The sequence below is a fragment of the Anguilla rostrata genome, chromosome 3 (assembly GCF_018555375.3).
Source record: "Anguilla rostrata isolate EN2019 chromosome 3, ASM1855537v3, whole genome shotgun sequence".
Taxonomy (NCBI): Eukaryota; Metazoa; Chordata; class Actinopteri; order Anguilliformes; family Anguillidae; genus Anguilla; species Anguilla rostrata.
This window is the reverse complement of record NC_057935.1, coordinates 66,193,792-66,264,453: the sequence shown is the minus strand read 5'-3', so window position 1 is coordinate 66,264,453 and position 70,662 is coordinate 66,193,792. Positions and strand designations below refer to the sequence as shown.

The following is a 70,662-nucleotide window of genomic DNA, read 5'->3' as shown; positions in this document are numbered from 1 at the left end:
AAAGTACAGAACAGTTGTTCTAGTTTTCATACTGAAAACTCTGCTCTAGGTCATTTATGAATTGAATCTCTTTATTTTAGAAACCCAAAGTATGGAGAGAAATGTAACATTTCCTCTGTCGACATGTCTTTAACCTGACCTCACAAGTCAGCCACGCATATACAGAGTCAGTATCTTGATTGTGTTGTGTTGTTTTTAAAGCTAGCTTTGCTTGCATATATTTTAGCAACAGAGAAAGGAAGGACATACAGAGACACAGTGGTGTTCTACTAGTGGGAATGATTGTGTTTAGATTTTGTGAGCGCGTGAATTTCATTCCATCGTGTATGATGAAGTCTGCCTTCTCTCCCTCCTCTTCCTCAGGCTTTTTTACGAACCAGTCTCCACGCCGTGCGGACACACCTTCTGTCTGAAATGCCTGGAGAGGTGCCTGGACCACAACTCCAAATGTCCCCTGTGCAAGGAAGACCTCTCAGAGGTAGAGTACAGGCCAGCCGGTCGCCCCCCCCCCCAGTCAGATCTGACGTGGCTGCGGTCCAGGCATTTAATCATTCGCTTGCCAACGCATCGCATTTTTGTCCTCCCTGTGCCCACAGTATCTGGCCCAGAGACGGTACTGTAAGACGTTCCTGATGGAGGACCTCATCGCCAAGTATCTGCCAGACGAGCTCGTGGACCGGCAGAAAGTTCACGAGGAGGAAATCGCTGAGCTGTCCAAGTGAGCCGTGAAGCCGTTAGCGAAATCAGACCGGGGCGCTCTTTTCGCCGAGCGGGATCACTGAGTCAGCGGGATTTCTGCACCGAGTAAAACCCGGAACCCTCCCAAATCTGGAACATGGACTGAAGTAAAAAGTGCTGTTCTGGGCTTTATTCGGCGCAGTCATTCTGGTAACTCAGTAATCCTGCTCCGTGAAATACCCCCGCAGGCACACATTCAACATGATCACAGTGTTCATCATCAAATGACATGCTTTGAACAACAAACACAACCGACAGTTTTTATTTCTGTTTTTATTTCCCTGAACTGTTTTTTTGTTTATTTCATTGGCCACGAAATACAGCTCTGTATGTGTATTAAAAAAAAAAAAAAAATTTATGCATTTTTCACGGATCACGAACAGGAACATTGTGTTAATTTTAATATGGGCTTTGATCTATTTTACTCGCTAGCATCCGTTAGAACCCTTTGCCTGTGCGCCAGCCTCTTCAGCCGTAATTAGGTTACGGTACTTAACCCAGATAGGGCCTCCTGTTCTTTAAAAACGAACGGCTAGCTGTGCAGCGCGAGACCTTCTCTCATGGCCGTGTCATTTCCTGTTGCAGCCTGAATAAGAACGTGCCTATATTCGTCTGCACCATGGCCTTCCCCACCGTGCCCTGCCCGCTGCACATCTTCGAGCCGTGCTACCGCCTCATGATCCGCCGCTGCATGGAGATCGGCACCAAGCAGTTCGGAATGTGCCTGAGCGATCCCGTCAAGGGGTAAGAGGCCGGGTCCCGAAACCGAGCCCCGCTCTGGAGGGTGGGGGGGTGGGGCTGTGGGGTGGGGGTGGGGGGAGATGGGGGGGTTAGTGCTGTCATGTGTCTGTGGTTGCTTTTCGGTGCCAAAAGAGGGCTTAGATTAAAGAAAGGAAATGGTAAATGGACTGCATTTATATAGCGCTTTTATCCAAAGCGCTTTACAATTGATGCCTCTCATGAGGCATTTACAATTGATGCCTCAAAGGAGCATTCACTTTCATCAAAATTCAGAACAAAATTGTTATTTCGTTGTATGTTTTGGGTAATGGCAAATTTAATTGAAATTTCAGTTCAGTTTAAATTTTTACCAGGATCTAACGAGTTAAAGTATTTCAGATATGTATAATGACGTCTGAATGTGCTGTCCGCACGGAAGGCTTTTTTAAATGTACCTTCAGGATCAGTGTAACAATCAGGAAATGCATGGATGTTTACTGTGACCTAGGAAGTAGTTACAATTTGACAGATGGAGCTGGATCATATTTTACGCAGGAGCAATATGCTCACAATCTGACCAGACATGTCACCCAATACCACTCTATAGCAATAATGTTTCTCTGGCATTCAGTCACAGGGGGTTTGATTGTGAGCTAGGGTGATGCTGCCTCCGGCCCTCTTCCTGGTTCAGCCTGTATGTTACACGTACCGTATCCTAAAGATGTTTTTTTTCTCGCGGTTCAGTTTTGCAGATTACGGCTGCATCCTGGAGATCCGGAGCGTGGAGTTCTTCACGGACGGCCGCTCCGTCGTGAACACCGTGGGAAAGAGACGGTTCAGAGTCATCCAGCACAGCCAGAGAGACGGATACAACACCGCAGACATCGAGTACCTGGAAGACAAGAAGGTACGATTGGTCTCCTAGAATGACTGACCTTTAGCATTTATTTCAGCTGACATTTAAAGGCACGTATTTTACTAGGTAAACTGTTTACCTGGTCATTTTTTAGTCTTTAGGCTTTCATTTGTTTGCCGTGGCTGTTGTTTGTGGCCCGTTATGAATCCTGTAGTTTTGGGTGAAGGGCGTGTGTGGTGTGAAGTCGGCGGCGTGAAGCAGGAACTGATGTGTTGTGATTGACAGGTGGAGGGAGAGCAGGAGGAGGAGCTACGGAAGCTGCAGGACTCTGTGTATGGTCAGGCCTTAGTCTGGGTGAGCTCCCTCAAGCCTGAGCAAAGGGAACGGATTCTGGGACACTTCGGACCCATGCCAGAGAAAGAGCCAGAACCACAGGTAGGCCGAGCACCATTTCTGCCAGGAGTGTTCCTCTTCTGCAGATATATTTAGCCACGTAGAAAGAACAGAGTTTTTTTTGTATATGCTTTTTTCATCTTAGATTTAAGATTGCACTTAGTTTTAGTTTTTTTTATCTTTGGTATATCTTTTATAAGAGGTCAACTTGTTCAGTGAAAGCAATTACTTAAGAAATTCTTGAAGTAATTTCATTCCTTTCAGTGACTTACAAACCACAAGTTTAAACAAATAGTTGGATTCATGTCGAAAGTAAAGGGATAATGTTGAAAGGTTTGAGCGATATGGTCCTATCCGCAGATAATTTATTTGTAAAATACAAATTTAAAAATGTTCATATCTTTCATTACTGGATAAAAAAAAATTCACTAGTTTCCCTGTTGTATATTGAAAGAACAGCCAGAGAAAATCCCTGCCTTAATAACTTGAAAATGTTTGATGGAATGGAGTAATCGGAAGCTCTTGATTACCTTTAAGCAGAACTGCACCAGATCAGTTTCTTTGTGTATCAGTGAATTGGCCATTATTGGCTGCTAGTGTCACAACCTAGCGTCAGGTTTTTGGCTAATGCTATGTGAATTAAAACTAGGCCATATTCTAGGCTAGGCCATAACGCCGTCATGTTGACCTCTCCTAGGTTGGTCCCAACGGGCCGTCCTGGTGCTGGTGGCTCCTGGCGGTTCTACCGCTGGAGGGGAGGGCCCAGCTCCCCTTCCTGGCCATGACCTCCCTCAAAGACCGGCTGATAGGCATCCGGCGGGTGCTCCTCTTCATGTCCCGAAACCGCTCCCGGTGACCTGCCCGCCGGCGACCGTCTTCCCCGCCCGCGCGTCCGCCTTGTCCGACGACTCGCCCTTTCAGGAGACCAAACCCCACAACGCCTTCTGTGCAGAAGTGCCGCCGGGAGGTGGATTTACTGTTATTCACTGCTATCACTGACTGGAATTTGACATGAGAAGAAGGAAAGAAACACAGAGTGCCAGTCATGTTTCTGGATGTGGTACTCTTCTCTGACTGTGATTCGCAAACCTACGTGCTTTAAAACAGGGGTGAGCTCATTGGACAGAGCTGTTGCATCAGCGGGCAGGTGACCTGGGAGGGACGTCCTGAGCTAGTTTCAGCGTGCTTCATGACCCTGGCCCTGCACCTGCTAAACGCTTCCCTTCTAATGGCGTGATGGAAATCTTGTCGGACTTTTCCTAATGAGACACCCTGGGTTTCATTTTTTTTCCAGTGTTATTTATGGTCTGTGAGTGTCACACTGTTTACATCACTTGGATCGATGATTAATCGAGCATTATTCCGGTGAAATTATTCATTTGTGAAAGGCTCTCCTTTTGTCCATGTGTTACATGTTGTACTGTTCTTGGCTGCTTGGCTAACGACTTCATAAATTATTATCCATGATCTTCTAATTAAAGTAACAGAAACGACGCACCAAGCAAGTCATTGCAACCTTCCAGGGCTGCCCCAACTGCTGTTCACTCGTGTTTAGGAAACTAAAGTCTGTTTGAAGGACTAAAAAAGACTCATATTTGACATATTTGGACTGATTGGTTTAATAGAACATGCCTGTGACATGAGACCCTGACACAACATTGCCTTATTTTGTCCTGCTTGACCGTTCATGTACATGCTGTGTAAGGGATAAGAAAAGGGGACATTGACAACAACAAGTAGCAGTAAGTTCGGCACACTCTGATGTCCTTCCATTTGTCAAAGTGTTCTTTACTCTTCAGAAAAAAAGGGTATCACTATGGGTTTTAAATACATTTACACACAAACTTTTCATTCCCAAAGCTGAAGGATATTTTTATTTATGTTATGTTAACTGAAATGTATTTCGTCAACCTGAGTTTGGGGGGGGGGCTGGGCTTGGGGTGGAACTCACCCACTCTACAGGTGCTTTATGATAATTAGGTAGGCAAGATGTAGAAATTCTGGGTCAACAATGACTAATATTTATCTAGCCCAATCGCCATGTTGGCTGATACCAATACCACCCTGTTTTAAATTATAGCACAAATGCTAAATGCAGCCGCGTTTCCACATCTATAGAAGATGCAGATGAGCACAGATATCAAACAACCTATAAAGGAAAGATTTTACAAATGTTATTTTTTTAAGAAATATTTTAAACCTAGTTTAGTTCATTATTGAGTGGGGAGCATGAGTCTAGAAAACTACTGAATGTCTACAGTTTACTTGTGAGTTTGGCTGATAAAAATGCTACATTTAAATAAATAATAAAGAGATTCAGAATATTATGATTACTATGATTATGCAATTTATATCCCCTCTCCATTATAAGTATGTATCACCATCATATCAGCCATAATTTTAGCTCTGGGCCGATATTCAGTAAATTCATCTTAAGCTCTTATGTTATTATTATATTATACAATATATACCCCTGTTATCTTTGTGAATCCCTAGCTAATCTAGGACATTTTCATGCAAAATATTATTTAAAATATTCACAAATTTTGCTCCAAATCATAATTCCATACACCTGGATAAATATGGATAAAAAAAACTTGTATGTGAAAATGAAAATAGTCATGTTGATGTTAACGATGTTGAGTGTTTAATCTGGATATTGAACAAGAAAATTGGGCTGTTCCATTCCTAATCCAAAATATAAATGCATATCATGTCTAGAAATTGGCTTTTCAAAAGTAAATGTGAAATGCACAACAGTGCTAAGCAGTAATTGTTTGTTTCAATACCGGAGGTTTAATTGTTTGGTATCATCTGAGCCCGGGTCTGCTGTTGCTTATCTTCAACACATTTTAATCGTCTTTCTGACACATCCTGAAGAGCACTACCTTCGGTATTCCTGCTTTTCACTGAGCTAGGGTCCTTTTCCTTTTTGTGTTGCCTCTAACATGTCAACAAAAAGTAAAACATGCTTCCCGAGTGTGCAGATGCTTCTAAAGGCCAGAGTTACAAAATCTATTAGTTACTAGAGCCCTGTGTGTCTCTTTTGCTCTTGTTAATATAGAGAAGGTTGGCATGTTGAAATATTCCATTATAGGTTTCTACTTAATGAAGCTTGTTTTAAAAGAAGAGTGTTTCAAAAGACACATGTGTAGTGCCTTATGTTTGACTACATTAAATGACACCAGTACCATGCAATAATAATAATTCTTATAATAGAATTCAGCAGAAAGTAGCTTTTCATGTAGCGCTTAGAAAGAATCTTTATGTTTTTATAATTGAAACAGAGCATCTGTTGCATATTCATGTTCCACTTCTGGAGACCTAAGACATCATTTTACAATAAAAAATTAAGATGATACGGGAATTTAATTTTTGGGAATCAAAATAGGTTTTTATCAATTGGCTCGATAAATATACATTTTTAGAGTTGCTTGGTTCTGGCCAGAGCCACGTGTTACTCCTTATTCAAAACAAAGCAAATACTCTGGAGAAAGACGAGAGTAATCACTTCCGAAGTTAAAACATTACAGTGTGGACACATTGTAAAGTCTGTCTCTATGGCCATAGGGAATGGAACAGGTGCTAGTAGCTCAGTTACTGGAGTTCTAAATGTCAGGAAAAAAAATTAATGAAATCACGGGCGACATTTTACATGAGCTGTACTTTAATAAGGTGTTTGTAAATCATATTAGCAGTAATAGGTTGTATTTGTTGATAAATGCTTTATTATGTGACAAAGTCATGAAGCTGTTATGCATGTTGTATGTGATGATCACATTATGAAAGAACAGGAAGTTACACCAAAGTGTAACTGCAACCATGCAACCATTACAGATTCAATTAGATATTTTTACATTTTTATTTCTGTTATTTGATAAAATGGAAGTCTTACAAGTGATAGATGGTTAAGACAGTTCAACCACGTGGGAAATTTGGATAATGCTATAATGGTAAAATGAGTTGCATTTTCCTGGCTTTTATAAATCCAATACTTTGATTTGCACACTAATTATGAATGCTGACCTACCTCTGTGACATATGTGCATTTAGCTAGTTAATCTGCTCAAATAAGCTAATCAAAGACAAATATTTTGATTTGGGGTATTTATATTTCTGAAGTAGCGACTAGCGAACATAAGTTCTCTTTTGGTGGCTGTGTGATATTTGTAAAATTGCCTCTTAACAAAATCTGTGTTTACACAACTGAATGTATGTCATAGATGTAGCCGTTCTGTCTGATTGTGTTAGAATAGTAATTGATGATATTGTTATATAGTGTACATATTCTATTAAAGTTTTGTTCATAATATGTGAATTACCAAATCATTTCAACTCTAGTCTAGTTTCTCTCCCCCCCCCTCTCTCTCTCACACACACACACACACAAATAAATCAATTCAAAAGCTTCCGAAAGAAACTTTTTGAGGACAGACTTTTGGGAAAAGAGGTCATCATAGCAACTTCGTTACACGGTGGGAGTGAGCCGCATAGACTGAAACACAGGGGCCTGTTTCTCTGTCTTGCGGGAGATGGGGTGGAAGCCTGTGCAAAGTCAAAAAGCTAGAGGGCAAACTCGTAACTGAGAATCGGTGCCGTTTACGCAAGCACATTGATGTAGGTCAATGAAAGGGGGAAGGAAAGGCAGCCGTGACCCAATGACCCACATAAGCTGTCTTTGCTCCGCCTTTTTGGAGGACCCTTAGAGGAGACCCTGGGCCACCGTGGCCTCTGTGGGCTGAAGGAGCACACGCATTAAATGAAAGAGACAGGCTCGATTTGAAGTCCCTCTGCCTTAATGGAAAATTAAATGAGGCTTATGCAATGGTGACGGTTGTGTTGGGTAACCTTGAAGAGGGAGTGGAGTGCTAAGAGTGAAGGAAAATGATAAATCCAGCAAGATTCTTTTCTGGGGAGCTACAGAAGCAGAGTAAATCAGAAAACAGAGAGTTAAATTATACAGAATACTGGCAACTGTCAACAGTACTCCCAGTTCAAACATTAATGACTTTTATTAACTTGGTTTTGTCAAATAGCCAAGAGTGCAAGTTTTGACCTGTGGTAAAGACAGAAATAATCTAGACAAGAACCTGGGTCTCATCAGAAGCCTTCCCTGCCTCTTTCCAAACTCAGATCATTTACCACAGTCCCTGGGCCAGAATCCCTTCACATACCCCAAGTCAGTTTTATTCTTTCCAAGTAGGGTTACATAACCAAAAGGATAAGGTCACTAGATACAGTGGTTGCTATGGGAACCTGGCAGCTACACCTATTCCTGCTAATAACAAAACACGCATCGCTATGGACAGAAGTAGGCCAGAGCAGTGGATTGTGGGATTGGGTGTTACCTAACTCACCCAGAAAGGGCCGCTGGGGAAGCTGTGCGAACTGCGTGATGGAGCGTGACGCCAGTGTGCGCGGCTGTGGAAGACGGCTTGCGTAAGCAGCGCGTCTGCATATATAATGCTGGACTCAGACGCGGGCGCAGAGACTTTCTCTCTACGCAGGCACCCTCCCCCGCCCCAATCTGTATCTTGTACTCTTGCTGCTTCTGACACTGCCTCAGTACTGTGGTTGTGTAATTTGCCGACAGCCTGTCACAATGTCTAATCTTCCAGCCGCGGTAAAAATAGAGGCCTACTTTTATTTGTGGCAATCTATTATTTGTGAATGAATTGGGCTTTGCGCGGTCATGAGGGAAGTAAAAATAAAATGCGTCGCTCAGTTTGCGCCATGGGATAAAGAAACAGAGCTATGCATTCATATTTACAACTAACGAGAGAACTGTGAATTAGCCTATATATTATGACAGATTCATTGCGTAAACGGTGTTTATAGTTAATCCTACAATCATCACAGTAAAATGTTCTGCTCGCAATGTAATCAAAATGGGCGTCTCACGCACAAACATAACAAAATTGGCATCTGGGCTCACTTTAACAGGTAATTTAACAAGGAAATATACAAAGTATATAAAGTTAGAGTAGATAACGTTATTAAATCGTTTCAAATGTGCACTGACAGTTCTACGATGTTACTTTTTTTTTTTTTTACTTTAGAAGTTAGATTTTAATGATGATTTGACTGTTTCCGAGCATTTTTATATATAGGTGTCCTAAAATGTTACAGCTACCAGCGTCCTGAAGCAATTCTACTGCCACTAGACTCGGAATGGCACCAAATAAATAAACCAGCGCTCGCTATCATTTTCAAAATAACACCAGAAGGGATTTTGTACTGGTGAAAAGAAATGTTATTAAAATCGTAGCCAAGTTAGCCAACCCCTGTCTTGACATCATCCCGATTGTTCAATTCCGATTAGTCCAAGTTGTAGGGGCCCTATTTAAAAATGTTTTCTGACACGGCTAGACAGCAAAACCTAGTTTGACCAACCATCTTTTTACGCGTATTTCTTCGCCAAGAACTTGTCTACCATGTAGTAAGCCTATATGGCATTTTAATTTTACTGTACGAATGTTTTTTTTTATTATTACGTTGGAAAGCAGACATGCGCCACCTTTTGGATTCTGAATCCCCGCTGCGAAGTATGGAGAGCCAGCTAACCTGCTGCTACATGTTTTCTGGTGGCTAAGTCACCGGGAAACCTAGCTATAACAACGAGGTATGTACATGTATTTCTTCGCTAAGATCCTATCTACTGTAGTAGTAGCGTAGTATAAAGCGTTTTAGTTTTACGAATGAGTGTTTATTTATAACTGTGAAAATGGGGACATGAGCCTGGTCAATTCGAGTCCCAACTGCAATGGAATTTTTAAGCCCCTGGCGCTAGGTTTGAAAAGGACGTTCTGGCAAGTAGGCTACAGTGTTTTTAGAGTACATATTTAATTTAATTAAATGTCGCATCCCATAACAATACAAGTAAATGCATACTGGGATGGTAGGTATGCCTTGCCTGGGCAGCATGTCATATCCTACTTGTACACCACTGTGAGTTTGGCACTTTTTAGGGTTTCCTGTGGAAATAATCACAATGACCACAGACTCTCAGCACTTAAAAATATTAACTTCTGAAACTTCTGGCCTCATGTGAATAGACAGAATTCACAAACAACTTCACACATTCACACAAGCTAATAATCTTAGAAACACTGGGTAGCAGTGAGTCCACAGAGAGTCTGTGGTCATTCTCCAGGAAACCAATAAAATTGCCAAACTTTCAGTGCTGTATAGGTATGGGGCATGTTTGGCGTAACTTAGTGTAACTTGGCGGGATGGCATACCTGCCAGGTATGCCATCCCGCCAAGTTTGCATGTTTAGAGTGCTGACCATAACTAAGGCATATTTATTTCTTGAAAATTAGGGCAAGTACAGAGATATTAGGAGTTATAGCCTAGTGGCCCATTACCGAATACCGGTGGCTCAGGCTGACCAAGAAGGCTTTTTTTATACCTTTTGTCTGCAATTGATTCTTTTTCTCCAAATATATAAAGTCCGTTTGTATAAGCTGGCCAATCTCAGTATTGCTGTAGAGCTCGGAAACTTGTTTTACCAGCCCGGCTGGCTCCTTTTCACTCCATCAACTGGCTATGGGTCAAGAGAACAATACTTAATTTGCAACCAGTGACACTATATCCAATAACAAGATGCCAGATCATTGGGTGCATTCGCACAACAGAATGGTGTCTTAGCAGGATAAACCAGCAGCTAAGCCGGTCAGCGGGACCTTTTTTTGTTGTTGTTGCAACTTGCTGCCCGATTCACGCGAAGTGCTGCCGAGAGATTGGGAGCAACCTGAGCCAACCCGGAGCTAAAACGCGGTGCCCATTTTTCACGGAGAAACGCTTTCCTCGGTGTAAAGAATGTGTTATCTTCGAGCAGCTGGGAGTAATCTTCGTCGACGCCAGTGCTGCAAAAGCAGCCTTATCTGTTGGCCTCGCACCCGAGGCCACCGAACAATGGAGATTTTATGACTGAGTGCGTCAGCTAAGTCCCCCCCTGACCCATTTGCTTTTTGTTCACTGGAAACATTTACCACATGCCCGGTCTGACGAATAACTCCACTCAGAGAGAAAAAAAGGGGAGTCAATGTAGGCCTTCTTTCCGGGGGGTGAGTGGGGGGGAGCATGAGTCTTAATAGTCACCAAAAAAAAAAACGAAACAATAAAACGTCCGTCTTTTTACATAGCTTGGTGCCATAAAGACAAAAATTCAGTTGCGAAATTTGCACATCGACAGCAGAAACCTCCCACGTGCATAACGGTGACCCTGCTCTGTGCCCGATGATGTTTCATTCAGCGGACTTTAATGCAGCGCTGGATATGAGTAATGTGGTTGTGTAACCTGGAACATGTCATGGGAGATTAGTGACACAAAAGGGAGGCCAAGCCATTGTATTTCCGGAGAGCAACTGTCTACTTGTCCCCGGTCCCTCAGTGAAGTGTGACCATATTTGATGCTGATAATGAACTGGCCCTGCCTAAACTGCATTTTATGTTTATTGTGCCAAATGCTTTTTTAACAGGGGGTTTACAGACCCCCCCGAGGGTCTTTGGAGGTACTGTAGGGTGTCCCTGGAGAGACTTTATATGCAGTGTCTATATGTAGATCAAGGAGTATATTTATAAATATAGAAACTTTAAAAAATATATAACTTATAATGGGGGTCTCCTGGATGCCTTTGAGCCTGGATGGAGATCCCTGGGTCAGAACAGTTTGAAATCCCCTGCATTAATTAAGCATCCCAGTGCAAGAGAAGCTTAAGAATGGAATTTCGTGTATGACTCATTGCAGCTCAATTAATTTAGAAAACCTGCAATTTGGAGAGCCCTCTCCATTGAACAGATGGATATAAACTAATAAAAATGTGAACGTTTAAAGAAAATGGTTCCAAGCAAAGAATAGAGTGCCAAACTTTCAACGTGTATTTAGTCACATTCTAAAATGAAAAACAAAAATTAACACCAAACACCAAATGAACCCAAAAATGAGCACTTTTAATCCACAAAAATAAACCCTAAAAGCATTTGAATATTATCAGAGAGCCAACACAGTAAGGATGTAACAGGTGCCTATTAGTTACAGTAGTGCCTAGGTATTATATCGACCTAGCTTCTCTTTAAAATGAGCAGGATTTAGATATCCTGACCCTACCCTTTGCAGAACAAGGCCCCATTTGTTCCTCTGGCATAGGCTACCAATCAGTCAACTATAATTACAAAAAGAACAAATAAATACAATGGTACTATTTATCCCCTTCAAAGGTTGCATAAACTGTTGTAAAATGAACATTGATGTCATACAAGATGCTATTGCGCCCTCTACTGAAACACATTTGCCACTGCAGTTCACAAGATATTTGTGAAGGCATAATTCTTTCCTATCTTCCATCATATGGACATCAAAATTTAATCCATAGGAGACTCTTATAATTATAAGACAATAGATTTTGATGGTAAATATTGAAAAATACTGGAATATGGTATGGCTAGGTGAGGGGGAAGTTGTTATCATTATGTATTCTTGTATTTTTTATATTCAAATCTACATTTAAAACAAATGCAACTATAATGGATTTACAGAGCATGCAGTTAAGGTTGAAAAATAAACACACTGATAAACTTTGTGTAGCAAATAGTTTATAAAGAATACAAAGTTTATTAAAATACAGTTCATTTTCCCGCCACACAAAGACTGTTGGAAGGCATTTTTCAAACATTTTGACTCAAAGTCCTCATGTTTTAAGAGAAAAATAAAACATCAAACATATGTAAACTTTAAACACAACACCCTTTTGAGAAACAATGAACCAGATACTAAGAAGAGAAGTGACTGGGGGATGCTTTTAAATGTGTAAGATTTAGTACTGTAAAAAAAGGTCAGCGAGAATACGCCATTTATCCAATTTGATGAACTTCCATTTTTGTGCTTTTCTATCGGAATTTACAGCCATTCTTAGATTTTAAAAATTAAATCGTATAAATTATCTCCCCATTGAAGCTTTTATTGAAGAAGACGTGTGCTAGTGCACCGTAATACTTTTCCAGGCTGTATATCAGATATTCAATTTAAAAGTGGGAACAATTCCACAAAACCTCAGCCCATGTTTCTTTTTTATTCCTACGGGCTTTCCTCCAGCGTGAGAACTGACGTGCTGCTCATATGGAACTGCAGGAAAAAACAAGCTAAAGATTGAAAAATGAAATTTGCCCAGGGGAAGAATACAGCACGTATATGAAATGTAGGCATTTTCCTCGTCCTATTTTGACATAATAATAATAATAATAATAATAATACATAGTATTAATGTGATATCATTATCATAGCATGAAGTATAAACCATTATAAATTTAATAGTTTAATAGCAATTGTAGTAATTGCATCATCTTTATAACAGAATATTTCTACTTGAGACAAACTGTCATTTCATGATCTAGAGGCAGAAGGAGGATAAAAGAGTGAAACAGAGATTTCGTTATTTGCATCTTTTTACTGCACATATTATATACAAGTCACAAATTTATTGTGTTTGCACTTTGGGAGGCGAAATACAAAAATAGAACGCAAAATACATAAAAAGTACACAAAAAGTACATAAAAAGAATAATAAATACAGAGGGTCCTCCAGCAGGGACTTTCTTCCACGTCGCACTGTGTTTTTTCCCTGAAATTCAAGATCAAGGCTGGTGACTGAAGAATGTCAGCATGCGTGCGCACGCAGAGAGACGCATGTGGACACCTGCGCTGGAATAAAAACACCGCCGTAACCCCGGGTAACCCCGCGTAACCCCGAGCGACCCCGCGTGGCCCATCACGTCTAACTCGCTGCTATCTTTCCATGGACGAGGGTTTGACATTCCATTTCAAGCAGAAGCCTACCGGCGTTACGGAATAGAGTAAATATAAGACATTTAAAAAACGAAACAAAAAAAAAAACTCTGTATGTGCAAATGTGTTCATGTTCGACAGGGGTGGTGGGGTGGGGGGTAGGGGCACATTGAGCAGTCCTGTGTGGATATTCACTGCACGATCTGGGGCATCTCGCTCCACGCCTTGGCCTTCTTCTTGGCCAGGGCCAGCCAGGGGGGCTCGTCCTGGCCCGCTTGCACAGGTGGGGGGTGTGGCGAGGTCCTCTTCCCGTCCTTCTCCGTGGCTGCGGGTTTGGAAATCTCCAGGGAGCAGGATACTGTGGAAACAGAGTGGAGGAAGATTCACTATGAGCCATTTCTTCCCAAATTAAAGTATGTGTGTTGTAACAACACAGTTATGAAATAGAACAGTTACTGTGCATTTCAGGTACTGTCCACAGGGAGACATAGTGTTAATTAAGTTCATTATGCACAGCTGCACTATAGCATGATTCACAAGAGAATGTAGCCTATATTTTCATAAACAGTCAACAGTCAAAGAAACCAAGAAATATGTATTTATGATTAGAATTTTCAGGTGTGTGTAGAATGGGAAGGGTACTAACCTGTAACAGGTGAGGTTGAAAGATTGGCTTCATCCTGCAAGCAGAAGATTAATAAGAATTCAGTACGAGACCTCAGGGCTACCATTAAAAACTGCACAAAAATACACATTCAAAAATACACATGATGCAGTCAGTAGTAAAGATACAAAAGAGGTCCCTCGTGACTAGCTTAGCAAAACTGTAGTGCTGGTGAGTGGCCAGCAGGTGTCAGGCCTGTCACCAAGAAAAAGAAATTACTGAGGTTGCACTGACATCCAGCTTCAGGAGAGGTCATGTGTGAGTCAGTGTGACAAACCTGGCCACTGCATCGAAATTACACAGTAATTTAGAAAACCCTTCCGAGATAGTATTTGGAAAAAAAACTGTAACTTTTTACAGTTTTTTTTTTTAAACCCCAACCTTGCATCAGGCAACATCCAACGCTGCATCTCACAACTAACTGGTTGAAAACTGAAAATGTGTTCTCGTAACAGGCCTGAAAACATTTTAATCATTAAAATAAAAGGTTTTAGTGAAAAGGGGGCCTTAATCTTCACATAACGGTAAGGTTCTACCCACTCTAAAACATTGTTTTCCAAATTTACAACTGCACAGAAACTGTGGCTTTGTACAGTGATACACAGAAAGGGAGGCAATATTTCATATCAATGCACAGAGAGTTATTGGCTTGGACTAATATTGAATATTTCATTTAAATGGTCTGTATAAGCCCTAGAGCACCTGACACTCTGATGCAAACCAATAAGATTAAGGGATTAGCCAAGCAGGAGTAACAGAAGTAGAAATGGATGGAGTTTTACCTCTGAGCCAGTGCCCTAATGCTGAGTTTTAGCAAGTTCACATATACTAGTCAGGTTTTGAGTGAAATCCAAAGCAAACATGGCCTTGCAACAGTGCTTCCAAAATTGAGGATTGGGAGTTCTCCATTGGTAAAGTGAAGGGAGTGAATGCCTTACTGTACATAACACAACATTCTGTTGACATCTACGCCTGTTAAATTAAGGTAAACACACGTACGCAGGACACAGCAGTTTCGATAGACTGTATGACCAAAAAAAAAACAAACAAACAAAAAAAACTCTTTCCACATTTGAACATATGTTGGGCTATATTTTAATTAAGATGGGTCCCAGGGAACATAGTAGCTAATTAAGTGGATCGTGTGGTCAGAAAGTTTTGGGAATGCTCGCGCTACCTTCTCAAGGGAGCCTTTCCGGGCAGGGGTCTCCTCTATGGGGTTCTCCTGGAAGCTCTTCTGTTTCTGCTTGGCGACGGAGATCCAGCTGGGCGAGGTCCCCGGCTCTGCGGCTCCCTTACTGAGCGCTGCGTCTGGAAAGCACAGGAGAGGCTGAGGCTGGAGCCTGATGATGTGACCACTGAGCATGACGCACACAGGCGCACACAGGCACAAAAACACACACACACTACACAGTTCCACACTTTAAGGCCTACTTGTGGAGGACTGAGATAATACAGGCTGTTTAAATTTGGGGTGGTGTGGACACCTGTATATATAAAACAAGAACCACATATTTGAAAACACGCAGCAATATTAATGTGCATAAAACAGTAATGGTATTATGAACCCACAGGGTCAGCAATTATTTCTAGGAAGTGCTCAGAGCATTGCTCTCTTTCTTAGCATATAGCAACTGGCCTTTGGATAGTCCTGAACCCATTTTAACATCTTGCTGACCATGTGACTCCAACAGGCTCATACAAGGGTTTAATTATGTGCTATTACTCTGGAATGAGGTCAGTGGATTTACCGCTACCCACAGACACATATAGACACAGTGCTTTGCTGTGGAGAGAACATGGCTCTCTTTACTTACTTTTAAAAGGAGCACAAAAATCTCAAACTCAAAGATTTTTGCTATCCAAGTCACAGATAAGAAATGGCTAGGAGTAAATAAACATTTGTCCTTTTACAAACAAAAAATGAAGAATGATAATTTTTTCATGGTTTGGCGAGTTCAAAGTTAAGGACAAATGTTTACTGAATACAGGCTAATGTCTGGTTTTTGTGATCATAGGTTTACCTGCTGAGTCGAAATTGTCTCTATTGTGTCAATATTCAAAGCCGCCATCCCTTGTCACAAACAGTAATTTAGCCACGTAGACCGGTACCTGGTGTTTTCCTGAGCTTGGAGGCGCTGTCTTCGAGCGGGTCCGGCTTTTTGGCCACGGTAGGTCTGGCGCTGGGGAGCCCAGATTGGGGGCGTCTCGCCGGTTCCGCTGGCTCCACGGGAAGCCCAGCCGCGGGGGCGTCCCCGGATCCCTCCGCACTGTAGCGGAGCAGGACCGGGGTCCTCCTCAGCTTGATCCCGAACGGGTTTTCGGCGGCGCCCGCGTCCTGAGCAGGGGGCTGTCTGAGAGGGGAGAGGGGCGTCGGGCTCTGGGGCGGGTCAGGAGAGGGCGCCGGCTCGGAGGCCGGCTCCGGGGCGGCCTGTTGGAAGGCCTCGGGCCTGATGGGCGAGGCGAACGGGGGCTCCTTGGAGGTTCCGCCGGAGAGAGACCTCTGCCAGGCGGGCGCGATGGTGAACCTCGCTCTGCTGGGTTCAGGAGTGTCTCGCACGTTCCCATGATCCTCTTCCACGCTTGGGGCACTGCTGGGTTCCTCTGTGTCCTGCCCTACGCTGATGTCAGCGCTAGGGGACGGCTTGTGCTCAGGTGAGCTGGGTTCCTTGCTGCTGGGGGAGAAGGCTGCCCCTGGTGGCTGGGGTGGGGCGGTGTCGTCTGTGACCTCTAAGGTGAACAGCTCTGTGTTGAACTCTGACCTCTCCACTCCTGCTGTAGGTAAATAAGACCAACTGCCTGACAGAAGGCCCTGGGCACCTTCCTCCCCAGAGTCCAGGTCCCCAGAGTCCAGGTCCCCAGAGTCCGGTTCTGGCTCCACCTCCTTAGTCTCCTCTGGGTCTTCAGGCTCATTGATGTCTGTAGCCACCTCCACTTTCAGATCGTCAACATCTTCCTCACCATCCTCTACATCTTCCTCCTCAAACTCTGCTGTGGCTTTTTGCTGAGGGGCCTCTGGAGCTATCCCTACTCCCACTTCCATTATTCCCATCTCTTCTCTGACCTCCACCTCCTCCCCCTCCTCCTCCTGCTGCTGTATTACCATCTTCTCCATTATCACCCCATCTTCCTTGATTACCACTTTATCTTCTTCCATTACTGTGTCTTCCTCCTCTACCTCCTCCACAACTGGTTCCTCCACTACTGCCTCTTCCTCCTCCACCTCCTCTGTTACAACCTCCTCCATAACAACTGCGTCTTGTTCCTCCACCTCTTCCACTACCGCCTCTTCCTCCTCCACCTGCTCCACTACTTCCTCCTCCTGCTCCTCCTCCATCACTTCCTCTTGCTCCATCACCTCCTCCTTCAGAACTTTCTCCCGTTCTTCTGCTTCCTCTCCTTTTCCAGCAGGAAGGTCTGCCTCTTTTTTGAGGGGAACTTCAGCAGGGCTCATCACTTCAGCCTCCTCATCCTCATCCTCGTCCGATTCCACACTCTCCTCTTCCTTGACCAGCTGTTCATCTTCATCACGAGAACCAAGGCCGCAGCTTGTGTCAATGCTGGGGGAAAGAGTGCCCTCCTCTTGCTCATCTTCTCCCTGGTTTACAGCAGGTGAGGAGGGCGGCCGGTCCATCGGATCGTCGAGTGGGTCCTTGGCACGCGAGCGCTCGCCCTGGTCCGCGCTGACCTGCAGGTCCCTGGCATCTGGCTTCAGCACAAACGCGGAGGTCAAAGGGCACTCCAGCGAGCTCAGCACCTCCTGAAGCAGGGACCCCGCCTCCTCAGCCGGGACCTCGCCGTCGGAGTCCAGCGCTGCGTCGGCGTAGTGTCCACCAGAGGGCGCCAAGGACACCGGGGATTCCTGGAGATCCAGGGCGAGGTCTGCCTCTGGGAGAGACTCCAATTCAGCCTCGGAGGAGGAAGAGGACACGCCCCCGGCCTCGGCCGGATCATCTGGAGCCCCGGGCTCCTCCGCCATCGTCCTCGAAGCGGGCAGGACCCTGGGGGAAACTTCGGCCTCCTCCCCACCAGCGTCAGTCTCGATCATCTCCACGTCTGGAAGACAAGCATCCACACCCGTAACAAAGCCGCCATCTTACCACCATCAACAGCCCAATCGCAAGTCTGAACAAAAGCAAGTCACCTCAAAGTTTATAAAGGTCCAGTCACATATTTATTCATGCACTACGTCATTGACACATTCAGTTATTCAAAACATTTCATCCACATTTGCACTTCCCAATTAAAGGTATGGAGGTGAAAAATCTTCATCCTCAACTCGACTCCACGTGGAATTATTATAAATAAAGCTGCAGCCATAATCGAGTACCTTCATTCTTCTCCTCCGCAGACAGCTCTGTTAAGACTGCACTCGATGGTTCTTCTTCTACTCTGAGCGGCACTCTCCCACTCAAAATCTTCACCTTGCTGCGTTCAGACACCTCCCTCTGAAACAGAACATTACCCACTTTTCAAACTATTAACCTGCATGACAGACACAGCCTCACACCACACCGTAATATTTACCGCCAACAGAATACGGAAGGCCCCTTGAGTTGAGTTAGCTTCCATATCAGCGTAATGTGTTTTAAATTACACGAGGGGTCCCCAAGGCGCTGTAATCCAAAATACACAGAGAGAAGTAGCGCCGAGTCAAAAAGAGAAAGATGAGAAAGACCTGTGAAGCACCAACACGAAGACGAGCTAACTGGCCTCCACGCTGAGGACCGTCTCCTGAAGGGCAGCGTGTCGAGGCTGGGCAGGTCTGAATGTGTGACTGGCCTGGGTGGTGTGGTTTTTGAGGGCCTCTGTCCCAGTGATTGGAGAATGCTTTTTTTTTGGGAGGGGGGGGGGGGTGTTAGAGGGAGGGTCCTTACGCTGGCAGGCTTCCGCTTGGCGCAGGCCCTCTGCTTGACGGCGATGCGATGGCGGGCGGCTGAGTTGTCGAGGCAGGCGGCGAAGTTGGCGGGCTCGCTGAAGTCCAGCGGGAGGCAGTCCAGCGGGCTGACGGGTCTGGACGAGGCCTCCAGGGACATCTACCGGGACACGGAGAGCCAGACTGCAGTGCGTGACTCACCGTACGGCACGCAGCCGTTTCACAACAGAACATCCAGCTCCAGACAAACAACGCTTCACTGCCACCACAGCCAAACAAGGCTTCGCTACTGAGGACTAGGCTGCACCCTGGAATACTTTGTTTGTACAGTGACTTACTCAGAATTCTGCATTACAGTTCTGACATGGAAATGGGAACGGTGCCTTGACGTTTTGTTTATTATTTTTATCTATCTACTTTACGTCAACTAACAATGATTAATGGAAATTGAAAACCCAAATTTGTTTTAAGGTTGTATGAATCCAAGCATAGCTGTTTTGCTCCCCAGACTAATCAAAGTGAGTTTTATGAAGTATGGACGTTCAAACAACCAGGAATATGTACTTCTTACAGAACGTCAAGATCTCCAAGAATGGTACTTTGGAGGGGGAAAAAAAACCTAAATAAACAAATAAGCAAAGTAGTCATACAAAGAATTCACTCAGTACTCATCTAAGGACTGTCTACTCAAAAAAGGCATTGAAAAAGATAACATGGGCATCCACTGTCAAAACAATTATCTCAACAAGGCAGCTTGAAGTAAATGCCCTGTTAAGTCCAGATATGTGTTGAATGACATCGGGCAAGCCAGTGACACAGCTTTTTTTCCCCCCCCTCCTCCTGAGAATGACCCTTGACGCCTTTCTTTCTGCAAGAATCCTCTTAACGTTGATCTGGGAAAGGTTTCAACTGCTCACTGACAAAGACATTCTTTGAGTTGTTTTCCTTCTTTTCCGTTTTTTGACAAAGGAAAAAACAAGTCACGGAAGAACCCTCAGCTGGACAAACATGCCGTTACGGGCAGCGGTACTGACCTTTTACCACCCTAGCGCCGTCCAAAAATACCCTCTCTTTGAAGTCTTTGTGCTACATCCTTGTATTTTTCACTTAGTCACACAGCCTCCCCCTTTCTTACCATCTACTACACTGTTAGTTCCTGGCTATTCGCTGTAAACAGAATTCACCTGACGTCACCAAAAATTCCCGGTATAGACAACATATAATCTCATTCCTGGCACAGAAGCCATATTTGTTATTTTTTTGTTTTGCATCAACAAGCTGTGGATGAAATAAGCACTCCGATACATGGACGTTAGCATTAGCGTCACTGCTGACATCTCAGAGAACGGAGCGGGTGAGATTTCACGTGGCCTCAGTGAGGTGGCTACGTCTGCAGTGTCCTCCGTGTTCCTGCTTGTTTCTGTTCCAGGTTCAGCTAGGCAGTCAGAGGGGTGTAAATACGCCCGTTTCTAATGAAGAGTCAAGACCACTGAAAATACCCATAGAGAATCCACACTGAAACTTCCCAATGGCTCCCACAGTCAGCACAGGACAACGAGGCCTTCAGAGATCTGCCCTGGTGAAGAACTGTGAAGACTCAGCATCGGAGCCCCAGAGGCTGATGGGAACACTGTCTTTGATTTTTTTAATAAAAGCTGGAAATAACGCCGCCTTTTCATAGTGCCCAAAACACTCTCTCTCTCTGGTTAGAGCTCAGGTTCAGCCAGAGGGGAGCTGCCAGAAGTGCAGCTGACCCCAATTTTGAGCGGGGTCGGCTTGCGTGTGTGTGTGTGTGTGTGTGTGTGTGTGTGTGTGTGTGAGAGTGTGTATGTGTGCGCGTATGTGTGAGTGAGTGTGTGTGTGTGTGTGTGTGTGTGTATGTGTGAGTGTGTATGCATGTATGTGTGTGTGTGTGTGTGTGTGTGTGTCTGTATGCGTGTGTGTGTGTATCACATGAGGGCACTTGTTAGAGCGCATGCCTGCATGTGTACACGTTGTATGCTCGTTTGTTTGTGCGTATATCTGAATCTTCATCCCTGTGTCTTTATATTTGACGAACGCATAGTGTCGTTTCTTTTCTCTGCAGTATCTCCACCACGCCAGCAGCTGGCACTGATAGTAATCCCACGCAGTCCTGTCCCATTGCTCGACTGTCTTCCCTCCCAACAGACAGACTCACAGGAGATCTCTCCCCACAAGCCCTCTGCACCACAACAACAAAAAGACTCATAGCTTATACCTAAGACGGTCAATTAGAGCCCAGCATTGGGACCCATTTGGGGAGTAGAGACTAGAGACTGCCAGTTATCTCACCTCTGCCTTCAAGCAATCAGCTAACAATATGAGTTGAGTTTTCAGGCCATCCCAGAAGATTCCTCTCTTCACATCTGTAATTCTGTAAGGACTTAATCACGCCTCCTGACATCCCTCGCGACCAGCAGCCACTGGGAGCGCGATCAAACTGCAAATTTGTTTTAAGCGCTGGCTGAATTAGATAATGTCATTTACAGGCAAAGAGAAATTCACTGGGGTACGAGAAACCAGGACTGGCGGGCGAATTCCCACAGACCCATTGCTTTAATCTGCTCCCCCCCCCTTGCTGTCGATGAGTTAGCCATGATACAAAAGCAGCAACAAAATGGCAGCCATCCTTACTCCTAATTTCTCTCTTGTGACACCCCCCCCACCACCCCATATTAGTTGCAAGCTGCATTAGTAGCTCCTGAGGCCTACTGAGACCATAAAAGTGGAAGAGCGTTTGCCAGGAATAAAAGCAAGCATTTATGAATGTGTCCTGTCAGGGCTGTTTACTAGTCACATGCTTAACTCTTCAAAGTAAACACGCTCCCTAGGGTCCATTTTAAAGGATTGAAATTTCCCCACAATATAATCTCCCATGCCGTCCTTATCCACATGCACACACAAACAGATATAGAGCTAATGTACTGTTTGTATGTACAGTATGTGTGTGTGAAGAAGAAAAAGGAATAGGGCCTCATGACATTTAGTTTAATGAACAAATAGGATGCAAATGATGCCTTTTGCTATCACTTTTACAGCAGGTTTGCTCCTTGTAGCATCGAGCACCATATACTGGTGAACCCAGGTATCAGGTTGTGTGTGTGTGTGTGTGTGTGTGTGTCAGACCTGGGTCAAATACGTATTTGTTTTGGATTCAAATACTTCTCTCTGCTCTACTGATCTTGCCCGGTGTACTTGAGCCTGCCAATATGACCAGAAGGTGGGGTTTGCATTTTTTGAGAGTTCCAATACACCAGACAAGATCAGTAAAGCGTAGAAAGGTATTTGAATCCAAAACAAATACGTATTTGACCCAGGTCTGGTGTGCGTGTCTGTGTGTGTCAGTGCGTGTGTGCACGTGCGCATGATCTGTGCTCTGACATGCAAAGCGTCAGTCAGTGATATATGGTTCTGTAATGAGGCTCAGAAAAGTTCTCGTCTTCAGTCTGTCCTCAGAATTCAGAGACCGTGCTCATGGAGTTATCCTTCATCTCTCAGTTACCCTGGGGTGCGTCAGCTACAGAACCCTACAGCTGTACTACAGGATCATCCCTATGTATCACTGGGGAATTATTTGGTTTGAGTTCCGTACACAAAAGCTCCTCCCCCACCCACCCACCACGCGCACTCTCCATTTTCCGTATAAATTACTACAGTATGTCACAGTCATATCCAAATGAAACGGAACAGCTTGCAAATGTCAACTTTTCATAAGCTCCCAGCTGATCTGTTAGAGGGAGCGTGGCAGAAGCCTGTACACCAATGACACAAAATGGGTGATGGGAAGCCATCATTCACAGACTTCAGATTTCGGCTATCATGTCTCACAGAGGAAGTGTGGGACAGGAAGTGCAGGACAGGACGTGCACGCTGTTCATTTGTCAGAGAGGCTCCAGGGAAGCGTTCTCTGCGGACACGCCTCTCCGCGTGAGCGCGGGTTCTCAGGGGGGCGGGGACTCGGTTACCTGCTCGTCCTCGCTGTCCGATCCCTCCAGGCTCAGCGAGCTCGTTCTCTGGGCCGGGTTAGAAGACCGAGGACAAGGTGGGGGTGGGGGGGGCGGTGGGGTGGGGGTGGCAGAAAAAGACATTTCACAATTCAACATTTCACAAGAGCAGAGGGAATAATAAAACTATTCCAGAATAATGTGAGCGAGGCTGGCACGCCAACATTTACTGCGCTGCTAAGCTAACGTGGCAAACGTCAACAGTGAAGAAAAAAGTTTTCCTTTCCAGCTCCAAAGCTCACTAATCTAATGCCCGCAATGTTAGCAGTGTGAGAAGGCAAGGAAGGGTTTTACTGTTTGGGGGTTTATGTAATGTGGAGCAGATAGGATATTTTAACTGGGAGGGGGCACACGGCATTCCTCTGCAACATTTATTTCTTGTCCTCTCTGGTTCTAAAACCTGATCACACACAGCAACACCTAAGAAAATGTGACACTAGCTGTCTAGCGGTCTTTAAATGACACCCTTGTGGCTGTCGTGGAGTGTCCCTGTTACCCGACTACATTTCCCTACCTTCAACACCATTTAAACTGCCTGTGCCTCAGGTCAGTGGTTTAAATACTTTCCATGTAATAACCGCATGCAGTGTACACCGGCTCAGTGCAACTGTACCCTGACTTAAGCTTAGCCAGTCCTGCTTGTACAGGCCCTGCCTCTTCTTCCAAAACAGCTCCCCCCCACCTCCTTCCCCCAATCCTCTATAAACCTGAACCTGAACTCTCTCACAATGTGTCGGTAGCTACATGGAAAAAGTTTGATCACCATGGAGATTTTGCTCCTGTTCCAAACAAATTTATGCTGAAGAACCTCCAGAAAGTCCGTTAAAGTAGCCGCAAAAAGTCGACCGTGAACACAGGGTTCACCCCACCGGCTAATCAGCAGACAGATGACATATTCCTACCTAGAAACTTCCCAGGCAACACACTATACACAAGCCTCCTTTTCATGCCTCACTATCTCCCTTTTCTTGGAGGACGCAACTTCTTGGGTCCTCCTGCTCGCCAGTATCTTCTTCCTGCAGGGCCTCAAATTGGTTGGGAACCACAATTTCAAAAAGGAGGCCAGCCAGTTGGACCTTCAGATGGTGATCCTTGCCGTCGAGATGCTTGAACAGCAGGCAGTGAAGGCATAATAATTCTCTGCGTGCGAGACATGAAATCCCTGTGCGGCTCACGTACGCGATTGGCCGCATATTTTAACCCCTAAGCGCAGCAGGCAACTTTCCCAGAGTCTGACTGCAATGCCGCCAAGGCACTGACACCAAGTCTCAACAGTGCAATCGTACCAACAGCACAAAGGTACCTCAAAAACATTACAAAGCGCAAAAGGGATAGAATGGTCAAATTATATCAACCCCAAGCCTGTTTTTCATTATAATAACGGTAGTTAGCAAAGGAATACATTCATACTATTCCCAATGCTTAGTCCTTTATTATTTTTTTGCTCTTGTGAGCATGGAAAATCACAAAAAGCTCCTTTGCTAGTGATATGGATGACAAATTAGCTAGCTCACTGGCTAGTCAGCATCTTTTGTCTTCAGACAAGGAATAAATTGGAGAAAATACCCCCCCCCCCCCAGTCCCTTAAATAAAACTCTTTAAAACACTAATAAACACAAATAAATCACTTTTTTGAGTGTGAGGGGGGTACTGTAGGATTGTTGGGAGTTTGTGTGTGAGGGGGGTACTGTAGTATTGTTGGGAGTTTGTTTGTGTATGTAGGGGGGGTACTGCAGGGATTTTCAGGAGGTTGTTTGTGCTGGGGAGGTTGGGAGGGGTGGTGTTGATGGAGAGGCCCTACCCCCTGGGAGGACCCCGTCAGCACGGTGTGCAGGGTGGAGATCTCCGGGGGGCTGCAGGGCAGGCCGTCGTCCTCAGAGAGGGTCCCGCCGTCCTCCCCCTTCTTCCCACAGACGAGGGACTGGGGGGAGCCCAGCCTGATGGCCTGCTTCAGCTGCAGCTGCAGGGGGTGGGGTGGGGGGGCACCAGCGCATCAGTGGGGACCCCACACAGACGTCCAAACAGGTGGTCCTACAGGCCACACCGCCAACTCCATTCGGCTACACTCTTCTATTCAGGTGTAGTATTTGCTGCATTCCACTCAGTCTGGAACACTCTACAGTCTGTTAAGTTAGATTTTTTTCCCCGCATGCCAGAGTCTCCTGCGTGTCTCATAACGCAGGTATGCATCCTTGTATATTGCCGTCGTTATGGGGAGAACAGCTGTGATTTACACACAGAAATAAAAACCCAAGACGGTTGAGGACAGGACCGAGAGCTAAGGAAATACCTAACGTGCCGTAACCTGAGAACGGACGAGGCCGCGGATCTGACGCAAGGACTGTGGAAACGTACGAAACGGGCCCCGCTCAGCAGCGCACCGCGAGGCAACTCGATAAACACCGGAAAGATCCGTAACTCCCCGCTCCCGCTCCGAAAGGGGGCTCGGCCTTTGCGAAACGTCCCCACCCCCCCCCCCCAAATGAACCAGACGCGTTCCTGCCAGCAGAACCCACGGCGCCTCCCCCGCCGGGGCAGCTAGGACTCCCGCTAGCGTCCCGGTTATTTTTCCTGCTGTTGCTGGAGCTGATGAAACATGTCCTTGCAGGACGGGTCAGACCATCGGTATGCTGTGGTGAACCTGCCTCGGACGGGACGGGGCCTGCCGCAGCCCTGAGTCATTTCGGCAGCCCCCCCTCCCCTTCTCTGCCCTGGATCGTACTACTACCGGCTCCTCCTTCAGGGGGCGGGGCCAGTAGGCGCTAGGCAGCGGATAGCGGGGGCCACTCCAGGCGCTGCTCTGTGTCCTTGGGCTTAAACGTGATCTGCTTATTTCCACCCCGGGGCGAGCGGTACCAGGGTGGTAATGCAGATTATCTCTCTCTCCCGCCGCCGCGAAAACACGACCCTGAGCTCCTGTTTGTGAACTCCCGCGGCGCGGGGCGAGTGGCATGGCCCCTCCCCGCCTCTTCCCCCGCCCCCGCCACCCCACGCCCCCCCCCCCAGGGAACTTTACCTGCAGGGACTTGACCTTCCCGTGAAGGCTGTCCTGGGAGGACGCCAGGCCGTCGTTGGCTTCCGACGAATGGGAATCGGAGACGAAGACGCTGTCGTGTGACATGGCCTTGCTCCCCATGTTGACCTTTGAACTTTGAAGAACAAACAAAGGAGGGAGAAGTTTAAAGAAACGTGGAAATTTCAAGAGCTCCAGTGAACTGAAATGGTCTTATCATCTTGTCTGGCTTGTATGATATAGCGGTCGCTGAATCATCAGAGACATTATGAGTCAGAGCCAAGTTTCCAAAGAAAAAGTCAGAAAAGTGAATCACTATCGGTTCTGAAGCAACTATGCCTAATGAGTGGAAATTCACTTGCATCTAACGCATGAAAAAGTCCAAAACACAGCTGGTTTATTATGAAGAGGAGTACGTGGAAGGCAGAGCATTAAGCCCCTGATGTATACCTCCTATTAGGAGAAAATTGTGTCTTTACCGTGCACAATAAAGACCTTCAGTGACAGTAATTTAATCAGCGTTTTCACTGTTTGTTCTGAGGGGGGTTAAATGGTGTATACGTGGGACACCAAATAAACTTCTCTGCCCTTACATTACCAGACCCCTTCAGCAATCCATTCGATAGGCATATTCATGCTGATCTACACACATTATTAACCTTAAAGTTAATTTGAATGCCAGCAGGGGGGACACTGAACCATATAACAAGTATATGACTGTATCGGAATTCTCTCCAGGACACAATGAGTCCTTTGATTCGCTGAGAGCTGCTGAAAGAAGACACAGAGTACTGCGCCAGAGACAACCGCTCTGCTGATGTACCGGACGGCGAATACGGTCACCGCAAACAGCGGTCTTACCCAGAGTCCTCGTCTGCCTCCGAGTGGGCGGGCGGGGCCTCTGGGCCGTTGACATTGTCGCTCGATTGGCTGGATTTCAGAAGGTTCTCCTCAGGTGTGGCGGGGGCCTCTTTTCTCTTCTTCTTCACAAAGAAGTTCTTGAATGTCTGAAATTTGGACTTCTTCTTCGCTGAAATACAAAGTGTTTGTTAATCGCTGTGCCTAGAATGCCACAGAATCCAGCATGATTTTCACAGCTCTTTCATACAAGCAGAAAAAAAATCCAAATGATCCCATCATTAATGACTTACAATCACAATTCTCTTGTATGCCAATGCACATTCACAATTAGGCTCATGGCAGTATATAGGCCTACTTGCTAACACATTGGACTAATCATAATGTCAACCTGGCCAGGCATAAAAGAATTGATCAAAAGAATTAGGCAGCTTCAGCTGATCATAAATGATGCCTCCGAAGCCCAGTAACACCTCTACCCCCATTCAGTTTCTAACTGTAAGAACTGACCTCCACCCACGATACTGTATTACAGTAATGGAACACAGCACGGGCCTAACTGACAGCCAGACTGTGTTTGAAATGTATAAACGTACTCTTGGAACTATTACGGAAACTGCCAGACCCTGCCAGAAGATCACAGAGTTCTTCAAAGAGCAGATCTCGTGAGGAATTTCACATCAAACAGCGGTCTTGCGTTTCAACCCAGAAAACCAACTCCCTCCCACACCTTAAACTCATCTGACCAGCTGACACAGTGCTGGCACAACATCAACTATGCCTCCTGAAACAACCCCCCCCCCCCCCCCGCTTCACTCCCCCCTGCCCCCATGCTTTGTATTCTCACCCACCGGAGCAATTAAAACCCTGCAATACTCCTCTATCATCGCAGACGTTTTATCTGCTCCCCCATGCAGTCTCAGAACGAAAGAGTAGTCTGCCGTCGGAGCAGCAATAAACCCCAGGTTGTATTAATGACAGGGGCGCTAAAAACACTCCCCGCGATTTCATTACCATTAGCACTCACTCAAAGAACACTCAACACCGCCCCCCCCCAGCCCCCCCGAAATGCATTGCGCAGGAATAATAGCCTGCAGAAACGTTATCAGCTGATACAAATACAAGGCGGCCGTTCCGCTGGAGGAAGCCATGTGTTGTTACTCCAAAAAGTTTACATTCAGGGGAGAAGAAAGGCCAGCTGTGATGGAAAAGGTCAGGCTTATTAGGAGCTCAGAAGAAAGACGCTCAATATTTCGAGATGGGAGGATCACATCCTGTGCAACTGTGAAACACTGACCTTCTGTCAAAAAAGCACGGCACTTTATTAGTCTGCGTGTGCAGCTCAAGCCCCGAGAAGACCAGAGGAGACTATATTTATATATATAAACCCAGACAATCCTTGTCTGGCTCGCATGCTCTGAAAATGCTCAAGATCCAATTACAGACAAGGTTTGGCAGCATCTGAGTTCTTTAAAATGGGGGTTGGGGGGGGGGGGGCGGTCAGGAAGGGCGAGGAACCCGCCTCCCGGGCACAAAAACAAAAAATAAAAACCAAAAAAAAAAAAATCAAACACAGCCAAGGAGGGCGACCGCAGCTGATGGCCGGACAGTTTGCATGAATGGATGGGTTTGGACCGCAGAACGACCGCGCTGTCCTTTCCCTGACATCCCGCCAGGCTAACGTCGTTGCGGCGGGGCGGGCAGCGGGGGCCACAGGGGTTTTTTTCGAGTCCCCCGGATTGGGCCACGGCGGCGTGCGGACCGCTCTTGGGGCACTTCGACGGGAAAACCCCCCCACGGACACAACGGCCCACCTCTGCTCCCACGCAGTCGCCCAATCAGATTAAAGCAGAAAACCGTTTACGTTCTATGAGAACGGCCGCTGTCAGGGAGATTAAGAAGGGGCTTTTTTTTTTGTGGGAGCACCCTTCAAGTACAGTAATTCAGTTTCCTAGCACAGAAGAGGCCCTTTCTTTAAGATTATGTGCGTAATTACATAACTCAATCCGGTTCCACATTCGTAAGTGGCCAGTGGTGCATGCTCCCTTGAGACTAGCATTAGACTAAGCATTAGAGGGTTGGATTTCAGCCACCAGTTTCGCTTAGCGTGCACAATCTGCTTCTCAGGTTGCTCTGTACAATTTATATTGATGTTCAGCTGTCTCGACCGGGCTGGACTGAGTACCATCCGATTGAGTGACAGGTGGAGGTAGTGGCTCAGCTGGCTCCAGGCCCCACCCACGCGGACAGGTAAGCCGCAAAGGGATTGCGGTAGCGCAGATCGCTGGCACGACGACGGCATGACGACGGCTTTCTGGTGAGATTCCGAGGGGCCATTAAGCCAGGGGCAAATCCTTGATAAGTGCAGCCACGAGGACGGCCGCCGCCCCCCCCCCATCCGGTCCCCACCCCCAAGACCCACGGCCGTGCGCACCTCCACCACTGACAAATCGTTCATTTCAATGGACCCCGTCTCTCCCCGTTATAAAATAAATCCAATAGAGGGGATTACCTCTCCAGTAAGTGTGACACATCCTGAAGGAAATGGCTAATCCGGCTGCCATTTCCTGTCCAGTAACAGAGCGTGTCTGACCTTGCCGTACACGCCTTTCCTGCTCCAGCCAGAGCAGACAGAGCCAGATAGAGGAGAGCTTTGCTTTCGCTCAAGGACTCAGGACCGTGACTAAGTCTTGTCACTCCTTCTGTAGTCACTGTAGCTAGTGAGCTCTGGAGCTCACTGTGAGCTGTGAGCTTCGTGACTTCACTGTGAGCTAGGAGCTTCTGTGAGCTACTGTGAGTAGTGAGTTCTGGACTTCGCTGTGAGCTAGTGAGCTTTCTGTGAGCTTCACTGTGAGCTAGTGAGCTTTCTGTGAGCTTCACTGTGAGCTAGTGAGCTTTCTGTGAGCTTCACTGTGAGCTAGTGAGCTTTCTGTGAGCTAGTGAGCTTTCTGTGAGCTTCGCTGTGAGCTAGTGAGCTTTCTGTGAGCTTCACTGTGAGCTAGTGAGCTTTGAGCTACTGTGAGCTTCGCTGCTGTGAGCTAGTGAGCTTTCTGTGAGCTTTCTGTGAGCTAGTGAGCTTTCTGTCCCAAGAGACTATGTGTGCACTATGCGGCACTGAACACATCAGAACAACACTTTGGAGCATACAGTACCATCGCCTAGAAACCTTTTATATCATTTAAAATGTTCTACAATATGAAAACAGTATTTCACCTGCCATTGAAACTATAAAGGCAGCCATTCATTAATACTTGTAGAAAGCCTCACCACTCAAAGCAAAATGAAAGCATCACCCAAAGTATATAGCTATTCCATGGCATTACATAAATCCAGAGCAGGCCCTACTGCTGTATAACTGAAGGAATAAAGCTTGCTTGAAGAGTTATATATATATTCATTAGGTAATAAGGAAAGCAAATACAGAAATAGCCTTTCCCTCAAAGTTTTCGCTGAGCATAATTTAAACTCTGCAAATTACCTAGTATGGGTTTTAAGACAATAGGAAAACACAGGGAGACTGCTGGTAAATCTGAATTACTATAATTTATACTTGGATTAAGCATTTTACTTCCTTTTCAGTTGTCAGAGACTAACCAAATTTCTCAAAGAGGACAACTTCAAACAAACAATGCTCAAGCTACACTGAAATAAGACACTAACATTAAATCGGCAGCAGACCACTCGTCATCCTTCAAAGCACAGCCTAGCATGCCCTTTGGAAGCCCTACACAGGAGGGAAGCCTTAAAGCTTTTACCTGGACACTCCTCCGGGGTTTCTGCCGTCTCCTGATTGGCCGTCACATTTGGAAGTCCCGACGCCATGCTGTCGTCACTGCCGGAGACAGACAGGCATCAGTTATTTTTGGAACAGCTAGTGGAGAGGTACCTCCGTCAGACTGACCCCTCTACTGCCCACCCCCCCCCCCCCCAAAGCGGCACGTGGTTTTATCCCCCCAGTTCTGTGTGTCCAGAGGACTCCCTCTTCCTCATCCTCCTCCTCCCGCTACGAAACACAGCAAGTGCCGTTTCAACACCCCCGGGCAAATCCCGTCTGATAATTCCTAAACCTACACAGCGCGTGGTTTACGGCAAAAAATATCACCGTTACATAAAACGCAAACCCGGCTGAGTAAATTACTAACGTTACGACAGTAAATCTGCATCTGCCTTGACCGAACACTTCTCACGAACAGCCCAGCTGACTAAGAATGTTACATAATTGCAACGCGGGCTAGAGGTTAAATGGTGAAATATACAGCTACTATCCGTTTGGCCCCGAGAACCAGTCAAGGATCTCTCCACTGGACAATAATACAGACAGACACATATTTCTGCCTCAACACAAAACACAAGCAAAATTAACAGAGCACATACCATAGGAGTATCAGTTTTACCCTAACTGGCAATTGCACGTTTCAAAAAAGACAATTCAAGTCACTGTGGAATAAGAAGACCGGGTTCTAAAGGCGATTTGGGGCGAGGAACAAGTTTTAGGCGGTGACAAAAGTATGCCGCTTTATCACAGCGGGACAAGGCCGACTGACGATATGAGTGACACACAGAGTACGGCGGCAGGAGGGTTGGGGTTGGGCCCGGGGGGTGGGGGGGGGGGTGGGGGTGGAGAACAACACCCAGCCGAAAGCAGAGGACGGCGCTCTCTCGCTCCGATAAGCAGCTGCCGTCTGTGGCAGATAATCCGAAAAAAAGGGGGGGGGGGGGGGGGAGTTTCCACCCCGCCCCTCTGATCCAGCGGCCGGCTTTAGTCCAGGAAACAGACCGCGGCGTCTCTGACAGCCCTCTTCAGCCCGAGAGGCCCTGGGACGGCTAAACAGGATGTGGAAGCAATTTAGACCCGAGCGACGCCAAGCTAAAGCAGTTACTCTCCCTTTAATGAGAATGATTCGGAATACAATTAGGTCCGAACGTCGGACTTCCTGTTGATATTGTGCAGGAACCTGATGGGGCCAGAATCAAGACAAGAATCAATCATTTCCAAGATGGGAACTGAGGGTGGATCCCACAAGAGTCTATTACTGCTGCATATTTTACCAGGTGGATACGAGCAACTGGGGCTACGCTCTTCTCTCTCCCAGCTCCACATAAGAATTTCAAATCACTCCAGGCCGTATGGATGTGAGCAGCTTATGAATAAAATAATTTAATAATTCATAATAATAAAAAGAAGAGCACTCTCACAGAAAACGCTGCATAAATGCATCTTGAAGTATGTGGAATTTAAAACTAAATCCAATCATATAAGGGGTGCACCCATAAAAAAGTGACCACATATTCCCTGAGTTTTTGTGTCCAATACATTAAATTGTTTATGGTAAACAGCACAGCAGATAGCCATCCAAAAAGCGTTAGGCAAGAGACAACCCTCCAAAACCAGCTTTAACTGAAGTGTGAGACAAAATTCCATGATAACACAAATCCAGATGCAAATTTAAAATAACATATCTATCAACTGGGCTGTGGCATGTTGGAGATCGTTTGGGTATCCCAGAATCTTTTGTAGAGAAAAATGGGGTGTTACACAGAAATAAAAAATGAAAAACAGAGCGTGTGATTTAAACAAGGACGATTTCTAACTAAAACACTCCACTGAAACATGTGGACTTCAGTTGAGGACATCACTGTTACACACCGAAGAGACAGGATGAGCTTCTTAACAAAAAATGTTCTCTGTAAATGGAATGAAAGAAGTGAAACATTAGAACCTCAAATCTGCACTCACCCAAGTATGCATTGGGGTATAAATAACTTTTAAATCTGGAGAAATGGTTCAAAATTTAATTCCATCTAGATTCGGTATTAGTCATTGTGCCAAGAGTCGATAATCTGATCATATTCACTCTAATCTTTGATAATACTGATCTCATATTCAGGTTCAGCTCATATTCTGGACCGCTACCCGCCCTGGCTGTCTCTAGCACTTAAAGGACAAGTGCTTCAGCATTTAGGTGTGCCCGTCATGGATGTACATTTTGGCAATGAATATTAAAGTCAGACGTAATAGGACACTCTGAAATCTGCTTTGAGCGGCTACATTTGGGCCTGGATCCGTAGTTGTATTATTACTGCCACTTCCTACCAAAACAGTTATGCTGTGCTTTCAATCGCCACCCTCCCACTGAGGAGACCGCTGCCATGATTTTTCACAGACATGAAGCCTCCCAACAATATAGGCATCTCGGACAATATACGGACTAGATTACACTCTGTGATCTTGCCTGTGTATATTGAGACTACCCACGATTCAACTAGAGGTTGAGGTCTGGCTAATGGCATTTGTATGTTTATGTTCATAGCTTCTTACCCTTAATAGCTTTGACTGAATAACCAGAAATATGTAAAATATGATAAATATGCAGTGTTTGGAGAAGAATAAAAAAACACTGACTATAACCCACTAGAAATTGAATTCCCCCCCGGCACACAGTTACGCACACACACACACGTGCATACAAACACCACACACCAACGCACGCACGTGCACACACAGTTAGCCATTGAGCGAAATAACATTTGCTGTCCTTGAGCAGTCAGATAAAAAGACATTAAACAAACATACAGTAAGCCTGATCCGACAGCACCTGAAAAATACTGGATTACATCCGCATTCTCAAGTAGTGTGAGAATCTTTCAATATATCATCCATAATGGCACTAAGGAGAGGTGATGGGGATCTGACATCATCTCCACTGTCAATGAGCACAGCGTTGTCAGGGCACAAGGAATGTATGCTGTGTTTTACGAAATGTCAACAAAACAAGCCAAAGCAGACAAAAAAAAAAAAAGAAATAATGAGACAAAAAAAATCTGTCTAAAACACACCAGTTTTCACTCCGCGTTCTGAGTGTCAAAACCTGGCTGCAGCCTTACCAAGACGGCAGGTTAATTTGCCGCTGACAGGGCGGAGAACTGCCTAATTCCTCCCTTGCCGGAAGCTTCCGTGAGCAGGCTGAAGCTGACAGTAATTGGCTGCAGCTGGAAGCCTGCTATCTCCGCACAGGCCAGGCGTCGCTAGAGAATGCCTTCGTTACCGAACTCCGATCCCTCCGCAATTAGAACACATCTCAGTACGTCCCCTCTGCGTCCACCCCTACTAATCAGTTTGTGCAAGCAAGGCCATCGACGCAGCCAATTAGCCCTCTCCATTCCAAATCATTACAAATGACAGCGTAAAACAAAATGCGAGTCCCGTCCCCGTCCCCTGCCTCTAAATCAAACCGCTGATTGTGAACACATGCTCGTCAAATGCAGATCGCACACGAGCTATCCAACATACTTTGAAATCGTGCTGTAAAGTAGGCAATGTGCGGCGATGAAAGTGACAAGATTTAATAGAGCTGTAGGACAACGGACCGTGCGGAGAACGTTCAGGCAGGAAGCGCGGAACATTCTGTCCTCGGTTACAACAGCGAATGAAAGGCGCTGTTCCAAAAACCAGCAAAATGTCACTTACAACAACAGCCCTCAGCGTTTACAGTAACAGATGCTCACAAGGTTACGGTCTTGGCAAAGAACCTAGCTCTTTGTTGACAAGAAAAGAAACAATTGAGCACATCTGACATGTTGCTGGATGAGTGCACTCCATCTTAAAATTACTCTCAATGTCAGCAATATATGGGTGTTTTTTTCAGTCAAGGATGTTAAGTACAACCAAATAATTAATATAAAGGTTTGGCAGGAATATGGGATTTCATTATTAAAAGTCAAATGAGATTTTGTGTTTAACAGGGCAATACTGATCAGCACAGTTTCCTCATTCTCATTTTCAAACAGTATACTGGACTCTAGAGTTTATATGGAGCATACTTCGAGTTACAGAGAAGATTCCAAGCAGATTTATCAGGGAAACCTTTTGCCAAGTGCAACAAATACTGCAGAAGCCACTGACAATCTGCAGCCAACTCACCTTTGCTTTCAATTATTAATCAGACGCACAGCAGCAAAGAATGCCGGGAATTTAGGGTTAGCGGCTAAGCTGTTGCTCTGGGAATCATTTAAAAATTCCGGCGAGGACACACAGACCAGAGAGATGGCTGGATTAGGCCCGAACATTCCGGGATGCTTGTCAGGGGCCGGATTAATTCAGGCCCTGTCAAACGGAGCCAGAGGCTGGCCTCCTGCTGACCGCGCGGGGCTTCCCTAAAAGAGGGCCATTCCTCAGCAGCGTTTTCTCTCGCACATTTCAGACGGCGACACAGTATGGGCCACTCACAGAGGATTTTGCATGATGAAGACCCTGTTGGGTTGAACCGTTGCTTTGCTTTTCAGTCAATAAAATATTGGGAGCTATAATCCAGTGTGCGGATATCCATTTTCCTTCAAATCTTCACACATACTTTTATCCTACACCTGGCCAAATAACTGGTTGGATGTGCACACAGCTACTCTACTGTGCACTCACAGAGGATCCACAGGCCCACAGTGCTTCCGAGACGGGTCGGCCTGTCAACCTTACGTCAAGCGTGCTCGTGAAACGGGCTCCCCGAATCGCACCGATTCAGAGACGCGGTCCTCTGCCCCGACACGGACTTTCTACACAGGAAGAGTACCCTTCTGGAACATCGGCACACATATACGGTTGCTATGGGCTAGTGGGAGGTTGCGTAACCACGGCAGCAGGATGTGCACCGACCTCTGGGAGAGAGACGTACGGACGTGACGGACGTTCCCACAGCCGCTCCGTCCCCTTTCCCTCCCGACCGGATTCTCCGCATGTGGTCCCCACGGCCCCTCTGACCCGCCCCCAGAGACACACGGCACTATTTTCACAAGAGAAAACCTCACTGAATGTTCCCCAGTAAAGTTACAGCCCTAACAAGCAAGCAGGGGCTAATGGACTAACCTTGGATGGTTTCCAAAGCTAGCGCTTGGCAATGACGTCCTACTTCATTTCCAAACTTTTGTGGGATTTCAGTGGAGACAGTGGGCGGGGGAGGGACATAGCATTAAAGGACAGGAACAGAACAATTCTTAGACTGAAGTGAAAAATGTTTTTTATGGATAGATAACAGAGAAGATATGCAACAGCTGTGTAACTGCTTTTTAGTAATATGCAACATGTGCAGGGAAAATTAATTTGGCCACAGAAAATAATGATCAAATGGTAACTATGAAATTTAATCAAACTTCATGTTCCACCTTCTCTCTGCAATTAAGCAATTAAGACTTTGCTTTATTGTAGTCACCTTTTAAAGCAAGTTATCATCAAGTCATTCTTTGTTTTGCAGTTTAAAAAAATTTTTTTTTTAACAGATCTGTCTTGAAAGCCTTCAGATTTTGTGTCACCTCTGTTACGCAGTCATGGATTACTGAACACCTTACACAGGCATCTGAATAAGACACCCATAATACCTTGATTAGTGATTGCATACACAGTGATTACATAGGCTACTCACTACAACACCATCTGGCCTAAGTCTTTCACAGCTGATGTTGACAAAACAATCACCCAGTGGCATGTAATTTAAACCTACCTTTAGCCTATCCTATGGACTAGAAGTCAGTTTCTCCTTTTGCTAAAGATAAGTGCAACATTCAGTATTATACACTTAATAAATTAATGTTTATATATTAGCTACAAACAAATCAATAACAGGCTATATGTCACTGGAAGACAAACAAGATGTAACTGGTTACAGGCACTGTATGATTGAGACACAAAACAAATTCTCTGTAATCGGATCCCAGAACACCTGAACTCTGTTAAAACGGTGATTGCAGTGCTCGGCAAAGGTACCACACCTAATACACTACACAAATTTCCAGCTGACACGCCTACGTGTTTACACTGTTCTGCCTGAGGAAAGAGAAAAAAACGGATGGGACCACGTTGTTCTATTTTGCAGTTGCTCAAGTCAAGCCGACTGACTGAAAAATGGATGCTTTGTTTTTTTGGTAGCACACCAAAATGCCTTTAATTAGAGGTTGGGAAATTACACATGACATGGACGTATGCAGAATGCCATTAAACGCAGCTACGCATGTTAAGAAAGTAGTACAGCCTGCAGTAACCACAGCAACTAAAACTGGAACTAAAATCCAGTGCAAGGAAAGGACACATTTCGCGTGTCCTTTGGAAGCTCGGTCCCACTCACAACAAGCCAAAAGAAATCACGGAAAAACAGGAGTACTCGGTAAGAATTAAGACTTGAAACATTTACGCTACGCTTCGCTAAACCTCTCTTCGGTAAGTCAGAGGGAAATTAATCAGACAAGGGCTTCCACTAACGTCAATGGCTAATGCTGCTCTAGTACTAATCCACTACAGCAGGAATTCTGATCCTTTACAAATGTTTCTAACCCTTGGTCCAATTACATTTTGTAAGATGAGTGTCATGACCCACTTAGCAACGTAGTTGCTACAAATCCAATTTAATTATTGATATGCAGCACACGAGCAGTCACTAACACCCTAGAAAGCCTCATGGGTACCTTATATCAGTGAAAATAGAGCCTAGGAAGGGTGCGGTTGGCTGTAAAAAGCAATCAGACTACATATCAGCTTTGTAATAGCCCTTCACTTCCTGTATGATTCCTACCATGAAACCAAGCGCTTCAGAAGGCCTTTTCAAAAATAAGAGTTTTTCAGAACACACCTCCAGATGATGTTGTTCACCTGAGAGTTTATCATATTAGGCTTAACACGTCAGAACAACGATTGCATTTTATTTTTTGAAAAACATTTGGTTTCATTACATTACATTACAGGCATTTAGCAAATGCTCTTATCCAGAGCGACTTACACAACATTCTGAATAGCATTTACATTGCATCCATTTATACAGCAGGACATACAGTATACTGAAGCATTGCAGGTTAAGTACCATGCCCAGGTGTGCAACGAAGCCAACCACACTGGTGCTAGTCAGCAACGTCTCTCTACAAGACCAAGAAGCGAGCTTTCCACCGAAGCCAATGATGTCACCAATTGCTTCTTTTCACACTGCTAAATCTAAGGCCAACCTTGCACAGACATGGGTGGGAGGAATACATTTCATTAGCTTTATTTCAGCTTTAGCAAGAAGACCACTGGCACCCAATCAATCAATGGGGGGTGCTAGAGAGCGGCAAGGGACAGATCCCTATCCCTGGGCAATGCTATCACCTACCGCCAAATATTATCCTGCATGGCTACTGGAACTAGTGCCTCAATGGGGTTAGCGACCCAGAGCATCCCACTGATTTTTTGTGACATGGTCTAATTTTCATCGATTCTTCAATGAATCTGTTCCATGATTGGATCTACTGACTTCTCAAGCCACCTGAGACCCAGCAATGACCCAATCACAGCCAAGTTCTGGCCCCAGACTCTCCAGTGCTGGAGAGATTACAGAAGAATAAAATGAAATTCTTCCATTAATCACAGTTGGGACATCTTTTGACATTCAGTGAGCAGATCACACTGGAAAATAAGCCAAGCGTATATTCATCAGAAACCGTTATCTCTACCAAAAAAAAACAAAACAATCTCTCTGAAACAATTAATCTTCTTGTCCTTGCTGTCACAGACAAACTTTGGGGAGTTTTTTTTTTTTCCACAGGGGCTGATATTTATTCATCTGCTCTAGGTGATACAACACACAACGCTGACATGCCAAGCTAAACAAAAAAAGTATTTTTGGACCTTGGTATGCTCACAGCAGGCTGGTAAATATCATTGTCACTGAGGTCCTTTTAAAAAGGGCGAGAGTATTGAGCTTCACTTTTAAACCATATGAGCCTCTGCTGTACTTTTTATATTAAATAACAAAGACTTCAATAACTTGCAGCAATCACCAAGATATTATATGTGCCCAAGAAGCATATTTGTCACCAACTGAAAACAATCACTACATGTCAGATTTGCTAGCTTCAGTAGAATTAGGCCTAGTCAGCAAATCTTCCTGAAATAAAGATTATATACAGTGCACTTTGTTGTTCCTGAAGATTAATAATATTGAATATTAATCTTCAGGAACTAGTTTGGAAATAGTTTGTGAATTTTCTGGTATGTTTTCCAAAACAATTTTTGTCTATAAATAGCCTACCTCTAACCACTAGTTGGAAATCTGTGTTAATTCTTCCAAAATTATCCAAACTCACTCTGATTCATCAAAAATCTGCAGCAAAGTAAATGTTGGCATTTATTTTGTTGTACAAATGCCTCTACACTAAAGAATGGCACTAAAGGAAAAGTTTCAACCAACCAGAGGAGAATCCTGGGACAGTACAGAACCCCAGATAGAACCCTAGGGAGGGAGAGTTTGTTACACTGACTTTTGAACTGAGGTCAGAACCAAAACAGAAGACCCAACATTGTACGAGACTCAAACATGCCTCAGATACAAAGTGTGGCTGAATGTAGCCAACACATAGGTTAGCAGTTTTAAAATACCCAGTGATGACGTAGGTCCATAGTGCCCAACCATGTACATGGAGGGCCAAGAGTATGCTGGCATTCCAGCCAATTGCTGCCCCTGCACGAATGAACACACCTTCAACCAGAGAGAATGGAACTAGTTTGTGAAAACAGCAGATGAGGTGATTGGCTGGAATGAAAACCTGAATTCTCTCGACTCTCCATGACACATGATTGGGCACCACTGCTCTAGGTAAACAAACACAACACAACACAAAAAACCCTATCCTGGAAAAACCACCCATTTGCTGTAAGTGCACCTTTCTTCCTAACTCACAACATGAAAAAGAGAGGCCAAAAACCTGAAGAATGAGCAAGAGATTTCACACTTGGTAGGTTGACAAAAGAAAATCAATCTTTTTCCTCCAAGAGAATTACTTCCCAGAATTAGGCTAAACAAAATTACATAGACGGAGAAAGACACCAACTCCATCAGACAGCAGCTGTTGGATGCTTAAATGGGAAAGCACTAAGGGAACAACAGGGCAGATTAGACTGATATGGGAAACATCAACAAACTTGTTAAAGTACACAGATGAAAAGCAGATGCAGTCCATTCCATTGGCTGAGGCATCCCCAGTTCTAGAAGGTCACACAACTTCAAACTGGCTTTGGTGAACACTGCCACAACAAAGCTACAGCAAACCAGTGCTCTATTTTAAATGTGGTGGTGGAAACAAAAATAAGTTACAGTACGACTTCATACAAGCACTGTGAAACTAATGGGAATTGCAATAATTCAAGGGTTCAAGAGTGTATGTTGTTCAAAAAGATTATTCAGTACAGTGACTCAACAATTTTCAGTTTGCTCACCAAAAGAAAAAGAAAAAAGACATGCAAGGCTACTTCTTTTACACAGTCACGAGTAAAAAGAAAAATGTGGTCCCAAGAAGTGAGAAGACAGGGAATCATCGGTATGTTTCTGTCCATGTTTAAACAAGCGCTGCTCTCAGCTCCAACACAGACAAACATCTCACACAAACAGATTCTCTCATCAGCTGATTATAAATGCCTTTATCAAATGAACAATCTCTACTCCTGCTGCCACTTGAGAACAAGGCGATCCCCAAAATGAATTCCTTAAGAGCATTCTGCAGGGAACAGCAGTAAATAATAATCTTAAAAACTATTCCCACAATGTACACAAATGTTCACGCACACCCAAACACAAGAAACACGGTTCATGTTCACAAAACAGACTGGCAAGAGGACAAAGACAAAACTGCCCATGTTTCACTTTAGATGAAAGCTTCACTGATACGCAAGCAGCACGCGCACGTTCGCTAATGCAATATGACATGTTTCAGCAATGCAAGGAGATCCCCACGTGCCCTGACAGGAAATCAAACCAACAAACCATGTGCCATGTTTACTCAGAAACCAGCGCAGACTTACCTTCCCCCCCGCAGGCAGCTATAAAATCCAGCCATCGCTCAAAGATGAAGAAAGTGAGCGAGCAAGAGAACGAGAGAGCAACAGAGACGGTCTCCTCTACTTCATTCTTCCTCAGTGAAGCCCCGAGTGAAAAAAAAAAAATCACACAGCCCCAGCGTCGGTCTTCAGCCACAAGTCCTCTGATAAGTGGCCCTACGCACACTCAGGCACATTAAGACTGTTCCCCGGCACACTGAAGAGGGCAGACTGTGACACAGTTAACTTTGAGAGGAGCCCCTTCTACGGTCGGCCAAAAGTGGGATGGGATGGGATGGGCTGGGTTAGCTCCCCACAGTCCGCCCTGTTGCTCTTAACCGCTTCAAACCCCATCTATTCCTCCTCCTCCACCTCCTCCCACTCCTCCTCCTCCTCCTCCTTCTCCACTCTCCGTCACATAATCCTCACAGCCTGCTGCCATTGTCTCAGCCTGGCAGCTTTAGTGTGGATTTGCCCAGCGTCTCCGTGATAATTAGGGGCGGTGGGTGGGTGGGTGGGGGTTTGGGGGACGGGGGTTGGGGGGGGGGGTGGTTGTGTCCCAAGGAAACGTGAGGGGTGTCCTGCCTGAGAACTCCCTCCATCTAGTCACACAAACAACAGGCCCAGCCAATCAGGAGAGCCGGGCCTCAAAGCCTGAATCAACAAAGGCAACAGATGTCTTTATCTCCGCCCTTGTACAACTGCATATTCATTCAACACGTCCACAGAGTGGCGACGGCTCAGAGACGACTGCAATCACCTCATCAGCGGTGATTTATTATTTTTTTAATTACCACGCTAACGCAGCACAAAGACTGACAGTTTGAATGGCGATCATGTGGAACACGTTATCTAGACATCCAGTCAGAAGAGAGACTGCCGGAAAGAAAGACACTTCTTGTTTTGCGATGGGAATTAGATCATTTTGATGTATGGCAGGGCACAGAGACAGGATTCTTCCTTCATTGGCTGCTTCTCCTCCTGGACTGAAGAGACATCGGCCAAATTAGGCACAAAACAACACAGAAAAACACGCGCGCACGCACGCACACACACACACACAAACAACTGCTCTGCTAGGCCTTTATCCAAGCCTCTCAAGGAAAATATGTGTCCGTGTAAACAACTGCAAGACCAAAGTGTCTACGACATGTTTGTGGCATTTCAAGATTAAATATTTTTATTCAACTGAACGTTGAAAAAAAAAAAAAAGAGACACTTGGCCTGTCAGACACAGCAGGAAATCAGTTTGTTTATAAAATGTGCTCTGCCAAAAAAAAAAGGAAAGAACATGAACCTAGTTCAGTCTGCACACATTTCATAGAAATATGCAGCATAATTTCATTCATATGATCACTTCTTAGTCAGATTACATACTTTCCCCTTCAAAGTTGACATGGCCATTAACAGTTCCCTTATTTAGATCTGCAGGGTCGGCTTCATATTTACAGCAGACAAAAAGCTACAATCATTGCAAACCTTCTGACATAACAATCCTTTCTGTCTGGAGTATTCAACACTGCAGATGACAAAGAGGACAATGAAATGTACCAGAGTGTACAGTTATTCAAAAAATGCAGTATATTTTTCTGAATGTCATCCAATGAATATGAATGTATGTGTTCCCCCTTTTAAGTGAAGCACATATCCTACCTTTATTTCCAGAGGTTTGAAGGAATGTTGGCCACATTTTTTCTTCTTGGAAAAAAAAAAAAAAGTTCGGTATTTCCTGAAACATTTTCCACGCTGACCCAGCAGTGCTCTGAAACCACGGTCAATTTACTGAAAACTCACTATGAAATGTATTGTCATTAAAAAGCCTTAGAGAGGATCTGTTTGAGATCCACACTCAGTCTGCAGGGGTAGCAGAGACAATCTCTCAATAATCCTATTAGAAATATTATGCACCACCTTCAGGATTTTTCCCACAGTACAGACAAGCCATACAAAATACTGTCAGCGTTCAATAAAAATATTTATAAAAGTTTATGGTCTGAATCTCTTACACAGGCCACATTTCATTAAAGAATGTTCAAATCAGACAGCTGCTTACTTTGACTTGAAGTTTACTATCATTATATTAACATTTCTTAGGTAACAGAAGATACGGCACTATCCCAACAAGCATTCTCCAGGGGAGAGGGGAATTCTTTTACATAATTTGTCTCGAGTGTATTCATTTCTACATAATCATTTCTGCCTTAATTTATGACCATGACTAAAATACAAGCAATCTTCTGATTATAATGCAAAAAAACATCAAATAAAGGCAGTGCAGATGTCCCTCCGAACACTTTCAAGACGCAAGAGTTCTGAATGGCGAATGCGCCGTTCCTTATCTTGACTTGGCCGCCCACAATATCTTCTCCTTGAACAGACGGACAGACAGACACACACACAATCTATGCCTGCGAATGAAGCAAGGGGCCCCGTTCTCCTTTCTCTGTCCGATCCCTCGCCTCTTCCACTTTTCTCAGACTCCAGTTTCTTTATTCCTCCGCTGGCAGAGCGATGTTTCTTTACTTTAGAAAGCCCTCCGAATTCCTGCTCACATCTGGAACGCATCGCCCGAGCCGGCGCTCGAACCCAAGATGTAATTAGGGCCATGTACGGCCAACTGTAAATAACTGAAAAAAAAAAAAAATGATACCCTAAGCGCGGAGGAAAAAGGCTGAAATCGGCAAAGACGCAGCCACGGCGGTCGAAAAGAAACCAAAACACTCGCATCGGGGGAGAGATGCGCCAGCATGTAAAAAAAAAAAAAAAAAAAAAGGGAACCCTTCTTCTCCGGTTTCCTGTCGGTGTTGACCCCTGAAACAGCCCGACGCGCTCGAGAGCGCAACGTGCCCCGGCTCTCTCTCCGCAAACTGACGTCCAGCCGGGTTTTTACTGCCGCTCGGCGAAGCACGAAACCCTTTAGTCTGCATTTGCCCTGCGTTCTCAATCATTTCATTAGCAGTCCGTTCCCTTTCGGATCGTTTAGGGGGTCGTTGTGTGTGGGCACGGGGGGCCACGCGAGTTAAAGGCCCCTCTGGAGGGTTTACGAGACACGGCTATAACCAAACGACTGCACCGGTGGTTTTATAGGACTTTTTGTTGTTGTTCTTGTTGTTTTTTTTGCCTGGTTTGTCCCATCCTAAACCGGCTTGCCACTTGTTATCCATGACAAGGAATCTGGTACCCCGAGAACTGTGACTGTGACAGGACTGTTTCCCAAAGAAAATAGGGCAAATTTACTGGTCAGCTGAGGTCAATATAGATGAAAGTAAACCACAACCACTCAGCAGGGCTGCCCTATACTGAACAACAACATGGAAAGTCCAGGCCCTGGGATTCAGGTGACAAAAGCAGAAAGAAATGCCAGCCCCAGTTCTGTTCGAAAAAAAGAAAAGAAAAAACAGAAACACCCTGGACTCGAACCAACCCAGTCACATGACAGCTGAAATCCAAGACGGAAAAAATCTCTGGACCCTGGACCAATAAACTGCTTAAATCGCTGTCACTGTCTTCTGAGTAAACATATACTGCAGCTGCCCAGGTGGCAGTGATGAACTTGAGACCTGTTCACTCCATCTGAGGAAATGCAATGCCATAGATGCCTACCCAGAATCCACCTGGAGTTCTGATACAAAAGGCCTCCTTTTACAGCAAAGGGATTTCATAAGCTGCTCCTCTCTTCAAATTATCTCCAAGGAAAACAGTAGAGGACTTAAGCTGCAAAGGCTGGCTAGCTTCGCTAACTGACCGACGCCTCCATTAATTAAGCACCTTCAGCTGTAAGCCATGCTTTACAATCGGAATTGGGCTGATAATAAAAATACGCTAACAGCAACAAAAGTGACTAGCCTAGCATGACGCCCCTTATCTCCAGCAGTAAGACATCTGCTGCTGGCCTCTCTTAAATTCTTTCTACACCTACAAGCCTTTTGAGAAGCCCTAAGGTGTGTAATTCCGGGGATTTAGGGCCCGAAAGGGGCTCCTGATCGCCTGCCCCGGCAGACGGACGGACGGACGGACGAACGGACGAATCCAACCTCAGCCCGGCAGGAACATCTGCAGCGAGCAGTCAGCTTTCCCTTTGTTTTCACTCCAGGCCCATCACTCCCAGCACTGCCACACAGTGCCTGCTTCACACGGCGTTAGGTCACAGTTGGCCAAGGATCAGCTCCGAATACATCACCGGGAGACGAGATAGCAATGAGCCGCTTGCACAACTAAAGGCCGGAAGCCAATCTATATTAGAACAAACCTCTCCAATTAAAACAAGTGGGTAAGTATAAGATATGTATCATCTTGGTAGTATATATTTTGCACTTTTACTTGCCAACATACAACAAGTAAAATGTGTCATATCCACTAACATTCTGAAAAGCACGTCAATAATTGTGATGAACATCGGGTAGTGAGCAGTGATCTCAAATTTGGTCAGGGATTGAAGCATGACGGGAAGTTAAACCACAGAATGATGGCCACTTCACATAGAGTAGGTAAGCATCAGTCCAGACATTTTATATTTCCTTTGATATTGATCAATTCTAGTAACGAAACACAGTGGAGCTTTCATGAAAGCATCACTAATTGCATGATGACATACTGTAACAAGAACTCCCAATCCATAAATGCATTCATCCATTTTCATTTACTGATGCCCTTCAGTCTTCCTCATTCTGAGAGAACTAAAACCATTTCCCCCATGCACAGTTCTGCCTACGAAGCTGGACTACAGTAAGTGCCGTTAAAGACCTTGTTCATATTGCACTTCAGCGATGTCACGTCTGGGATTCCAGTGTACTGGTGGAATTCCACTTCCTGTACTGTGTATTTCTCCAAGGATAGCTCTCAGTTTACCGTTCCCCCGATCACGCAGACAACTATTCACGCACCAGATACAAAGTTCGACGTGAATATCACTGGGTATACGTATCAAAATTATTAGGAATAAGTATCTACAAAGCCCTTAACAACCCCATGATTCCTCTTTCAGCCTGTATCAATGTTTACAGTCTTACAGTCTAACACCCCCACCCAGATGATGTCCTCACCAATAAACGTTAACTGATGAAATGGTTATTAAGGACATTTTAACGGTTTAATAACGCGAGAGCATCTGTTTAAGTTGAGTTCAGCAATAGGAACACAATGTCTGTTCCGGGGCTAGAACAGTTAAATTAACTTTGGAGAGTAGACATGATGATGATGATAATAATGATGATAATAATAATAATAATAATAATAATAATAATAATAATAATAATAATATCTCAAGTGTGTCCGACAGTGACAGTTGATAAAATGGGATACTTCTACGTTTGCAAAATAATTATCCCATTCTTTCATTTGGTATTTTCCAGTATAGCCTACAAAAGAAGCGGACACTCCGAAAACTGTTATCTCCGTAGGCTACATGCTCTAGTTTTTGAACCACAACCTGGCACGTTAGCAAAAATGTTACCTTACGTTTGAACCCCTATATTCATGTCTCGCTTGTTTCGACGCCAGCTGTTGCTTTAAATTCGGTTTTTCGGTTTTATTCTGCAACACAAGTTTGTCCCAGCTATCTTCGGTTGAAGCATGACTGCATTGCCGTTGAAAAAAAGTTGAAATCACTTCTAAAACACTAGGCTATTGAAGTCTACATTTTGAGTCAAAACACGCGTTCTCCTACCGATAGCGGCAGAAACAACAAAAACAAAAAGATACTTACATGCTAGATTACACCGCAGTGAGAATTCTCGTTCATCCATAAAAGAACCAAAACAGCAATGGTAAGTGATTATTACATTTATCCTGGCGAGATCTCGTGTCTTTTAGAAAGAATGAGTACCGCCCTCCTCACCGCAAGGAAGTGAGTTAACAGCATGGAAGCGTTTGAGGAAGGGATAGGATAGGATGTGGAAAGATCATGCAACTTTCAGCTTTCCTCTTAAAACATTTAGGTAGCCTACAATATGTATTTTTAAGACCGCTTGATTTAAAACGTTTTATGCGTCTTGTAGAAAGATAACACCCTTGTACGTAGCTGAACGACACGAATGCACTAAAAACTTTAATTCATGCCATGATGGCAGGCACAATTAAAAAGAAAAAAATTTCGCACTTGACTTTTTGACATTTTTTTCGTCCTTTATATACTCGGACCTAACTACTTTACACTGTGTTATGGTAATTTGTCAATAGCATTACCTCATCTAAAGGATTGACCTCGTAGTAAAATTCTTGCTATTTAGCACTATCTAGTGGTCATCTTGCAGCATAACCACTTGTATCAATCTCCCAATTTTAACCGAATAGTTGCAACTTCTATGAAATATTGACTAGATTGATTTGGAATATCATGTGATGCTGCGTTTACAAGTTTTTCATCTACGTTACTCCTTATATTCGTTTGTTTTTAATAAGACAAAAAATAAACAATGGAATATAACCTACACAGTTTATTCATAAAGTGTCTGGTGGTTTACAAAATTTCACCTCATTATTTTTCATTGTTTTCTTTCTTTTAAAACCGTTCATCTTGAACCCCTGGGCTCTTGTCAAAACATCATTAGAGTACTCATTCATCGTAGTACTGATGTCCATTCCCCCATAAATCTGAATATTCCCAACTCCAGCATTGTAGGCTGCTATTCCACCTGAAATACACACCAATCTGTGCTTATATTTGAATGTCATTTGTATTCAGGTTATACACACCTTACAGTTGCACATAGACTATTGAGCAACTGTGGAATATTGGTTAGGGATCTGGGAATGCAATACACTGCAGGCTTAGATCCTGGGTGGGGCATAGCAGACGTAATTTTGCGCTTAACTTGAGATTATGTTTAGAAGTCATTTATGCTTGCCAATACACGATACAATGCAATGCGATACATATACCAGTAGCAAAAACGATTTAGACAAAGAGGTGAAACACCTTGTAATTGTCACTCCTAGGACCAAGATGGCAATTTTTTCTGGATCTGTTTGATGAAATCAGTCAGAATTTTAGTGCCTTGACTGATGTGCTGCTCGCTATCCCACTGTCCCTCTGGTGTGTAGAATTTCTCGTCACCAGTGGGATGTATCTATGTATCTGATATATGAGTCCCTTGGCAAGGAAAGGACTCTTTGGCATAGTTCTTTTTGACATTCTGGGTCCTTACTTGCTGGCTAAAGTACTTTACAACAAAACAGGCAAATACAAATGCACCTAATCCTCTACAGTATCCAGCCCAGTCTCACCAGATAAATACACCAGACACAAAATGCCAGAATGCATTTTTCCAGTCATTTTATTTTATTGTATATACATTCGTCTTGTTTTCTTAATCATAAATATCTTATTATTAACCTTTCAAAGAAATATTTACCTGCCTGACGGTAATGCAAGAGAAACACACTATTAAACTGTTTTGAAACTTGCATTGCATTGTAGTAAAAGTGAGATCAGAATAAAAAAAATTTAATTAAATCCATGCATGTCTTACAAGGTTTAAATAAAAAACTTTATTGATTGCATTTCACCCTGTGTCAGAGTTCTTCAGCACTGCAGGAGCTGGTGCAGTTGTAGGTGACCTGAAAGAAATAAAGAGAACATTTATACACATATCTCATTTGAGGTTGATCATGCACAACAACGTAAGTTGGGTAATTTACATACGATGTGTATAAACCTTTTAACTCTAAGTTGAAGTCATTCACTTTGTGAGAAATTGGCCAGCTGACTACCACTCCAAAATATGCATAAATATTGCTGACAGTAAAATATTAGCAATGTGCATTTTCTGAGGAAAAGGCAACTGCGATTGCTGCTGTTGGGCCACAAGTTATGCTGTTAAATCAGTCACAATTCATGAGTTTATAAAAAGTTTTGAAACTGAAAGAAAGTTTTGAGAATCTGAAACCTTTTTCACCACTACATCTGCAAAGCTATGAATCTAGGGATTTATGGCACTGTTGAATGGACATGGACATAAATGTGAAAGCTCTCTACAAAGTTACTGGAGACCAAAATGAAATGTGAGAAAATGCTGTGACATTCCTGCAGGTGTCACTGCAAAACCTGTTGCCCTCTGCAAAAACAGTTGCCTTCCGCTTATTGTCAGTTCCAGTCGACCCCTTATTGGATAAAATGCTATCACATGTTTTAAACTTCAGTATAAACACACAAATAACATACCCTTTGCCAGTGTCCATTTATGCCCCCTTGTTCTGCTTACCAAACTCAACTTGAATAATTTCCTGTAGTTCACTTTGTTAATCCCTTTAATAAATTTAAAAGCCTCAATCAAATCTCCTCTAAGTCTCCTTTTACTAAGCATGAAAAGTCCAAGCATCTCAAGCATTTCCTCATAACACTTATCTTATATACCCGGAATCAATCTGGTTGCCCGTCTTTGGACCTTTTCCAGCGCCTCTATATCTTTCTTTTAGTACGGTCCCCAGAACTGCACACAATACTCTAAGTGTGGTCTGACAAGGGTATTGTATAGGGTGAGTATGATCTCCTTAGATTTATATGCAATACTCCTGGCTATGTATCCCAGCAAGCTCTATGTAGGCAAGCTCTCTTCTGAGAACTAAGATGAATATCTTGGCATTGGTTTTGTGTTGATAGCTTGAAAAATATGCAACCAAATAACAATATTTGCCTTGCAGCAAAAAAAAACAAAAAAAAAAGGTAGAACACTCCAACACAGACCTGTCGCGTTCCCTATGTCCAGTCCCACGGTCAGAAGCCAGATTGAACCACCTGATCCTGTGCTTCGTTATTTTGCTGTCTGTGGTATCACTGCTCACTGCACCTGTACAAAATGACACACACCCCCACACACTCATCGACATATCTCCCATCAACTTAAGTAAATTTAGCTGGTCTAAAAAATCTTGTCTAAGAAAAATAATAATGAATAAATAAAATTACCCCTAGGCTAATTATGGAATGTGCTTTAATAATCACAATCAACGTAATAACAATCAGTTATATCACCCAGCTCTAGTTTTTGCATTTATTTAAATGTGATGAAGTGCTCATTGTATGCAGACTTGTTTGAGGAAGGCCTATAGCTGTTTCAGCATGGCGATGCCCTGTGCATGAAGCAAGGTCCTTAAAAAAATTGTTTGCCGAGTTTTGTGTGGAAGAACATGACTGGCCTGCACAGAGCCCTGACCTCAATGCTTGATTCCTGGGTGGTGCAATTGCAGTTGTTTCTTGAGCAATACAATCAACTTGAAATTATGAAACAGGATTGAGACAAAGGTAAATCACCTTTTGATTGTTGTTCCTTGGACCTGGATGGGAATTTGTTCTGGATCTTCTTGATGAACTCAACCAGAAGTTCAGTGCCTTGACAGTTGTGCTGCTCGCTATTCCACTGTCCCTCTGGTGTGTGGAACTGCTCGTCAGCCTAGGAAATATTAAGGTTTTTAATTCTCTATTTAAAAAAAAAAAAAAAAAAAAAAGCAACACACCACTGATACAAACATGTCAGAACTATTCCAATAACAGGTTTTACAACTGAAAAAGAAACTCATGAATGTGGCCTTCACCATTGGTATGTATCTATGTATTTGATAACAGGTTTTACAACTGAAAAAGAAACTCATGAATGTGGCCTTCACCATTGGTATGCATCTATGTATTTGATAGGTGGGTCCCATGGAAATTAGTTCTCTGATATTCTGGCCCCTTACTTGCTGGCTAAAGTACTTTACAACAAAACTGGTTTGCTCTCTTGGCCTGTCAGCTTGGCAAATACACGTACTCTTCTACAGTATCTAGTGCTCGGTCTATTAGATTAATATACAGACCATTTAAAAAAAAAAAAAATTTACCTGTCTGATTGTAATGCAAGAGAAACACGCTATTAGACTGCTTTGAAACTTGCACTGCATTGTAATGCTGAATGGATTGCTTTCAAAACACAACATCCTGCATTCTTACTTGGGTTCCTCTTAATCTGCAAACAGCACAATACATGCTTTGATACAAATGGACCTCTACTGTACTCTACTGCCCACCTGCTTCAGTCCAAGACTCCAGCCGTTTGTCAGAACCGGTGGGGACCCGGCTCTGGACTCACGGGAAATGGAACTGGAGATCACAACTGGGCCTTTCTGACGACTCCTCGCAACTTTTATGATGAAATCTGTGTACTTGTTCGTCCTGTTCAGGTCCTTCTCCGCCAGCTCGTGGGACGCCTCCACCCCTTTGGAAAGAAAGTAATAAAAGCGTTTGTGGGAAATATCTCCTGTTACATGTCAGTACATGTAAATCTCCAAAATCAAAATCCAGACAAAGGTGAATTATGAGAGCGAAATGGCATTATAGTGGCTAGATTACGGCAAAGGAAAGTGCATTTATGAAATTAACACGGTTGCCCATTGTTGTGCAGTTTCATAGTATACTACTGAAAAAGGCTGTGCGTTCATTAAAAAAAAAAGAACTTATTGAATATTGCTACACTCCCTGCACAGTCAGTCTGTCCTGATTAGCAGTGTGTTCTTATGCACCTGTTGATTCGGTCTTTGTAACGTCCACATAAGAACTGCAGGCTGAAATGGCAGATATCGGAGAAAAGACGATGACGAAGAAAAAGCACCTTTCTGTGGAGGAGGTAATATAATGTTATCACAGGCCAGGTTTAGATGATGAAAATGCAAAATATTTTCAGATAAAACCAGGAGTGGCAGATCTGAATTGCTGATGTCTCAGTAATTTCAATGATTTGCAACAAAACATTTGTAGGTAACTATGAGCAGCAGTATTAATAATTTCTTGGATGGTTAAAAGTTAAAAAGACTCACCCATTCTGTTCTACTTTTAGTAATTTTCTGTTGTCCAACTGTAACTTCCTCAGACTTCAGCTCTGGATCCACTACTTTATATTCTTACATACCTGCAGGTGTTCGAATTATAACAACGAATGCTGCAAGTGCATCCAACCAATAACCTGCCTCCTACTAATAAAGGGGATGGGCAAGTTTTTTTCCCCCCACAGTGTTACTTAGTAGTGTGAAAGATGGGTGCAAACTTATATAATTATATCCTTTAAGGCATATAATGTAATGTAATATATTAACATATTTGACTTCTGCATCTTGATCTGCCTGGTCATCTCCTCTTAACATTACTGCCCATCAGCTGGACCATTCTGAGCATGTACTGACTTTTTTTACTCGCACTACTGGCCAATGGTTAAAAAAACATAAAATAAAAATAAGGTAAATAAGATTTCTGTAAATGTAACTTCCCTTCCACCTCCCTCTCACCCCCTTCTCAAATGGTGTCCACTAATTTGTTTAATTGTAATTAAAGCCAAAGGAGGCTATTTTGAGGAAAGTCATGTCTGAGATTAAATAAAATTTATCTTTTTGTGTTTGTGTAGATAGAAATTGAAGAACATTTTTGTACTTTTTTGTACTCTGTTATTGTATAAATGCACATAAATTAAAAAATTATTTACCTAAAGTAAAAAAAGGTGGCCTAACATAATTTAAACTAGTAATTAAAAAAATTCACACATGGTTTAAGTGCAAATTCTCAGCATTTATTACTGGGTATTTTTTATACTTAGCTCCCCCATTTAAACGAATACAATTTCACACTTTTTTCAGTCCTTATCTATACTCAGACACTAACTACTTAATTCTATGTTAGGGTAACTGGACAATAGCATTTCCTCACCTCATGGATTGACCTTGTAAAATGCTTGCTATTTTGGACTATCTGGTAGTCTTCTTACAATATAGTGGCACTTGTTTCAAATTTCCAATCATATCAAAATAGTATAGCAACATTTATCAAGTACCATTGATTTAGAATTTCATAAGATCATATTTACAAGGTTTTCATTTACTTCACTCCCTATATATATATATTTTAATGAGATTAAAAAATAAACAAGTATGGAATCTATAATTTATTTATTAAGTGTCTATTGATTTACAAAATTTCACCTCATTCGTTTTCATTATTTTATTTATTTTCCCCTCCTTTAAAAACCATTCTTGTTGAACCACTGGGCTCTGGCCACAACGTCACTGCCGTAGTCATCCCCGGTGGTGCCGATGTCCATTCGCTCATAAGTGCGGACATTCCCAACTCCAGCATTGTAGGCTGATATTCCACCTGAAATACACATACATCTGGGCTTAGATTTGAATTTCAGTGGTATTCAGTTTATACCCACATGTTGCAGTTACACATAGTCTATTGGGCAACAGTGTGGAATGTGGATTAGGGCATGCAACGATGACTGCAGGCTTGAATCCAGGGTAGGGCATAGCAGTTGAAACTTTGAGCAATGCAGTTGAAATTATACTTAGAAATAATTTATGATACCTTGGAGAAAGGTGTCAGGTAAGCAAACAAGGAATTACCTGTAGGATACAACGCAATACATATACAATACATGCGATACATATACAGTTAGAAACAGGATTTAGAAAAAGAGGTAAAACACCTTTTAATTGTTGCTCCTTGGACCAGGGTGGGAATTTTTTCTGAATCATCTTGATGGAATCAATCAAAATCTCAGTGCCTTGAGTGATGTGCTGCTCGCTATTCCACTCCCCCTTTGGACTGTGGTACCGCTTGTCAACCTAGAAAATATTAAAGTTTTTCATTCTTAAAAAAAGCAACACACCATCGATACAAACACTGCAGAACTGTTCCAATAACAAATTTTACAACTGAAAATGAAACTCATGGATGTGGCCTTCACCAGTGGTATATATCTATATATCTGATACATGGGTCCCTTGGTGTGGAAAAGACTCATTGGCATAATTATTTTTTACATTCGGGGTCCTTACTTGTTGGCTAAAGTACTTTACAACAAAACAGGCTGGCTCTCTTGGCCTTGTCAGCTTGCCAAACACACCTACTCCTCTACAGTATGACACAAACGTGCCAGAATACGGTTTACTAGTTATTTTGTTTTGATGTCTAGACATTCATCTTATTTTGTTCATAATATCTACTAATTATTAACCTTTTTAAAAAAAATTAATAATCTTATGATAATGTAGAAGAAAAACACGGAAGAAAACGGTCTTGAAACTTGCACTGCACTGCAGTGCTGAACGCATTGCTTTTCGAAACACAACATCCTGCATTCTTAATTGGGTTCAATTTAATCAGTAAACAGCACAGTAATGCACTGATATAAATCGACCTCTACTCCTGCCCACCTGCATGAGTCCAAAACCGTTGCCATGGTCACCCCAGCCGTTTGTAAGAACTCCGGGGGCCCCGGCCCTGGATTCACGGGAAATAATACCCGCGATCACGGCAGGTTCTATTTTGTGAGCCTTTGCCACTTTTGTGATGACATCTTTATACTTGTTCATCCTGGTCAGATCACTCTGTGCCAACTTGTGGGATGCCTCCACTCCTTTTGAAAGAAAGGAATTATTAAAGAATTTAGGGGGATTATCTTCTAAATACACGTCAGTACATGTTAAACAAAGGAAAAGAAAAAAAATCCAGACTAAAATGAATCATAAAAGTGAAACAGCAGTATAGTGGCTAAATCAGGATGGAAATGCAAAGAAGTTAACAAGGTCAAGCACCCATTGTTGTTTCACATTACATTACTGAAAAGTGTGTTGTTCATAAAGGAACAAGTTATTAAATATTGCTACAGACCCTGCACACTCAGGCTGTCCTGTTTAGCGGTTTTTTGTGACGCGCCAGTTGTTTCGACCTTCGTAATATCGCCATAAAAGCCGTCTGAAATGGAGAATATCACAGAAAAAACGCGCAATTGAGGACATTTCCTGCTTTGTAAAACAGAAGTGAAAGAAACAAAGATATCCTCAACTCGTGACCAACTAAAATCTGAATATAAATGACAAAGCAGCTTTCTGTGGAGGAGGTAATAAAGTTATCACAGGTTAGATGACAAATGATAAAAATACTAATCTTACCGAGAAAACAGAACTGATTTTAATTAAGCAACTGATGTCTCATAGATTTAAATGATTTGCAAAAAAATGTTTGTAAACAAATCGTTTAATTGAGTTTGTAACTACGCGCATCAGTATTCGACAGTGAATAGTACTCACCCATTCTGTGCTACCTTCGTAATGTTCTGCCTTCTGGCTGAAATTTCCGCGAACTCTCCAGCTCTGGGTCCGCTGGTCATTCACATATCTACCTGTGGAGGCGTTCCTATTATAGTGATGAAAACGGAAAGGACCGCCTACCAATGAAGTGATTCGCCAGTGTTAAGATGGGTATACACTTATACAATTGTATTATTTGAACATGTAGCCTATTAATATGTAGTTTATAGTCAAAAAGAAGTACAATTGTCATAATACTGTCAACGTATGTAAAGACAACATTATTTAAGTAAAACATCCAATGCAATAAGATGTTTAACCTAAGATACTTAGACTGCGAAGTGTTTCAGTTAAATTACATCCTCAAAGTTAAAAAAAAAAAAAAATCCGTCGGCTATAGGAATGGATGTGAGCAGTAAAACGTGTAGATTAAAAGACTATTCACATTCATGTAAGTAAAAATATAGGTATGGGGCATGCCCCCGCCAAGGCGTAACTTGGCGGGATGGCATACCTGCCATCCCAACAAGTGAATCTACGTTATATTACTTTGAGGACATCATGACAATGTCCAACTAAATATAATAAAAAATCGCATTGTAATAATCCCGAAGTTCTGCCGCAGCTATTAGATATATTACAATTACTTTGAGACAAATACCCAGGCAGTGGTTTTATAACCACCAATCACTGCAGACATTGGAGGCGGTGCTTTGAAACAGGAAGTAAATACATTTCTTTAACAACTAAAGCCTGGAAAGCCGTCGAAGCTGCCAGTCGCTATTTTGAAAGCAAAGTTGCTTGATTCCAACGGTTTGTGGCATCGACAATGCTTTGAAATTCGCGCAAAAAAGGAAACCATTCGCCTGCTTTTATTGCACGTGGCTCCGAGGATTGAGAGCAACTGTGTTGCTTCGTGATGCCTTCGATCGTCCGGACATGGTTTAATGTTAGCGTTTTAATTGTGACATATTTCTCACCGGCGATTTTGTCAACAGGTAAATTGCACAAAACAAAAGAAAATCGGAAACCTGTAGCTAGATTATTACATTGATTGTGTAAAGATAAAGAATGCATTGGCAACAGCAGGTGGTTAGCATTAAAATGCACAAGAAAGCTAACTATTTACAGTAGCTAGATAGAAAAGTGATACTCTCACTTCTAGCCTCTATGATACAGCTAATTCACGTAGCCTACGGTGTTTTGCTACAGTTGGCAACATCTCACTTCTTTCAATTGTAGCCTAGTTCTTGAACCAAAGTTAAGTTAAGAACAGTCCACTTACATCGCTATCGCTCACGTTCTTTGGTGTAACGTTTAATGTAACTTTGCGGTTCATAATTTCACATAGTTTGTGCACTTTTCAGGCAGGCTCAATGTCCTTTTAATAATATCAGACGATCTGCGACCAACAATTGGATGCTATGGTGATCCTATGGTCAAATCGCCGAATATTGACCAGCTTGCTTCCAAAAGCAATGTCTTTCACAATGCGTACGCTCAGGTATGTCCAAAAACAAACAATAAAATATGAACTGGATATTTGAGTTAATATCGAATATAAAATGGAAAAGATAATAAATATATTAAATATCTACTTTATGTATTGTATTTGATTTGGCCTATATGTATATGCTTCTTTTTTTCAAGCAAGCCGTGTGCGGACCCAGTAGAACCTCATTTTTAACTAGTCGCAGACCTGACACAACCAGACTATATGACTTTAATTCCTACTGGAGAGTCCATGCCGGAAACTACACCACACTCCCTCAGTACTTCAAATCCCGAGGCTACACCACAATGTCCGTTGGGAAAGTCTTTCACCCAGGTAAACCCATTCGAGACCTTCAGTATTTTCATTTGCAAATGTAGTTATTTAAAAGCAAGACATGTTTCAAACCATATTCTTATAAAAATATTCTTAAACCGGCTATATTTATTTATGTCGCCCCTTCTCAACTAACTTGTATGGCACCAGTTCAGTCTGTATTAATTTTTAATTTGTGTTTATTTGGTTTTTTTCCCCTTTGTATTTGTGTGAGCTCCTGTCTCCCCTTGCGGCTGTGTTTCCTGTCTGGAGTGTGTCGGACTAATGCGTCTAACTAATGCGTGTTTTATGTCCTGGCTCTGAAGGTATCGCTTCCAATCACTCGGATGATTACCCGTACAGTTGGTCTGTGCCTCCGTATCATCCTCCCTCTTTCGCCTATGAAAAGAGGAAGGTCAGTGTGTGTCCTCTCTGCCGCTGTCTTCCATAGGAAAATTTGGGAAAAGTTCCTATTTTCAGTACCCGTTTATTTGTTCGGTAGACACAATTTTTGTCCAGGTTGAATTGCAGTGCTTTGGAAGCCATGGCACAGTATTTATCACACACACGTAAGTGCAATGCTCGCTGCTGGCCCAAAAACACCTAAAAAGGCTGAATATAGCCTGTATAATTAGAACTCTGTCTTCTAAATTCTGGGCTTTCCACAGCCTGTCCACGGGCCCCTGGGGGTCTTCGAAGGTACTGTAGGTAGTCCCAGACCAGCATTCAAATGCAATGATAACCATTAACCGTTTCTATCAACAAAGTTTCCACTTTAAAATAATTGTGTAGTTGAATTTTAGAAACCATTTTTGAATTATCGATTTGATATAAACACTTTTTGCTAAATATGGCTCATAAATTTAATTAAAAAAAAAAATATATATATAAATATATATAAATATATAAAATGGAACCCTGTTTCCAAATTATGATGAGGGTCCCCTGGTCACCTTTGTGCCTGAGTCAGGGTCCCTGGATCAGAAAAGGATGTAAACCTGTTGCAGCTGGTTATTCTGCAGTCAGGTGTGCTGTGGCTAACAGTTAAACGGACTGGTGCTGGTGCCCTCTGGGTCTCTGGGTCTTTTTTTTAGCTCTTGGTCACAATCCAGTGAGATCCAGGTCTCTAATACAGAGAAATATGAGTTAGAGGTGAAAGTGATATAGGCCTAGGTTAAATTGAGTACATTTGATTGCATTTTTTTTGTCTGACCCACTGTCACATTTTAAAATCTATGCTTGAAAAAGCTAATGCTAGTCTAGTGATATGGAGACACAGTGTTACCATGCTTGAATCTTTTGTCCCCATTTAAAAACAAAAAAAGGTTTAGCTCAGATCTTTTAGGAATGCAGTCATAGTTGCTAACAGTAAGTAACAGTAAGTATTAGCAGTAAATATAGTTTTATTAGACAGAAGTGTTGTTTTTACCGGCTTTTTTTGTGTGTTTGAGCAGGTCTGCAAGGGCGATGACGGCAAGCTGCATGTAAACCTGCTGTGCCCTGTTAATGTGACGGAAATGCCTATGAAGACCTTACCAGACATGGAGAACACGGAGGAAGCAGTGAGGCTGCTTAAATCTGCCAAAGAGACAGACAGCCCCTTCTTTCTGGCCGTGGGGTACTACAAGCCTCACATTCCCTTTAGGATCCCGCAGGTACCTGTACGGTCCCCCTCCCCGGTGGTGGGCCGTTCCAGGCCATCGTCACGCGATTAGGTCCCAGCTAACGCTGATGAACTTCACACTCCAGAGAGAGCGAGTGTGCGAGAGTTGAGTGAGAGAATGAGTGTGATTGAGTGAGAGTGAGTGAGTGAATGGGTGAGAGAGTGAGTGAGAGTTTTTTTTATTTTAAAACCACCTTTATTGGGACTTTTTTCAACCAACCAACAAAACAACACAGACAGACAGAGACACAGAGCGAGAGAGAGAGATGGACTCACTGTTAAAATTTTATGGTGAAATACTGGTAACTGTTTATAATTTCATAGCTTCCCTATTTTACAGCCTTTTATTTTAACAATATGGTGCCATCTCAGTTCAACACACAAAAAAGCAGCTGTATGATAGAGCAAAATGAAGAAAAACACCATGTAAGAATACTAGTCATTGGCTGTAAGATTAGAGAGAGGTCTTCTCAATGTCTTTGACCAAAGCCAAGCTTAATGCTGTATTACTTTACTTTACTTACTTTTACTTGTTTGTTTGTTTTTGTCAAACCTGTGGACAAATGATGATTGAATCCAGGCCATTCTCTCTGTGCTTTGTAATGGCAGGGACGAGGGCTGAGGGGAACTGGAGGAATCCCATTGCTGCCAGCCCCATAATGATATCTTCTCTTGCAGGAATTCCTGGAGCTGTACCCCTTGGAGAACGTGACACTGGCTCCGGACCCAGACGTCCCGGGCGGCCTGCCCCCCGTGGCCTACAACCCCTGGACAGACATCCGGAAGAGGGAAGACGTGCAGTCCCTGAACGTCAGCTTTCCCTACGGACCGGTCCCCAAGGAGTTCCAGGTGACTGTCTTTCTGCAGTGTGGTTTTATTGCATAAAAAAGTTATTCGGTGATGTTTTGTACAACTAGAGGGTTCCAAGCCCAGATCCTGAACAGGAAATTGCGAGACAAAACAGATTTCTGTGAAATGCGTTTCATTGTAAATACAAACACGCATTACTTCAGACGCTAACATTCGGTAGTAAGTGTTCTGGCTTCAGTGGGTGCGTTTTAGGCTTGCTCACGTGGGGGGTCTAGGCCAGGGTTGTCTGTGAAGCGTATTGTGACAATTGCTGTGAAATACTCTACATAAATAAAATTTGACTGATTGATTGATTGGTTGGTTTGTCTGTCAGCGGCGGATCCGTCAGCACTATTTCGCGGCTGTGACCTATGTGGACGCTCAGGTGGGCCGGCTCCTGAGCGCGCTGGATGACCTGGGCTTGGCCAATGACACCATGGTGGTGTTCACCTCTGACCACGGTGAGATGGCTCCTCCCCCCGCGGGCTTTCTTTCTTTTCCGATTTTGATCGCGTGCTTCCATGCGTGTCGAACGACGCATACCGTACAGTACAAGACCACCTGTGGTCGAGATTTGAATGCGCTCGTTCATCATTCTCACCTGCGGTTTTTTTTTTTTGTTTTTTTTGCGCACACGTGCATTTACGTTTTCCACCACAAGGTGGAGATGTAACAACACCAAATTTTTTCATTTGCTCTTGTCCTCTGAACAAAATGTGTTGAAGGCCTGATGTTAGACCTTAACCTTTAATGATTTTTTTAAAAAAAAGAATGCAATTTGTATAATTGCTTTTTAAAAAGTTTATTTATTTGTAGATATTCTTAATATACTTAAAAAGAAAAATGTTATGCATTTAACAAGCATCCAAGTCTTCTGTGGCTTTTGTTGACTTTAGCTAGGCCTTGACTGGTCTCATACTGATTAAAGCGAAGGACTCTTTCATATCAAGGTTGGCTTTTTAAAGAAATGTTGTGATTGGCGTGAGATTGGAGCAGCTTGTCCAAAATCTCTGGGATTTGGTGAAGTCGGCTTTGTTTTTAAAAAAAAGTATATCTGTATTTTCTCAGGGCATATTATCGACTAATACAGAAGCCAAAATGCTCAAGATATACTCATGGATTTACAGAACACATTTGCTGACCAGTTGTTCTTTAATTGCAGTAATGTGGGCATGTTCAGCCTTTTTATTTACCTTTTTATTTACATTTTTCTATACTTTTCTCATTTTTCCCAAGCAAGTGTAGCTGCTCTTGCCATATGTTGTTTTCTCTGTCGCATTTTGCATTCAGTCTGATCTCATCGTTGCTTGTATTCCAGTTAGTTGGTGTAATTGCTTAGAAAGTCTGTTTTTATTTTTATTTTTTAACAGCTCCTTTGCCAGATGGTGAAATGTAATCGCAGTTTCTATCAGGAATGGAACTTTACTGACCCACGCAATTACTTTTATGGTGTTAAATGTTTTCATGATCTGCATGAAACTTTTACAACTTTGCTAACTTGCAAATCTCATTTTCTCCAAAAAATTCCAAGATTAATAATCTAGGAGTTAAAGTATCTTCAGATTTTCATATTCATGATTTTATGAGTGCACACGATGCATCTTGCAAATTTTGCTTTAGAGTGGAAAAGCCTGTTAGATGTGATTGGGGTGCTGTCTTGCCTGCGTGTTCAACCTGTTTTTCTCCTTTGCGTCGTGCAGGCTGGTCACTGGGAGAGCACGGAGAATGGGCCAAGTACAGCAACTTTGATGTGGCCACACGCGTGCCTCTCATTGTCCATGTACCTGGACTAACATCAGCGCCACACAAACTGGGGGAAAGGTCCTTCCCTTACATAGACGTCTTCCGCCATTCCGACCGGCAGTTCAATCTGGGTAAGCACAGGGCCCAAAGCCAGTTCTCCATTACCCATCTCCTTGTAAGCTAAGCTAAGCTAAGCTAAGCTAATGTTATTCATTCAAATGGTTAGCAATTAATTCCAGGGACACTGAAGTGCTTATTTTTCAGGGCCCTACAGCGCCTGCATTTTTGGAGCTTTTGCTTCTGAAAATTGATGTGTGCTATCTGGAAAAAAATAATTTAAGAGCACATCTACTGACTCGGATGCATTAGTGTGTTCCTAAAATTTTCAGCTTAGATTCACATGTGTTCCCTGGGAAAAATGTTAGCATAGAGCCTTGGTTTGGGGGCTTGATGCCAGTGGATTACAGGAGTTGTTTGGGGTAATGAAAGGCTGGTCATCTCTATTTTGAAATATGTTTGGTGTCCTTTAATTATATACCTTGCCACTCATGAAAAAGAGGGTGTTTTCTGTGGTACTGACTTTTTTGTGTTTCGTTTTCTGTACCAAAATACATTTTAAGTACATTTACATTTTCGAAGAAACAAATTCAGTTCAGTAGTTAAATCTTTGTTTTGAGGGCATAGAGCTGAAATCTATTTTAGGGGCAGAGCTGCCCAACCCTGTTCCTGGAGATCAATTGTGCTTTAGGTTTTTAACTCCAACTGTAACAAAGCACACCTCATTCAAAATCATATAGATGTTAAGCTGGTAGTTGGCAGAGTCAGGTGTGCCAAATTAGGTTTGGAATGAAAACCTACAGGACTAGTCGATCTCAAGGAACAGGGCTGGGCAGCCATGTTCTAGGGCGATGAGTAAACCGAAATAATCATCGCCGTGCTGTGCGTAAGGAGAGATTCGCACACCTCGAGCGGGACCGTGCGAGTGCACTGCATTCTGGGATTCCTCCGCAGGGAGGGCGGTGAGGGACGTGGTGGAGCTGGTGGACCTGTTCCCCACGGTGTCGGAGCTGGCGGGGCTGAGGCCGCCCCCGCCCTGCCCCCCCTCCTCTTTCGGGGTGCGGCTCTGCAGCGAAGGCTCCAGCCTGGCCAGGAGCTTCCTCGCCGCGGAGCGCCGCCCGAACTCGGAGGACATTGCCTACAGCCAGTACCCCCGCCCCTCGGACGCCCCCCGCCAGGACTCGGACCTGCCCCTCCTGGCCGACATCCGCGTCATGGGCTACTCCATCCGCTCCTGCGACTACCGCTACACCCTGTGGGTGACCTTCGACCCCGCCAGCTTCCGCGCCAACATGACGGACGTCCACGCCGGGGAGCTGTACCTCCTGCAGGACGACCCCGGGCAGGACCGCAACGTTTACGACGGCGGCGGCGGCGGCGAGCACGGCCGCCTCCTGGCCAAGCTGGACGGCCACCTCCACTGGACCAGCACTCTGAGGCAGCACCTGCTCTACTTTAACTCAGGGTCAAAGGTCAAGGGGATGTTCTGAAGCAGTATTCTTTGCAGTGTGTTTATAAAAGGAAAAAAAAAAGAAAACATTGGTATCATTGCAATGCCTCTGCGAATGAAACTCATTTTTATACAGACCTATTTTTCTACTGTAAAAGGGGAGAGCGGGCATGTAATGTCTGCCTTTATTCTTTCATAATGTGTAACTGCACAATTGAAAGTATGTTCTGCTTTGTAATGAGGGATTTGACGGCTGCAGTAATCAGACCTGAACGTCGGCTGAATGCAAACTGGTGCAATTTGTGGAATAATTGAGTGTTTATGCTGCTGCTCCACATTAAGGGAACCATAATAAATTATCACAATGGCTGACTTAATAAAAATTGATATAAAAGTCTGAACCGCATCATTTTTTTTGCCACCGTACTGTACCACGTACAATAGCAGAGGGTGTCCTAATTTTGTTTCATTTACCTTTTCATTAGCAACCAGTCTGCACCTGAAATGGGATGAGTTTGAACCACCTGTCTAAACAAAGGAATAATGTAATCTCAGTGCGAACCACAGAATCCTTTTTATGTTGATGAAGATTATCATACCTAGTGTTATGCTATAACAATTAAGTAGATGCTTAGTCTCACTATTGTTCAACCTACAATGCTGCATGGAATTAAATTCAGGGCCTAGTCCAAGGCTAAATGAAATCTTGAAAAATGCTGCCCATTATCTAATTCCAACTGTGGCTTGCGCTTTTACATCATTGAGATGTTGGCAGGATGTCCTGGCTTCTCTCGAAGCTGACGATGCCACGTTTTTATGTCACCAGGTTATGAGTTAATGTTCAGTCCATAACGTTGTTTATCAGGCGACAACTCAGGACCGATTTAGGGAATCGTCCCGCTGCTGCATCCCTTGGCATCAACATATGCAGGTTTTCTCTTAAAATTCTTGCTTTGGTCGAGGGAAGAGTTGCCAGAGCAGTTAAATTGATTGTTGCTTTGTGAGAACTTTGAAATTATGTTGCTCAGATACACTTCAGAGGGCTGTGTGAAACTGATGGATGTTTGTGTCAGATTGTGAAAGAGCATAGTTATTTTGCTTAAAATGCAGTCTTGTACTGTAAAATCACCTTGGCTTTTTTGTTTGCTTTACGATTAGAGAACAGACCCCCTTTGGGTTTGTTGTAGTTTTTTTCTGTATTTTCTGCACATCTGCTGTTGGCTTTTGTTTTTCATCTTTGTTTTTTTTGTTGGAATTTGACACAGCCTAATTTATATTATAGAAATGACAAGTGTGTTGAAGACGCCTTATTTCTGATTAGGTGTGTTCTGTATTTAAAAAACAAAAAACACACGAAGGTCTATTCCCTTGATGCGCCTGTCCTCAGCGTGTTGTCAAACGTCTGTCTCCTGCCCTCCTCCTTTAAAAAAAAAAAAAAAAAGATTCATTCTCATAAATGCGCGACAGAAGCATGTTGTGCGGAGGGCCCTTGGGGACCACCAATGTATTCAGCTCTTGCAGACGGGCTTGGTTGCCAGCTGGGCCGGAAAATTCCACCGCCGTGTTTTTTTTCGCCGTCTGAAAGCAAGGTCAGGCCCGTCGGAGACGAATCCAGGGGCTGATTGAAGCTGATATTTTAATTGCTCTCTCCGAAGCGGCGTTTCGTTCGCACTCTCCCAACTTCGTCTCCGCGGTTTTTTAATTCCCTTTCAACTCGTGCGAGTTCTGCTGAAAAATTGTTTTGCATTAATTATTTTTCTTCCGTTTTTTTAAAAAAAATTCTCGCCCAAAATGAACCGGGGAGAGCTCTTGCGCAGTTACATCTGGAGCACCAGGTATGAATGCTAATGTTCAACAACGTGTTTTATATTATGTAGTTGTCATAGCTTCAGCTGAAATTCCTACTCTAATATTTTTCCTCCTGTATTGAACAGAACAGCAACAACAGCAGTCTGCGTAAGGTGAAAAATAAGCACTTATATCACCTTAATTGGGTGCAAATGAGCACGTGAGATTTATGACAAATACCGCACCATGATTACTAAACAATGTTTAATGTATTTGTAATCCCCAAAACACATTATTACACCGTATTGCTTTGTCGGTATTATGGAACGGGAAGGGAAAGCAAAAAATATTTGAATGTTTGAGGAGCTTGTATAGATGCTCTATTCGGAATATAAAATATTCAGTTATTCGAAGTGAAGTTTTTCACTGACAAGTAGAAGGTATATTTTTCTGCTGCACTAAAGATTCAATTTTCAGAAATGTAAAAAAACAAAACAACTGCATAAATAATAAACTGCAATACAGTGTGTACCCTTGTCAATTTAACAGAGTATACTATATTAGAGTGTGGTAGAATTAAATGAAAGAACTGTAACATATCAAATAAAGCATGTATTACAACGCTAGTATAATATAAATTATACTGTAATCATCATGGGAGTCTGTGTGGATTCCATTGTTGTCTACAGAGAACGATATGGCGACAGCTCTTGAAACGTCCTATGCACAGTATCCTCTTGCTGTGTTGTTTCACACAGTTCTTGGCAGATTTGGTCTAATGAATCCCAGAAGAGCTCAGTTTCAGCTCACAAAACCCAGGAGTGCAGAGACTTGGGGGAAACTTTGAATGAGTAACCCAACTCCCTGCTGTATGTTCTCATGCACAAAAATGTAAATATTTTCTGAAACACAGGCATTTAAAGGCACCACAACCCTGCAGGGATGTACAAAGACTGATAGCTATGCAGGAAGAACATTACTGGAAGACTAATATTGACAATAAACAATCTGATAGCTGAAGTACTATCCAAAAAATATCCATTATCCTCTCCATCTTTCCGATGGCCCCATCCAAATGTCCATCAAAACGTGTTTGTTTTTAGAGTTTTCTTTATGATTACACTACCACAAAGAGCTGTGGTTTCAGTGCCTGCATTCATACAGATTCAGGCTTTGGGTTTACAAATGAAAAGGGAAGAAAACCGGTACTCCCTGATGAGCATTCATGCCCAAATGGACTGAACGGTCCTAATGGCCTTAATAATAGCTTAAGAGTCTTAGTGTTCATTAAAAAAAAAAAAAAAAAGGACGTACATTTATCACCTACTTTTACCAGTGTACGGTTTTATAAAATTGCTGCACATGCCTGGTTGACACAAAGGTGGCAGTGTGGTGTAACCTAAAAAGTTTAGGAGTTTGGCTTTTAGTCCGAAGGTTGCCAGTTTAATTCCCAGGTGAGGCGCTGGATCTGTACCCTTGAGCCATGCACTCAACTCAAATTACTTCAAAAAATATAAAGCTGCATAAAAGGAAGATTAGGCAAACTGTGAATTATGTTTGCCACTTTAAATAAGGGTGTCTGCTGAATGAGGGAGACAAATAATGAATTAATATCAGGCACGTTAAAATAATAATGGAAACTGAACGCGTAGCTGGAAAAATGCATGCGTCCGTTGCAAGATTTCAAATATTCTCTAAGGAGCAAATGGTTTTGTTTGATTGTGATGTCATCGACTGTTGCCAAGGCAATGGGAGTGATTGGCAGGAAGTGCAGAGCGTGCGGATAGCTGTAGTGCTGGGGGAGAGATATGACCAGCAGCTGCAGTGTGAACCAGGGAGGTAGGAGCTCCACGCAGACTGGGACTGGACTTTGGCCCCAGTCTGAATGTGCAGTCTGGTAAGAAGGGGTGCAGTGCACTGGAGATGACTGGAAATTCTTCAGAAATAACAGTGAATAAATGGACTGCCCCTCTGCATTGTGGGCCGATGAATTGGCATGTGCACAATCTCAGCTAACAATCATTAAAGTATGCACAGGGTTGTTTCATTCCTGTTACTTAGTGTTTATTATTTATTATTTTTTCTGCGGGAGAAAAGTCAAGAAGTGAATAAAATCTGTTCGGTATTCCAAAGAATTTTCCCTAGTACTTACAGATACTTGCATTCAGTGAGTGCATTCAGCTGAATACCTTTCCTGCCTTTATTCTGCCATAGAACCAGACTCGGTGCTTTTTTAAAATTGACGATACGAAAATCTTCAAACAGTGATTGCTACCACATTTGTGAGCTGGTATTCGCAGATGGGTCACGGATTTGATCTCGGGCCTCTATTTATTCATGGTGGATGTCAGATTTGGTCTCTGGAATAAATGAATGGAAACATCTGGAGTGGGACTTGGTGATACGTGATCATTTTGATCAGCGTCTGAAGCACCAATGGGGCTCTTCCAGAAAGCTAACTTCACAGCACCGCTGCTAGCATGGCAACCCCATTCCAAGGGTACGGCACCATGCTCCAGGCAAACGGAGGAGCTCTGTTGACGCAAAACTCATCTGCGGGGCCAGTAACGGACAGCTGGGCCGTATTATGAAATAGTCTGTGACCTATTAGATTCACAATCAAAAAGACTGATTATGAGCGCTCCCATAATTAAGTTGAAAGTCTTTGAATGCTGTATCCAGTGTCTGAAGCTGAGTTATGGCTCTTGAAACATGCATCCTGGAAGCCAGCCCCCTTCCAGATACACCGCAGAACAAATGCTTCCTTTCGTACGCCACAAAGTCTCCGTTTTGGATTCTGTAAATTCAGAGAGATTGCAATCAACTCGGATCTTTCATGTTGCCTGTAACAGTAAAAAAAGGACCAGGCCTTGAAGTGTTGTTATCTCGTTTCAGAAATGAAGTTTTAGTCCTTCTTTATCTTTCTGACCTGGCTCCAATTTCATAACAAAAGCAAACCGTTTTTCTCTATACCAGAACAAAACCCCATTGATCTTTGGAGTAAAATAAAACATTTTGACGATTTGGATCATTTTGAAGACACGTTTCAAGATTCTGCAATGTCATTTTTTATGCACCAGAAGAATGTGTCATAATTTATTCTGTCCCGGGGAGTTTTCTCTGGCGTCCCGAAACGGTGAACACAGCCCCGCGGAATGCGCGTGCGCTTGTGCCACTGAAACCGGATCCAGGTGGATTGGACTGGAATACGGCAGCCATTACCTTACACTACAGGCATTTAGCAGACGCTCTTACCCAGAGGGACTTACACAGCTTTTACATAGCATTTACATTGCATTACATTACACTGATACATACTGAAGCAATGCAGGTTAAGTACCTTGCTCAAGGGTGCAAGGGAACCTGTGACGTTTAGGTTACAAGATCAGTTCCTTACCCGTTATACTACACTGCCGCCACTGCCAGCCTCCAGCCAGGTGGAGGTGCTCTGACTGTGAGCCTCTTGCATCCTGGGGCGCTGAGGTGGCAAGGCCCCCCATCTGTCCCCCCCCCCCCCCCCGCTCTCCAGCAGTCGCGAGTGGATGCAGAGACCTGTACCACAGACAAGCCCGTGCCCCCCCCCACCCCACCTCCACCCCGCAGCCTTCCGAGAGCACTCCTTTCCCCGCAAGTAAACACATTTTAATGAAACATCTCTCTCCAGCTCAAGCAGAGCGGAGGGGGAATCCTCTGTCAGAGGTCATTGTGTGGTTTATCCCTCTCTTTAGGCCAATCAGCAAAGGTCTCAGAGCTCGTTCTCTCAGTGCATCATTTTATATGTCCACACTTGAATCATCTTACATTTTTATGTTGCTTATTTGCTCGGCACCAGATCTTGTCCTCCAGGTGCCACTGAATGACATCAGTGAGTATATCCAGATGGCTAAAATGCAAAAAAAACAACATATATATATATATATATATATATATATATATATATATACACACAAGAGTTGCTCTGTTCATAAGAGACTCTTGCCACAATCATTGGCTAGGCCCTATAGTCTTGAGATGTAAAGCCTGTCATTGAATATATTAAGGCTGCCAGGGGGGTATACTGGCAATACACCGGTTATTAGTTGCAGTTAGTGAGGGATACAGACCAGAGGGATACAGACCAGTCCTAGCTAAGCAGAGTACTGTGTGGCCTATACTTAGGAATATTCATTGGTTTGCATACAAGTGCACAGGAGAAATGGAGGTATTTAAGCTTCAGGGTTCCTTGTGCTGAGTGGTGGGTGTGCAGTTGCTGGGGTGCAATCGCTGATAAAAAAAAGAACAGTGAACCATGTGCATAAAAGAAGATATACAGACTGAAATGTCTGCATTATTTGTCTTTTTTATTTTCTTTTGTGTGCACATTTTTAGGGGTGGCACTGACTATCCGCATGCAATTAATTCATAAATCCTTCTTGACTTGATGTCTAGCTGTGGTGAGAAAAAAAGATGAAAAAATGTAAACAGAAAAATAATTTAGTGCAATAACTCCGTAAAGCCAATAACACAGCTAGTCTAATAAATCAATATTTTAATTCAAGGGACTTTTTCAAAAACACCCATAGAACAGCATTTTTTGGTTGATATCATATTGACTGCAAGACTAGAAAATCACTCTACAGTATAATTCTACACTCTCGCTGCATGGTACAGCCCTGATTATACATGTCTCTGTGTGTAATAAGGCCACAGACAAGCAACGCAATAGGTTCCGCAAGCCGCTATTGTGACATCACAGACACGTGTATGTTTGTACTGAGTGCCCCTGCGTTTCCAGGGAAAGTGAAAAGATGTGACTGACAGTCTACGCGGATGTCTATGGCGAACCTTGGCTCTCCGCTGTCCTTTACCTTCCCTCCATCTGTCACAGTGAAGGGCCTGACCTTCGGGCATATGCGCGCTCAATCACTTCTACCTTTGATGCTCCCCCCCCCCCACACCGCCACCACCGTTTAATAGAGTCACTGATGAGCTGGGGCACTCATCTCCGAGGGCACAGACCCAGCCCGGGAGGAATGCGCTCTCCACGAGCGGACGTGTGCGGGTTTGCGAATGCTCATTATCTCCGTAAGACTAAAACATTCGCCGCGACTTCGACTCCAGAAATGGATTTGTGTAAATTTGTCGCCCCGAAAGCACTGTGAAAAAAATTATTATTACGACGCCGAGGAGGATCCTGTCGGCACATCAAAGGGTTCTCCGACTGAGAGCCGTGAAATGAGACCGCGGACGGCTGACGGCGGACGTCTGCACGAACGCCTTTTCCGAGGGTTGGAATGGAAGCCGACGCCGTGATTGCTTTAATCATTCCCAACAGATTAAAATGTACAATTGTTTCTTTTTAAAAAAAATTCAGTCACTTATAGTGAGTCACTCGGAGACAACCTTTCTTTCTTAATATATACATATCACATATACTGAGAGGCGTTAAAAACCTGATATAAAAAAGTTTTAATTTCTTATATATATGCATATACATAGAGGGAGTGGGATGTGGAATTGAGTGCAATCGAGAGAGAGAGAGCAATAGGACATTGCATTTGATATTGGCAACGTGTCCCACTTGGGAGAAGGCAAGCAGTCTTCCTTTGTCCTTTGGCACTAGCCAATGAAAATTGAAAACCCATTTTTTTTTCAGCACTGGAAATCTTTCCAGTTCCAACTATTTGAACCCGCAAATGATATCAAACACTAATTTAGATTTTCTCCTAAACCAGAACCTGCACCAATTCTTCAGTCAAACTCTAAATGAGACCTAACTTCAAAGACACGTATTCATCATATTTAGCCTCCCCCTCAAAAGGCAGCTGCCATATGTTTATTTTCTGTTCTGTAATCATTCCCAGCTTAACAAACAGGCCCAACATACAAGAGCATTCAATTCAAAATTACTCTAACAATGAAGAAAGAATTGCTACGTGTTCATAACACTTGGAATATAATCATTTTTAAATCACACTATCACTATGTCTTATGGAATAACGGATATATGCATTTGCTGCAGATGTACATTTTTACCATCTGAAAAGAACCCTTTGACTCCCACGGGAATAGTTTAACTGTGCACTTGCTAATTTGCAAAAGGACACCTGTGTCCTGTGTGTGAATTCAGTCGACACCCCGGGTGCGAATTGATGGTCCCCCCCTCCGCTTGACCAATTTTCATCCCAGGTAGCGATACTATTACCCGCGTTACTCAAACCTACAGCAAGTAGGCCTAGGCCTAATCCTTCAGTCCACGTTGTCATACGTCCTTCTCCTCTCGCCGCGAAACTTAACGTTCCCTGTTCTCCTCGGCGCCATCTGCTCTGACTGTCCAGAGTCTCAGCTCTTACGTGACCATCTGTTTATACTTTTCCTGCTCGAGTCGTTTCCCCAGGAAGTGAAGTGCTGCGACCATAAAACACTAATTCTAACGTCCTCCGGGAGTCGGAGTTTTGGAAAGAGGACGCTGCTTCGGTGCTGCACCCTCCGAAAACACACCAGAGACGGTGATGATAATAAT

The 70,662-nt window shown here is 43.6% G+C and overlaps 5 protein-coding genes across 11 annotated transcripts in view; 2 read left to right on the top strand and 3 right to left on the bottom strand.

The window, feature by feature from the left end:
• Positions 1-7,019, top strand: part of LOC135251697 (LON peptidase N-terminal domain and RING finger protein 3-like) — an 11,877-nt gene extending 4,858 nt beyond the window's left edge. The window contains exons 7-12 of the mRNA XM_064329374.1: positions 364-478; positions 597-718; positions 1,324-1,482; positions 2,203-2,365; positions 2,600-2,749; positions 3,405-7,019. Of these exons, the coding sequence (XP_064185444.1) occupies positions 364-478; positions 597-718; positions 1,324-1,482; positions 2,203-2,365; positions 2,600-2,749; positions 3,405-3,563 (868 nt within the window). The 3' untranslated portion in view covers positions 3,564-7,019. The remainder of the gene's footprint in view (positions 1-363; positions 479-596; positions 719-1,323; positions 1,483-2,202; positions 2,366-2,599; positions 2,750-3,404) is intronic.
• A 5,281-nt stretch (positions 7,020-12,300) lies between these two features.
• zgc:66433 (uncharacterized protein LOC321250 homolog) lies at positions 12,301-46,611 on the bottom strand. Of its 7 annotated transcripts, none has more exons than XM_064329367.1 (12): positions 46,456-46,611; positions 30,685-30,761; positions 26,933-27,101; positions 26,075-26,207; positions 24,860-25,018; positions 23,020-23,067; positions 19,035-19,193; positions 18,488-18,605; positions 16,270-18,213; positions 15,335-15,468; positions 14,140-14,173; positions 12,301-13,851 (listed from the first exon to the last, which is right to left on the bottom strand). In XM_064329367.1, exons 2-12 carry the CDS (start codon positions 30,749-30,751, stop codon positions 13,685-13,687), a joined length of 3,132 nt encoding a protein of 1,043 aa, XP_064185437.1. In that variant the 5' UTR covers positions 30,752-30,761; positions 46,456-46,611; the 3' UTR covers positions 12,301-13,684. The 7 variants fall into 7 exon arrangements, with proteins under 7 accessions (XP_064185437.1, XP_064185436.1, XP_064185438.1 ...); XM_064329366.1 differs by lacking the exon at positions 46,456-46,611 and adding an exon at positions 46,209-46,243; XM_064329368.1 differs by lacking the exon at positions 46,456-46,611 and adding an exon at positions 42,405-43,390.
• Positions 46,612-48,007: 1,396 nt separating this feature from the next.
• LOC135251696 (lysozyme g-like) lies at positions 48,008-51,881 on the bottom strand. Its single transcript, XM_064329372.1, has 6 exons — positions 51,540-51,881; positions 51,246-51,338; positions 50,754-50,941; positions 50,002-50,140; positions 49,435-49,537; positions 48,008-48,308 (listed from the first exon to the last, which is right to left on the bottom strand). The coding sequence occupies exons 1-6, from the start codon at positions 51,541-51,543 to the stop codon at positions 48,254-48,256; spliced, it is 582 nt and encodes a 193-aa protein (XP_064185442.1). The 5' UTR covers positions 51,544-51,881; the 3' UTR covers positions 48,008-48,253.
• A 731-nt stretch (positions 51,882-52,612) lies between these two features.
• On the bottom strand, positions 52,613-55,361 carry LOC135251693 (lysozyme g-like). The gene is made up of 6 exons (XM_064329364.1): positions 55,343-55,361; positions 54,804-54,895; positions 54,385-54,468; positions 53,928-54,130; positions 53,198-53,336; positions 52,613-52,863 (listed from the first exon to the last, which is right to left on the bottom strand). Exons 2-6 carry the CDS (start codon positions 54,805-54,807, stop codon positions 52,730-52,732), a joined length of 564 nt encoding a protein of 187 aa, XP_064185434.1. The 5' UTR covers positions 54,808-54,895; positions 55,343-55,361; the 3' UTR covers positions 52,613-52,729.
• Positions 55,362-55,511: 150 nt separating this feature from the next.
• On the top strand, positions 55,512-62,773 carry ids (iduronate 2-sulfatase). Its single transcript, XM_064329363.1, has 9 exons — positions 55,512-55,801; positions 56,171-56,307; positions 56,454-56,631; positions 56,937-57,025; positions 58,065-58,265; positions 58,952-59,122; positions 59,457-59,583; positions 60,823-60,996; positions 61,877-62,773. Exons 1-9 carry the CDS (start codon positions 55,723-55,725, stop codon positions 62,410-62,412), a joined length of 1,692 nt encoding a protein of 563 aa, XP_064185433.1. The 5' UTR covers positions 55,512-55,722; the 3' UTR covers positions 62,413-62,773.
• Positions 62,774-70,662: the final 7,889 nt, after the last annotated feature.

Coding starts and splice junctions, on each gene's coding strand:
- LOC135251696 (XM_064329372.1), bottom strand. Junction 50,942..51,245: donor TACAAAGACCGAATCAACAG/GTGCATAAGAAC, acceptor TTCTTTCCAAAG/GGGTGGAGGCGTCCCACGAG. Junction 49,538..50,001: donor CAAGGAACAACAATCAAAAG/GTGATTTACCTT, acceptor CATTTTGTACAG/GTGCAGTGAGCAGTGATACC.
- ids (XM_064329363.1), top strand. CDS start 55,723: ATGCCTTCGATCGTCCGGACATGGTTTAATGTTAGCGTTTTAATTGTG. Junction 56,308..56,453: donor TTCACAATGCGTACGCTCAG/GTATGTCCAAAA, acceptor CTTTTTTTCAAG/CAAGCCGTGTGCGGACCCAG. Junction 59,584..60,822: donor GGTGTTCACCTCTGACCACG/GTGAGATGGCTC, acceptor TGCGTCGTGCAG/GCTGGTCACTGGGAGAGCAC.
- zgc:66433 (XM_064329365.1), bottom strand. CDS start 40,771: ATGGCTGGATTTTATAGCTGCCTGCGGGGGGGAAG. Junction 23,068..24,859: donor TGACGGGGTCCTCCCAGGGG/GTAGGGCCTCTC, acceptor AACCCGGCCCAG/AGAACGAGCTCGCTGAGCCT. Junction 14,174..15,334: donor GGAAAGGCTCCCTTGAGAAG/GTAGCGCGAGCA, acceptor TTCTGCTTGCAG/GATGAAGCCAATCTTTCAAC.
- LOC135251693 (XM_064329364.1), bottom strand. Junction 54,131..54,384: donor GGACAGCCTGAGTGTGCAGG/GTCTGTAGCAAT, acceptor TTCTTTCAAAAG/GAGTGGAGGCATCCCACAAG. Junction 52,864..53,197: donor CAAGGAGCAACAATTAAAAG/GTGTTTTACCTC, acceptor TGTGTATTTCAG/GTGGAATATCAGCCTACAAT.